The sequence below is a fragment of the Rhinolophus ferrumequinum genome, chromosome 9 (genome assembly GCF_004115265.2).
Source record: "Rhinolophus ferrumequinum isolate MPI-CBG mRhiFer1 chromosome 9, mRhiFer1_v1.p, whole genome shotgun sequence".
Taxonomy (NCBI): Eukaryota; Metazoa; Chordata; class Mammalia; order Chiroptera; family Rhinolophidae; genus Rhinolophus; species Rhinolophus ferrumequinum.
In genome coordinates this window covers 21592219-21658873 of record NC_046292.1, presented here as the reverse complement: position 1 = coordinate 21658873, position 66655 = coordinate 21592219, and the positions used below count along the sequence as shown (strand labels likewise).

Sequence of the window (66655 nt, the reverse complement as noted above, 5' to 3'; positions counted from 1 at the left end):
AATATCCACTTTTACAGAGCCAGTCCCATCTCCCCTTAAGAGGGATACCTATTGCCAAACCCCCTCTTCACTCCTTGGTACCCAGAGGTGGCTGCTTCCCAGGACAAGGGATCGATCATGAGTGATTCCTCCTCCCCTGAGGCAACAGATCTTTCTTCCTGCTTTATCAGACTCTGGCCAGGCAGGAGGTTTGGGGTCCTCAGGTCCCTCTGGTCCTGAGTCTGGCTCCCTCAGCCACGGCCTGAGAGTGGGAAAGGCCAGTTATTTGGCCTATATGGGCATGAGGGAGAGACCCCAGGTGTGTGCTCAGAGAAGACCCTGCTACCCAAGCGAGGCCAGTGAGGCTATTGAAGACCCATAGGAGCTGGAATGTTCTGGTCCTTAAGCCCAACAGCTGGCATCTGGGAGCTCCTGGCAAAGAGCTATGTCCATGGGAGGGACCCAGTGACCTCACGTCCTCCATCTCCAGGCCGGTGCTCAGTCCTGGCACCTTCATAACCCAGAGAGGGTGGCCTGAAGCCTTTGTTTTGCCCAAGCTGTCTGTCAACCAGTGGCCACATGACCTCTTGTTGATCTAATACTGAGCTCTGAGCCATAGGTCCCTGTCACATCCATCTTTGAGTGTCAGGCAGGGCACTTGCCCCAGGTGCTATCCCCCTTCCCTCCCAATTCCAATGTGACTTACAGTAACCTCTGTCTGACTAGGACTAGAGTGATCGAATGTAATTGAGTTTGCAACTTGCTAATGCTGCCACAAGCTTGGAATGTGGGTGGGAGCTCTCCAGGCAGGGCAGAGGTCCTTTTTAGAAGAACAGAGATCAGAAAACAAGCGGAGGTGTGTGGTGAGGTGAGGGAGAGCCAGCAACTGGGCTGTGGGCCTGGAAAGGGGGATTCCGAGGGCTGAGTCTAAGTAGGCCACTGAGGCAGTGGGGGCCTTCCGGTCCTCGGGCCCAACAGCACTGGCCCTGGGAGCTCCTGGCATGGGAGGAACCCAGGGACCTCATGTCCTCTGTCTGCAGGCCAGGCACTAAGCTTCTGTGCCTCTTCTCCCCAGGGAGGACCAGCTCCCTTCCTTAGGGTTTGGTGGCTTGAAGAGGACCACCATCTACTGGGAGAGATGAGGACCCGGGTCCCAGAGTCAGGCATCTCGGTGGCTTCACAAGCTAGAAGGGCAGGGGCAAGAGGGAAGGCACTGGAGAGAGCAGCCTTCTGCCTGGTCACAAACTCAGATACTCAACAAGCACTGGCACATAGGTTACAGAGATGGGAGTGAGCCTGGGGAGACCCATTGTAAACAAATGACTGGGGGTGGGTATCAAATGCATTAGGGTGGGAGCCTGTGGAGTCAGGTCGCAGGGCAGGATGGGACTGGAGGCAACAGTGATAGTGCATGTGAACCCACGGGAAAAGCAAGCCAACTCCCCAGTGTGTCACGTCTGGTGTTGAAAGGAAGGTTAGGAGCCCAGACTTTGGGGCCAGAAAGGTCTGGGTTAGGCTCCCAGTTCCGCGGCTTCCTACTGTGTTATCTTGGACTTGTCACTTCATCTCTGTGATAGGTTGGGTAATGGCCCCCAAAGGTGTCCACATCCTAACCCCTGGAACCTGTGAATAGGTTACATGGCAAAAGGGACTTTGCAGGTGTGACTAAGAATGTTGAAATGAGGAGGTTATCCTGGGTTATCCAGGTGGGCCCATTGTAATCACAGGGCGCTGATAAGAGGGATGCAGGAGGGTCAGGAAGAGAAGACGTGATGGTAAAGCAGAGGTTGGAATGATGCCAATGCTGGAAGGGGCCACGAGCCAAGGAATGTGGTGGCTTCTAGAAGCTGGAAAAGACAGGGAACAGAGTCTGCCCTAGGGCCTCCAGAAGGAATGCAGCCCTGCTGATTCATTGATGTGAGCCTCATAAGACTCAATGTGGACTTCGAACCTCCCGAAGCATCAGAGAGAAAGAAACCTGTTGTTTTAAGCCACTAAGTTTGTGGTAATGTTTGACCGCAGCCATAGGAAACGAACGCAGCCTCTCTGTGCCTCGCTTCACGGGTCAGGAGACCCACAGTAGCCTTCGCTCTATTGAGCTGTGTAAGAGTTCTCTGTGAACAGGCAGGTGTGCAGCAGCAGATGCTGGGCACTGGCAAGACAGAGACTCATAGTTATACACATGATATTTTAAAAACCATTTAATAATTTTTTAAATTTGGGTGGTCGGGGCGACTGGTTTGCCAAGTGGTTAGAGCGCAGTGCTCATAACACCAAAGTCGCCGGTTCCATTCCCACACGGGCCAGTGAGCTGTGCCCTCCACAACTAGATTGAAAACAACGACTTGACTTGGAGCTGATGGGTCCTGGGAAAACACACTGTTCCCCAATTTAAAAAAAAATCAGAGTGGTCGTCGTGGTAAGAACCAAGACTTTGACATCTTCTGCATACCTTATCATTTGGTCATGTTTTCTATTTTGAGTCATATATGATGCAGGAGACAGCTAAAGATCTAAAGCCTAAAATAAGTAATAATAGCAATAAATGATGATCATAGTAAATGTCTGCTGGTGTGGTTATTTTGACACAGAAACACACAAGGGGAAGGCAAAGGAGAGTCCTGATCTTCCTGGGAGATGTATGTCTGTAAACTGGGGATTTCTACGACCTGGATCACCAGACATTTGAGGAAAATCATTAACTGGACAGAGAAGACCAATATAAACAGAAAAATGTTTCAGAGGCAACTTGGGATGGGTTTTGAGGGATGAATAGGAATTCACAGATGGGCTTTGAGTGAGATGTGCTAGCTGGGGTGGGAGAGGAAGAAGGTGTGGGATTCTAGGTATAGAATACTGAGGGGACAGCATAAGCGAAAGCGAGGGGTGAGCATGGCAAAGATCTGTTCTGGGGCCACAGTAAACACTAGATTGGCCTAAGGGTGCTCCCATGCAGAGGAGCAATAAGGAATAGAAAGGTGGGTGAAAGGCTGGCCTTGAGTCTAGGCTGAGGATCTTGGACTCAATTCCAAAGGCAGTAGGGTGCATGGAGGGTTTAAGCAAGTGTGAGATGTGTACAGATTGGCAGTCACACCCGCCAACTTAAACACATTTGAAATGAATAAAGAGTATGTTTTCCTTGTAAAACATTCAAACCACTCAGAATAAAATAAAGTAAAATTATTATTTTTAATTATGTAGAATAGCCACTGACTCCTGTATTAGTATGTAGTTACTATAGCAAAGGCTCCCCAAAAGACAGTGGCTTAGAAAGATGGAAGTTTATTTTTCTCTACAGGCCATCCAGGGCTGGCAAGACAGCTGTACGAGCATTCGGAAGCCAGAATTCTGCCAGGATAGAAGAATATCATGGTTATGAGCACAGGTTCTGGTGCTGGACTGTCCAGATTTAAATCATGGGTCTGCCACTTACGAGCTGTGTGACCCTGGCTATTCTACTTAACTTCTCTGTGCTTGAGTTTCATCATCTGTAAAATGGGGATAACATAATACCAATCTGAGGTAGGGAAAATAATGTTCCCCCAAAGATGTCTACGTCCTAATCCCTAGAAACTATGAATATTACCTTATATGGCAAAAAAGACTTTGCAAAAGTGATTAAGTTAAGAGTCTTGAGATGGGGATGTTATCCTGAATTGCCCAGATGGGCCCAATGTAATCACAAGGGTCCTTAAAAGAAAGAGGCAGGAAATAAAAGTAGTAATAGAAGAGGCAGTGATGGAGGCAAGAAATTATAGTGATATGAGGAAGGAATCATGAGTCAAAGAAGGCAGGTGTCACTAGAAGCTGAAAAGGCTAGGAAATGGATTCACCCCTGAGTCTCCAGAAGGAACACAGCCCAACCAACACATTGATTTTAGACTTCTGAACTTCGGAATTGTAAGAGAATAAATTGTGTTGTTTTAAGCCACTAAATTTGTGGTGATTTGTAACAGCAGCAATAGAAAACGAATAACACATCCTTTTTAGGTTAAATGAGTTAATATACCTAAAGGACTAAGAAAAGTGCCTGACACATAGTTGGCATATATCCAAGTGTTAGCTCTTATTTTTTATGGCAAAAACTCTTGGCCTGGGTCCGAGATGGCTGGTCACATCCATATTCCAGCTAGTGAAGAGGCACGTCATTTCTGCTTACACCGAACTGGCCTGAATTTGGTCACCTGGTCACATGTAGGTGCAAGGAAGGCCAGACAGTATCATGTTTCTGTGGGTAGCCATGTGCCCAGTGAAATGTAAGTGTTCTATGACTAAAAACAGCTGGGGAGGTGGTTACTGAAGAACTAACTGGCATAATGTCCTACTATAAGAGACAAGAAATTTAGCAAAGGTATCTTTCCTCCAGAATTTGATTAGATACACATTTTCTAGCTCTTCTTTCATGTGTCCTTTATTTTATGTACTGTCTCTTGTCTCCCGACTGTGTAAGATAAGACCTCCTTTCTCACTCTTGCCCTCTTTTCCTCCTAACACTTCTCGCTAAACCATTTCGTTTGCATCTAGTTCTGTATCCATAACTAAAATGTTCCGGTTTTGTGTGTTGTCTATCTCTGAATTAGAAAAATTGAAAATCAATAAATTGTTTTTTAAAAATATTATGATTATGTAAACATTATTCTCTGCAGCATTAACTAGCATCCTGGGACCCACAAAGAAGGAACTATATCTTATGGTTTAAATGCTGCTTGAAGGGAAATACTCCACCCTTCAAGTTCAAATGTATTTTCCTACAGTTCCTCATACTAAGAGTCATGTTATGTTTTAATTCACTTCATATTTGGACCATGACTTTCTGACACAACTTTTTGTTCTTCCGGAGTTTCTAATTGCTTTTCTCTTTTCTTCTTGAGAAAAGAAACATATGCCTTTTAAATCAGGTCATTAAAATCCTCCAGCTTCTTAATTACATTATTTGTTGAATGAAGCTCATTTTCTTCTTAAAGATGTTTTTAATCCAAACCCCTCTAACTTCCTGTTTTAATTTTGACTGATGGCTTTATGGACCTCTGGTATTTCTGTTCATTCCAGTGGGGTTAATTCCACTGTTTTTTTTTTGGGGGGGGAATATTGGGGAACAGTGTGTTTCTCCAGGGCCCATCAGCTCCAAGTCGTTGTCCTTCAATCTAGTTGTGGAGGGTGCAGCTCAGCTCCAAGTCCAGTCGCCGTTTTCAATCTTTAGTTGCAGGGGGTGCAGCCCACCATCCCATGCGGGAATTGAACTGGCAACCTTGTTAAGAACTCGCACTCTAACCAACCGAGCCATCCAGCCGGCCGCCCATTGATTCCACTGTTTTTTAAATCTGTTATTTCTCTCTTTTGGGGGGTTTAGTCTCTTTTTTGCTGAAGTGTATCTTCAAATAACATTTTTAAATGGGGTGCATGGAAGGAAAGCTTTCTGAATCTTTGCATGTCTGAAAATGTCTTTCATTTATTCTTACACTTACTGAGTGGGGAAATCAACAAGCAGGCTTTGCTTCAGGGCATATGGAAGGGGGCAGATAGGCAAGCAGACACCCCAGGTTCCCTGGGCCAAGATAAGGAGGGAAATACTTTAGACACCACCACTTTGAGTAGGAACCCTGGTCCTTATGAGAAAGATCACTCAATTTCTTTAGAAAGTAGTTCTCTCCCATTTTTTAATCTGTCCCCCTTCCTGTATATTCCTGGTGTTATGTTTGCAGTGGAGAGTTGGGGGTAGATGCTGCCTTGTTATTCACCAAACAGGCCTTTATTTGAATATTTTCCAAATGTTGGTTATTCTCATATCACTGTCTCAATTTCTCCCATATTTTCTTACTACCAGTATTAATATTTCCTTATGGTATTATTTTTCTTTAAATTGACTATCCTATCTTTACACTATGCCTGTAAAGTTGCAAGTTTGATGTTATAATTATATGTCTTATTTGTAGTTATATAGTTATATTTTCTAATCCATATTAAAATAAAGACATAATTCTTAGGATAACAGAGGTTGTTTTTCTTTCTTTCTTTCTTTCTTTTTTTTAACCACTAAATATCATCCACAGCATTGGTGCATGTACTGTACTTTGGGGAATATTTTTCAAATTAATTACCATGTTGATTAGCCGCTAATCATTGCCTGAGCTTTCTCTGTGTATCTGCCATTTTGGGCTTACAAGGGGGTTTTCTTTAAGTAGTCCCTCTCCTACTCGGCCTGATTCTCACATTCTCAGAAATAAAACAAAAGAGTAATTATGGAAGACAAAATGTCACTTTTATTATTGATGAGGTAAAGTGGGAGACCTCAGCTTAGGGTGAGAGAGAAAGGATCTACTAAGTGAACCTCCATCATGGCCATCACTGCCTGGTGAAGAAGATGGTTTGACCCCTATTTCACATGTAGTGGGTTCACAGTCTCAGTCATGCCTCTCCCATCCACTCTTGGTGGCATGTGGCTATGACAATCAAATATCTTGGGCTCAGGTACATAGGAAATGTGATCAAAAGATACAGTGAATGTTTACGTTAAAAAAATGTATTACAGTAAAAGACACATTGCTATTAATCCCCCTCACTTTGAACACACTTATCTCACTGTTCTTGCCACTTCCTGAAGCAGTTCTGGAAGTCCTCTTTCGTGAGTGTCTTTAGTTGCGCTGTTTTGTGGCTGCCTCGATGTCCTGAATCAATTAAAAATGTTTACCTTTCATGGTCATTTTGACTTTGCAGAAGAGCCAGGAGTCTCACGGTGCCAGATCCAGTGCCAGAATAAGGTGGATGAGGACACACTGGAATATTTTTATTTTATTTAACAGAAATTGCCATGTACCAGAAGTGAGGATGTGGAACATGATGGAGGATGATTGACGGCACACTTTAAAACACACCTTCTCTCAACCGTAGCTCACACCCAAATGACTGCACCAAACAAGTTGAAACTTGTCACACACTATTACTAAGGTTTGATGCGCCACTTCTCATATTGAAGATCCCTGCCTTTCCATTGGATGGCACTCGGCAGCAGCATTTACCATATGCTTTGATCACCCTTCGTATATGGCTTCATGGTCAATCTCAGGAGGAACCCCAGGGAAATGACTGCTCTGGGCCCTTGGGGCAGGGGAATTGCAAGGTTCTGGGTACTCAGACCATGGTTTAGAAGAGGGAAGAAAGGCTTCTGGGTTGGCCATGACTCTTTAATCCATGGAAGAGGGCCAGGGTTGACTCCAGTTGTGAGTCTGTGTGTTAATGTGGACATACTTATTAATGAGGTGCTGTGTGTTAATATGGACAAATCTCACATGTAATATTGAATATGAATATAAAGACAGGAGGATAGGTACCATTAATAACATTATATGAAGTTTTCCCTCTCCCTCTTTCTTCCGCCTCCCCCCTCTTCTTCTGCCTACACCCCCTCACCACCACTCTGCTTCAAGCCATTGTTTCTCAGTCTAGTTGTGAAGGACACAGCTCCCTGGCCCATGCTGGTATTATGAGCCTTGCGCTCCCCCCGCTGAGGCAGTCGGTCATCGGTCAGTTGCCGGTCAGCTGCTCACAGCAGCTCTCTCTGGCTGCCAGCCGCTCATGCTGGCTGCCGGCCACTCACGGCAGCACATGGTAGCCCATGGCAGCACACAGCTAACCTCCAGCTGCTCTCGGCAGCCCAACTCCAGGGAGAGCTGTTGTTCACAATCTTAGCTGTAGAGGGCGCAACTCACTGGCCCATGTGGGAATCAAACCGGCAGCCTTCGGCGTTAGGTCAGCGCTCCAACCATCTGAGCCACAGTGCCGGCCCTATATGAAGTTTTAAAACAGGCAAAACAATACTCTTAACTGCTCAAAGACACACAAAAAAGGAGCAAAATTATTAAAACGTGCAGGGAAAGGACATCCATTTCTGGCAGTATGGTGGACAAGGTATTCTGCAAGGCCTTCCCACTCCAAAAAAACCAGATGCTGCAAAAAGAAAAAAAAAGCCATAATTAAAAAAAAAAATTATTGCTGGTTTTCCAGGAAGTTAAATCTCTAAGGAGATGAAATAAAACAAAACAAAATTGTGAGCTGAACCCAGAGCTAGAAGGGACAAACATTTAAAAAGGGGTATTACTTAAAGGTAAATCAGCACCACACTCGGGCATGGTGGGGCCAAGAGCGAACCTGGGTCTGAGATTCCTGCATTGAACAGGGACCTTGGAAGTGTGTTAAAGTGGTTTCAGATCAGCAGCTCTCCTCAGTTCTCAGATACAATGATCTCATAAAAAAGAAAAAAAATTAAATCACCACCAACAGACCTACATACAAAGAACTTCTAAGTGTGTACTTGAGAAAGAAGAAAAATGATCGAAGAAGACAAATCTGAGACACAAGAAGGATTGTTGAGAAAAGAAAATGATAAACACGTAGATGAATCTAAACAAACATTGTATAATACAATGATCATGACGGCAAATTTGAGGGCTGAGAAAAGGACAGGGTAAAATGAAACTTGAATGCAAGGTGAAAGTGGGCGACCGCTGGAGTTAGAGTGTTCCAAGATCCCCGTATTAAATTTAGACTTTGTTAAGTGTGCAATGTAAAATTTTAAGGGTAGCTGTCATGCAGGGTCTCAGCTCCCACTCCCCACATAAGAATGCAGGACATGGTGAGACCAAGAAAGAACACCCATGGAGCCATAGATAGGGGAGTCATACCACTATATTCTCAGTGTCGGCTGGGTTGGAGACACAGGAAGCAGGAGCCACACTATCCGCAACCCGCCATCCACTTCTCTCTGCCAACCAACCTCACTTGCTAGCTGCAATCCGCCATACTAACTGCAATCCACTATTGCTAGTTCAACCACCACCTTTTTACTAGCCCCCCATTTTCTGCTAGCGTAGCCACAACAATTATATTAGTGGTCAATGGCTCACTGGTTACAGCTGACGGCCAACTAGCCACAGCTGATGGCCATCCAATCACAGTTGAGAGCCATTTATTACCTGAGCCAGCACCTTTCCACATGAGGCTGAGAGCCTGGAAACTGCACTCTTGGCTCTGTCCCCACAGTAGCCATTTTAAAAATAGGAGAAGAGTCAATGAGTCAATGATTTCCAAACCAGTAGACAGATAAAGTTCAATAAGAAAACAAAAACCCAGTCTACTTTTAAGAAAGGAAAACAGAAAGCAGAGCAAAAGTGAAACAGATAGAAAGCAAAACGTAAAATATTAGAGTCATGCCAAATACATTAATAATAATATAATAATAATAAAAATAATAATAATAAATCGACAATACCCAGTTCTAAGTGAGCTAGTTCAAAATATCTCTCCTCATTATTGATTGATGTTTCTAATCAGAAGAAATTAGGAAAGATATGGAAGATTTAAACAACACAATTAACAGGCTTGATTTGTTGACATAAAGAGAAGCCAACACTGAACACATTCTTCACAAGCACACGTGGCACATTGACAAACACTGACCACATACCAGGCCATAAAGCAAGGCCTACTGTCAAGAATCGGTTCTACACACTATATTCTCTGAGTCAAGAATTGATAACCATAAACAATTTGCACATGTTTGAAAATTTAAAAACATACTTCTAGAAACAACCGAAATGTTCATCAGTAATAAAATGGATAAGTAAGTTGTCATCTATTCATACAATGAGATACTACATACCAAAAGAAATCGCGCACAAACCACTGTTGTAACAGGCAACAAGATGGGTGAACCTCACAGACAGAGTAGTGAGTGAAAGCCTGAAAGAATAAATGCTCTATAGCTCCATTTGTATGAAATTCAAAAGTGAGCAAAATTAATCTATGGTGATAAAAGTCAGAATTGTGGTTACCTCTGGGGTGATTATCGACTGGGATGCTGAAAAATTCTATATCTTGCTCTAACTAATAAAATAAAAAATAAATAAAAAAGAACAATGAAATAAATTCAATGAAGGTAGAACAAAGAAATGACGAAGAGCAAAAATTAATAAAATAGAAAACAAAGATACAATTGAGAGGAAACCAAGTTGGTTCTTTGAAAAGACTAATAAAACAGTCAAACCTCTGAGGTTGATTCATATAAAAACAGGGAAGGCACAAATAAATAAACATTAAGAATGAAAAGGATATGATAACTACAGATCCAGGAGAGATTTAAAAGCTGGAACAGGGCCAGCCCGGTGGCTCAGGCGGTTAGAGCTCCGTGCTCCTAACTCCAAAGGCTGCCGGTTCAATTCCCACATGGGCCAGTGGGCTCTCAACCATAAGGTTGCCAGTTCAACTCCTCGAGTCCCACATGGGATGGTGGGTTCTGCTCCGTGCAAGTAAGATTGAACATGGCACCTCGAGCTGAGCTGGCGCTGTGCTCCCGGATGGCTCAGTTGGTTGGAGCGACTCCCACAAGGGATGGTGGGTGGGCTGCGTCCCCTGCAACTAGCAATGGCAACTGGACCTGGAGCTGAGCTGTGCCCTTCACAACTAAGACCAAAGGACAACAACTTGAAGCTGAACGGCACCCTCCACAACTAAGATTGAAGGGACAACAACTTGACTTGGAAAAAAGTCCTGGAGGTACACACTTCGCCAATAAAGTCCTGTAAAAAAAGAAAAAAAAGAACAATCTGAACAACTATTTCTTTAATGTTATTTATTTCTCATTTCCGTTTCTTAAGTCAGTTTTGATAAGTTATTCTTCATAGACACCCACTACATCTATACTTTCAAATTTATTTGTATAAACTTATTTCTTATGGTTTAAAAAAATCTTTCTATAGTTACTATCTCCCTCTTTCCATTATTTATTTGGCCTTCTTTCCTCTTAGTCTTGCTAGAAACGTATCTATTTCTTAGTCATTTGTTTTATTCATCATCTGTATTGTTTGTTTTCTGTTGTATTGACTTTTATCATTTCCTGCTATTTGGGAGGGGGGCTTATTATGTTGTCTTTTTCTAATTTTCTAAGTTGGGTGTTTAACCAATTCCTAATATTTTCTAATTTTTCTTTGTCCTAGTAAATATCTGGAGGTATGATTTTAGTTTTTAAACATAAGGTTATGTTTTTGTTATAGTTTTCTCATTTTATTGTATTGTGGATATAGAATGTGCCCTATAAAATATCAATTCTTCATTCTGTAGGCAGACTTGCATTATGAATCAGTATGTGATCAATTATTATAAATGTTTCCTATTGCATGAAAAGAATGTCACTTTTATGATTGTTTGATCAAATTGTTTATTGTGTTATTTAAGTGTTCTGCATATTTACTAATATTGTGACTGCTTGATTTAATAACTATGGAGAAAGGAAAGATAAAATCCTCAGGAGGATATGGATCTATCCATGTCTCTTTGAAATTGTCTTGTTTTGCTTTTTATCAGGAGTCATCAAACTATGGTCTGTGGACCAACGTGGCCCACTCCTTGTTTTTATAAATAAAGTTTTATTGGATTGGTGAAATCAGTCCATTTATATATTTTTTTGTCATTTCCAGCATTTAAAATTTTATTTCTAAATCTTATTTTGTGTTTTCTATTTACATGTTATCGATTGCTATGTAACAAATTGCCCCAAAACTGAGCATCTCAAAACAAGAAACATTTATTATCTCACACAGTTTCTTAGAGTCAGATGCCTGGGAGCCATGGAGCTAGGTGATTCTAGCTCAGGCTCTCTGAGAGGTTGCAGACATGCTGTCTGCCATGGGGGCAGTCATCTGAAGATCTGTTGAGGATCTGCTTCCAAGTTCACTCACATGGATGGAGCAGGAGGCCTCAGTTCCTCGCCAAATGGGCTTCTCTATAGGGCAGCTCAACATGTCTTCCCCAGAGTAAGTGATCTGAGAAAGAGAGAAAGAGAGAGAGAGAGAGCTCAGAGAGCAACCAAAATGGAAGCTATGGGTCTTTTCTATAACAATAGGATTGTCAGATTCAACCAATAGAAATACATGCCCATTTAAATCTAAATTTCAGATAATAGTTCAATATTTACATAAGACAGGCCTATACTAAAAAATTATTTATTGCTTATTTGAAATTCAAATTTGACTGAACTTCCTGTATTTGATCTGGCAACCTTATTTTGAACCTAATCTTGAAAGCAAAACTGGCTACCTAGTTTGTGGGGGTCCTTATTTAAAAATTATTAGGAATTTCAAATCAGGAAGAGCAAAAGCATTAAATCAAGCATAGAATAGTTCTGAGGGTGGCACTGTATGCAAGAGCACGGGCTGCACCCCAGAAAGCCAGCCCTGCTTGGAAGTGGCATACCATCACTTCGCCATATTCTATTGGACAGAAACAAGTCACTAAGTTCAGCCGGCACATTATGGGAGGGAACTATACAAGGACCTGGGTCCCAGGAGGAAGCGACCACTGGGGCCATCTTGGAAAATGGCAAACGCACTGAGCTTTTCTTTGTTTCTTTTATTTGTCATTTCCTGCCTGGAGGTGGACTGATTGGACTGTCTTCATTCCCTTTGTTTGCTCTCTACAGGTTTAGAATACATTTTATTTCTGTTCTTTAATTCGTCATCCTTAAATTTTTAACATGCTTACTTTAGTTAACAAAGTCTAAAGTTAATCAATATCTTCCCCTAAAACAACCAAGATTAGAATGCTTTTGAACTCTGATCATAGCTTCCTGCCTATAATATGATTGTTTACCAGTTTTCTAGTCTTACCTTGTTTATTTTATTCCCCCAAATCAGTCTTTACTTTTTTTATAAAGTCCATGCTTATTTGAATTTTCCTTCCTTAATCTTTTTTTTTTTTTTTTTTACACTCCTCTTCTTCTTGCAAGCTACTTCATCCTTCTGGGTTTATTTCCTGAGTTCCTCATATTATACTAACCTGATGTCTTGCCAGAACCGAAGATCCCTACAGTGTTTTTCAGTGACTTTTTAAAAAACCTTGGCTGCATCTCTAGTCATATCCATCTTTTTGTTCCCAATACTGTGTATTTTGTGCTAATGATGTGTTTATTTTACTAAGGCTTTTAAAAGAATTAGTTCAACTTTTTTTGCTTTCGTATCATTACTTTCTGCTTTATCTTTATTATTGCCTTTCTTCTACTCTCTTTGGGGTTTCTGATGGTCTCTTTTTAAAGTCTTGAGTAGGATGCTTAATTCATTTGTTGCCAATCCTTCCTGTTCTTAATAAATGCATTTAAGGCTATAATTTTCCCTCCAAGTTCCACTTTAGCTTGTTGTTATTCAGTTTCAAATATCTTCTAATTCCATTATAATGTTCTCTTTAGCCCATGAATTATTTAGAAATGAGTTTTTAAGTTAACGAACTGAATTTTCTTAGCCAACTTTTTATTGTTGGTTTCTAATTTTGGTTGGTACAAAAGTAATTGCGGGCCGGCCCGGGTGGCTCAGGTTGGAGCGCCGTGCTCCTGGCTCCAAGGGCTGCCGGTTGGATTCCCACATGGGCCAGTGGGCTCTCGACCGCAGGGTTGCCAGTTTGATTCCTCGACTCCCACAAGTGATGGTGGGCAGCGCCCCCTGAAACTAAAATTGAACACGGCACCTTGAGCTGAGCTGCCGCTGAGCTCCCGGATGGCTCAGTTGGTTGGAGTGCATCCTCTCAACCACAAGGTTGCCGGTTGGACTCCCACAAGGGATGGTGGGCTGTGCCCCCTGAACTAGAAAACAGCGGCTGGACCTGGGGCTGGGCTGTGCCCTCCACAGCTGGGATTGAGGGGATGACGGCTTGACATGGGGGAGAGGCCTGGGAGTACACTCTGTTCCCCAGTGAAGTCCTGTTCCCCTTCCCCAATTAAAAAAAAAAAAAAGTAATTGCGGTTTAGAAGGTTAAAAATAATTGCAAAAACTGCAATTACTTTTGCACCAACCTAATATATTGGGATTAGAGAATGTGATTGGATGATATTGATTCTTTGAAAAATTTTTAGACTCCCTTAATGGCCATGCACGTGGTATTTTTAAAACTGTTCCACATGAACTTGAAAACAATGGGTAACTTGATTGATTGATTTGCTATACTTGGTTTTAAGAAAGGTTAATTAAAATTTTCCACTTTGTTTATAGATTCATGAGTCTCTTCTTGCAATTCTGCCTGATTTGCTTTATATGTTTCACCAAAATAAATGTAAGTTCATGGTATTGACACATATAAGTTCATCGTTATTATGTTTTCTTGGCAGATGTTTCCTTTTGAGTTTTTTGGTAAGAGTGTGCTGTTATACAAGACCCTTGAAAACAGTGGTATAAATAAGACAGAATTTTATTTCTTGTTCATTTAAAAGTCTACAGCCATGGCTCCTTTGGGGTTTAGTACATGGGGAGCCCAGCAAGAGATGACAGGGAGGGAAGAGAGTGAGGTTGGAGTATTTAATCCCCAGCTCCATCACCATGACGTTACGAGTCTGCTCTACAGGACTTTCTCCCAACAGGCCTAGGGGCAGTGAAAGCTGTGCTGCTGCTAGCCCCAGAGTGCTGTACTCTCTCCTGTGACTCCCCTATACCCTGCTTTGTCATTAATCCTTTTGAAAATAAGCTCTGCCCAAATTCTAATTAGAGCACACCATCTGTTTCCTGTTTGGGACCCTGAGTGATGCAGGCTGGCATTGGGTTTTTAAAAGTCATTGATTCTGAAGGCCTTTAGGCAAGTGTGCGTCTCACTACTTCCTATTCTGACACTCCTGGCCCACTCTTATGTTTGCTTTGTCACAAAGACAATTGAAGCGGAGATGGCAGAGACCTTGGGTTAATAGCCCCAGGCTAAGACAGCCACTGTGCCCAGGTCTTTAGAGCACCATCCTGCCAGGGGGAAAGGAACTACTTAGAGTCTACCAGTGACATCCCCTTGTCCATCTCAACACAGGCTTAGCTTGGCTACTGTTCTGCACAGCTGCCTCTCTCTGAACAAACTCAGCATTCACGGAGGCCTCACCTTTGTCTGAGAATGCTTTATGACATTTACCTCCTACTTGTCACCTTCTGCAGGACCCAGAGTTAACCTGGCCCTTTAAGGTGACTTTGCATATCTCAGCTATGATTCATTAGATCCTGGTTTCTTCCATCTAACTCTCTGTGGGCCTGTCTTGTTTCCCTCATTTCCTCATTCTTAGGGAATGAGGAAATTTGGCACACAGATAGCAGGTCATTATTCCCATTTTACAGACTTGGAAACTGAGGTTCAGAGTGGGAAGCCAGCTTCAGGGAGTCCAGTGGAGATGGAATTTGAGCCTGGGTCTATCTGGCTCTGAGTTAGAAGATTTCCAAAGGAGGTGTGTGTGTGCTGGAAGGAAACAGGAAAGCCTGAGTGGAGGCACAAGTGAAGGACAGTGCCATACAGGTGAGGGAAACCTCAAAGCCAGATTGGACCCTCTCCTGGCCCAGCTGGGGCACAACATCTGAGTGAGAGGCCACAGCAATGAGCTGGCCTCTGGAGTTCAACAGGCTGAGATCCACTCTCAGTTCTGTTCTGTCCCCTTGGGCCAGTATCCAGGCCTCACAGATCAGTTATGTGGACTCAATACGGAATGTATGTAAAACACGCAGTTTATAGTAACTGCTCTGGGACCCTGCACAGGTCTCCTCTCTTCACTACTTCTCAGGGCTGTGGCTGGGGAGCTGTGGATTCAGCCACCAGGGGGCCCTGATGTGTGCACCCATTCGTTCACTCATTGGTCCATTCTCTCACCAAACAGCTCCTGTGTCTCTTCCACGCCCAGGAGCATCTTGGACAATACTGAGAGCAGAGAGGGTGCGGCACAGCCCTATTCTCAAGAAGCTTACCCTTAGCAAGGGGTGCGGTGGTAGAGAAAGTGGGGTGGGAGTGGGAGCTCAGAGGATGGACGATGACTCTACAGAGGGGTTAGGGAGGCTTCTCAGAGGAGGAGACTTTTGAACTTGACTTTACAGGTTAAGCAGGTTTCAGCGCACACTCTGACACCTCCCTGCCGCCCTAGGCCAAGCCCACTTGTGTGTTCATAACTCCCCCATCTCTAAGCCGCAAGCCTCTGTGAACCCCAAATGTCAGATCCCCATCGTCTGTGCACAGAGTTGGAGGCCAAAGAGCCTGCTTGGGTACAAGATGAAGAGCGGCTGTAAGTGCACCTGGACATAGGTAGGGAAAGCCCAGGCTTTGGAGCCTGACAACTGAGGGTCCCTTCCACTGCCCAGCAATATGTCCTGGGGCAAGTCATTTCACTTCCCTTCACACCCACTCCCAGCCTCAGTTTCCTCCCTGTGAGACAAGGGTCATAACAGTCCTCAGCTAGAGTGCATGTCTTCAGTACGGCTCCCATGGCATCCATCTCTCTTATCTATAAACCGGCATATTCTCTTAACCACCTCATCACATCCCCTGGTGGGGACCACACTGTGCCCCCTGGAGCAGAGAGCAGTACATTCCTCCGGAAGGCCTACGCAGACTCAGTCTTTACTTTGAAGACTGCCTCAGATATTAGTGTCAGAGCCACAGAATTTGCACAAAGTAGTTAGAATTCTAAAAAGTTACCTCCCAAGGCTCAGGAGTGAATCATCATGGAGAAACTGGGGGAGGAATCCCTCATACTTTGACCTGCAAAGGGTATCTGTCTGGCTTGATTCACAAAGTCAGTGGAAGGCAGTGTGGTCTGTGTCAGCTGTGCGACTTGACCAGTCATACCCTTCCCTGAGCCTTGATCTCCTCACCTGTCACATGACGGTCACAGCAGTCCCTAGCTGTCATGGACCTATCTCTGTCATCTGCTCAGCGTTTCTCCTTCCCCCTGGAATAGTAGCCCTCTTTGGGGAGCTCCTTCTCCTGCAAACACTGGGTCAGCTAGGGCTATCATAGCTGCCACGATTCTGTCCTTTGGCCCATAGGTGAACGCCTGATTAGAGCCAGTCCATCCAGAAGCCTTCCCTGTTCTGTGCGGCTTTGTTTTGAATCAGAACTGAGAAAATGGGGCAGATGGGGGGCTCAGTTAGTTAGAGCATGAGCTCTGGGCAACGGGGCTGCCAGTTTGATTCCCACATGGGCCAGCAAGCTGCACCCTCCGCAACTAGAATGAAGTCAATGAGCTGCCGCTGAGCTCCTGAGTGGCCAGATGGCTCGGTTGGTTGGAGTGCGTGCTCTCAACCAGAAGGTTGCCGGTTCGACTCCTCGACTCCCGCAAAGGATGGTGGGCTGCATCCCCTGCAACTAACAATGGCAACTGGAGCTGAGCTGCACCCTCAACAACTAAAATTGAAAGGATAACAACTTGACTTGGAAAAGTCCCGGAAGTACACACTGTTCTCCAATAAAGTCCTGTTCCCCTTCCCCAATAAAATCTTTTTAAAAAAAAGCCTTTAAAAAAAAAAAAAAAGTGAGAAAATGGGGCCGGCCCGGGCCCAGTGGCTCAGGCGGTTGGAGCACCGTGCTCCTAACGCCTTGATTCCCACATGGGCCAGTGAGCTGTGCCCTCTACAATTATTGTAAACAGCAGTTCTCCTTGGAACTGGGCTGCTGTGAGCAGCTGGAGGAGGCAGGAGCTTCCGTGGCTGCTGTGTGCTGCCAGGAGCGGCCGGGGGCCAGAGTGAGCAGCCGGCGAGAGCTGCTGTGAACGGCTAAACAACAACCGGTGACCGACAGCCTCAGCCGGAGGAGCGCAAGGCTCAGCCGGGGGGCCAGCATGGGCCAGGGAGCTGTGTCCTACACAACTAGACTGAGAAACAACGGCTTGAACTGGAGTGGGGGGGGAGATGGAAGAAAGAGGGGGAAATAAATAAAGTTAAGAAAAAAAGAATTGAGAAAATGACTGTGGGCTGAGATGCTCAGGGATTGTCATTGGCCACATGTTCTTTCTCATGGAAGAGTCTGTAGCGAGAAAGGCAGAAGAATGCGCGTGCGTGAGAAAGAGAAAGAGAGAGAGAGAGAAGTCCCAGCATGATTTGGGTCCCCGATTCCAGCTGTGTCTGGGTCCGCTAGCCCTGCTTGCAATCTGGAAGTTCACCCCCTCTTAGATTCGAGGAGTCGTGTTGCTGGGTAGCATTGGTTTCTAACAATGCCCTTTCTCACAGGGATATGTGTAGGATCAAATGAGCTAAAGTGTGTGAAATGCTCCACCCAAGGCCTGGCCCACTGCAGGCTCATGAATTCCTTTCCCTTAATGGGCACCAGGCAAGGATGGGGGTTGGCAAGATACCAGGAAGACGTGAGGCATCAGCACTCATGAAGTGATATCACTCAGCAGCTCCCAGGAAACTAGAATCAGGCGACTTGGGACACTGTAGAGCCCCACAGGAGGCCAGAACAAATGCCCAAAAGGAACATTTGGTGGATAGATAAGGGAAAAAAAATTCTTGCCTCATCTCTTTGTGGGAGGAAAAGTCATCAAGTCATCAACATTTATCCCTCTGTGTCAGGGATAAATGCTGGAGGTCCAGAAGATGGACGCCAGGAAATGCTGTCCAGAGAAGGAACATTTGAGCTGGGATTTGAAGGATGAATAAAAGTTTGCCAAACAGGGAAAGGACTTGAAAAGGGACATTGGACTATTATCACTACCAATCAACCACTATCCATACAGAGTTGATTCGTATGAGGATTGAAATGAGCTGGGTTTGAATTCTGCCTCAACCAAACTTTAGACTCTTCTATGCTTCTGTTTCTTATCTGCAAAATAAAGAAATCGGGGTTTGTTTGTTTTGAGTATTAAAGGGGATAATAGATGGAAAGCAGTCAGAACAAAGTGGTGGCAGAAAGCTATGGTTAAACACTCAGTAAATGTTTAGCTCCTTCCGAAAAGCCTTTATATTATCACGTCCAATGCCCTTAAAACGATTATGTTAGCGTTTCTTGAGCCCTTAAGTTCCAAGCATGGTGCTAAATGCTTAGCCTGCTTTGTCTTATGTAATCCAACAATTTAAGGAGGTGAGCACAGTCATGCACCCCGTAAAAACGTTTTGGTCGTAAAGGACCGTATATATACCAATGGTCCCAAAAGATTATGATGGAGCTGAAAAATTCCTCTCACCTTGTGATGTCATAGCTGCTGTAATGTCATAGCAAACACATCATATTACGTGTTTATGGTGATGCTGCTGGAAAGAAACCTACTGCATTGCCACTTGTGCAAAAGTAAAGCACACACAATTATGTATAGTAACTAATACATGATAATGATAATAAATAACTATATCGCTGCTTTATGTATTTACTCTACTACACTTTTTTCATTATTTCGGAGTTTACTCTTTCTACTTACCAAAATGGGGTACTGTGGTAGAGAAAGTGGGGTGGGGGTGGGAGCTCAGGGGATGGACGATGACTCCACAGAGGGTCGTCATCCGGGCGGTGTGCTGTTATGCTGGCAGCAGCCTCATACATCTCTCGTTTACCGTGTCTTTTGATTGAATCGTTTTCTCTAGTGCTTGATTTAATCTTGTGTTGTTTTGTGTAGTAACGTGCTGTATAGTTTCGTAGCCTAGGAACAATAGGCCATACCATCTAGCCTAGGTGTATAGTGGACTATAACATCTAGGTTTGTATAAATGCATTCTGTGATGTTCTCACAGTGACGAAATCACCTACTGACGCATTTCTCAGAACATATCCCCCTCCTTAAGCAGCGCAGGACTATACTATTATGCCCATTAAAGATAGAAAAACAGAGGCTCTGAGAGGCTATTACATAGCCAGTGTGGAAAAAACAGGGAAGTGTGGAAGCAGGGGTTCAAACCCATGTTTGTCTAATGACCCATGCCCTAGGCCCAAAGAGAGGAAGGGACCAGCCTCAGGACACGCAGCAAGGGGATGGGGTAATAGGATTTCTTATGGATGGACTCAAGGGCAGTAATCTGGTTGGGGGTCGGGGTGGGGAAGGGCTTGAAGTTTGCCTGGCTCTTTATAAGAACACATCCAGTACCAACATCAGAGAAGGGGGGGGTGGCGGAGGGTGGTTACTGAGGAAATGCTAAGCCTTCCTCAGTCACACCTCTACCATTTCCCACTCCAGGGCGGCCACGCAGGCTTGGAACTCCCTGACCCCACCCAACAGGGCTAAGGAAGGGCTGGGCATACCCCACAAGGTCCGCAGGGCCGGGCCTCCCCGCAGGGCTGGCACAGCTAAAGCCTCAAGACCGGCCGAGCCCCTGTTCCCCTCCCTTCTCCATCCCATTTCCGCCAAAGGTCCCAGTAGAAATTTCCAACCTCGCCCTGCCCAGCAGCCCCTAGATGGGGTTTTTCCAGCCGGGTGGAAGCAGAGGGGTGTGCCCTGGCAGCTGTAGTCATAGGGGCTGGTGAGCGGCAGGCAGTCCCTGCCATCCCTGCTCAGGGTCCCTGCCCCCTCGTTGTCCCCAGGGTCCCTGGCTGGCCTTGGCTTCTTAGGGACGGGCGGCTAGCCAGAGTAGTTGGGCTCGGGACGTTCTGGCAAACAGGAAATGAGACAAAGGCGGCCGCTTATCGGGTCTCCACATTCCATTCAGGTGATGCCTGAGCGGCCAGGAGAACTCCGGCTGGCTCCAAGAGGCTGCCCGCCAAAGAGGAGGGACTTCCCAGCCTGGCCTCCCCTCAGTGACTCTCCGATGGGGACGAGGATGATTCTTGCTGTGGGAAGCCTCCTCCCTTGGCTCCTGGAAAGGCAGGGACTCCCTGCTGACATCTGTGCCTAGAGAGATGTGCTGGGGCCCAGGTCGTGGAGGCAAGTGGAAAGGAAAAAGATGAGTCACAATCACTCAACCGTTCCACAAACTGTAATGCCACCCTATGCCAGGGTACCTGTGTGGGTACCAGGACCCACTAATGAACCGGCTCCAATTCCGCACTCAGGAAACTTCCAGTGTAACAGAGGAGGTAGGGAGACACCCAGATAAGTGAAATCCTGGGTGAAAAGGCAGAGTGCAGGTGAGTTCAGAGAGGGGGTGTCTAAGCCATGCTAGGTTGTATTGGGGTGGTGTGGGGAAACATCAGTTCTCTTCCACAGGTAGTGTCTGAATGAAGGAACCCTGGGGTTGGCTTTGAAATAGGAGTGGGATGGAATGGAAGCTATCTATAGGAGTGGGGTGGATAGAAGGGAAGGTATGTATCTGAACTGGGGGAACAGCAAATGCAAATGCCCGATGGTCTGCCTGTATACTGGACATTTGAGAAGCAATGAAGACTCTGGAGTTGCCAGGGCAGAGGCTGAAGACGCTGGTGAAGATGCTTGTTATGTGGGTCCTGATGACCTTGAATGCCAGGCTGAAGCCTAGGCTTATTTTGCTGGCACTGGGAGACAGGGAAAGTGGGGTAAGGAGAGGGCTTGGAGAAGCAGGCCCAGCTTAGCCCAGGGGCAGGAGGAGGTGAGGGGGCCCCCTCTCCTGGTTGACTTATAGAGGCTGATCTGCAGAGACAGAGGCTCAGCTTCTGTGGGGCCGTGCCCTGCTTGCCTGCTGGGCAGTGGTGCCAGTTCTGCTGATTGGTGAGTTGCCTTCCCCACTCAGGCAGCGCTGACTCAGCATCTGAAAAGTGGTTCCCACTGGCCCACATTTCTCTGGGGGCCAAAGGTCATGCCATACATGCTCAACCTCCAACGGGTCCGTGCCCAGGGCCACTGACAGGGCTGAATCGAGACTAAGATGTTTAGTCCACCCGCCCCAGCCAACCAGCACGTCCTCAAGCCATCCTTTCTGCTGTCTAACCATATGCCACCCCAACTGTGGCCTGCCTTTTGACTCCCAGAAGTTCCAAGTTACTTGAGTTATCAATATTTTGTTTTTATTTTAAAACAGTGAAAAGAAAAATAAATATCTTTGGAGAATAAGAGTACAGGAGTGGGGTGGGGTAGTGGGGCTGGAGACTTGGGGGTGTCCTGGTTTTGGTGGTCTTGCGTGGGGGTGCCGTGGGCCTGGGATCTGCAGCCTGGCTCCTCCCAGGCCAGGCTCTGCCCATCCCAGCTGGGAGGTCTGGGGCTCCACCAGCCTCGCCTGCCCGCGGCTCCCAGGCTGGGCGCTGTGTCAGCGGAACCCATGGGGATTAGGACCCTGGCACCCGCCTGCACCCATAGCACCATCTGGTAGGCGGGCAGGCAGAGCAGGGGGATGCTACCCCACAAGGGGCTCTTTTGCTGGCTGGTCTGGTGTGGTCTGCAGCCTCAGTGGTGATTCATGTCCTCCATGCCCACGCGACCCCAGACTCCCAGCACGAAGCTCTCGATGTCACATTCATTGGCACCACGCATGATGCGGAAGTGGCCCCTCTCGCCCCAGGCTGGGCCCCATGAGTTGGCAGCCGTCTGGGAATGAGGAGGAGCCATGAGCAGAGGCAAGAGAATGGGGCCAGGAGGAGCACTGGGCTGGGGGAAGGGGACAGCAGCTGCGCAGGGACTCACCCAGTATTTGAGCGTCCTTCCATCAGGCAGAGTCTCCTCTCCCCACCTGCAGGCCAGAGCCAGGGAGAGGCAAAGGTGCTGATTCCACCTGTTTTCAGGGGCTCCGCCCTGGGCCTTCCCTATCCAGGCCCCTGTTGCCCTTGGCGACTTGGGTACGCCCTTAGGACTTGGGCAGGTCTCTGTCCCTGTCTGCACAGGGACACATCTGCTCAGTCTCCACATCTCTAAGTCTGCACGCCCGCGCCCAGTGTGCAAGGAAGCCACAGAAGGGATAACTGGAGGGGTATGCAGAAAAGGGGGGAACCCGGGCCTGCATCCCCCAGAGACCCACATCCTGTGTACCAGTTCTCTGGGACCTCACACTTCCGCCTGCCCACCCTCCTCACTTGGGGAGCCAGGGAAAGGTGGGCACCAGGGACCAGGAGGAAGAGACTCAGAGAATGTGGGTACCATAGAGGCCCCAAACTCCCACTGCAAAGTACATTTCATTGGTTGGACAATTGAAATCAGTGACTCTGTCATGTCCTGTTATCACAGGTGGGGAAACTGAGGGCTGGGGGAGTGAGTCAGGCAGAGGTGGGAACAGGTGCTTAGATGGAGAGAGATTGAGCAACTCTTGAATCCTTGTCTGTATTTCACCGGAGTTATTTTATCCCAATGTGTAAGGAAGGTACAGTTCCTAGAAAACCTTAAAAGACCCCCAACTCTTGGTGTGACCAGGTCAAGTCCCTCCTCTTTTTGAGTCTTGGTTTCCTCCTCTTTGAAATGGGGCTTTGCAAAGACATGGTCAGGATTCAAGGTAGGCTCAGAGCCCCCAGTGCAAGCTCAGCTGCCCCTAACTCCCTCCACCCCCCAAAGCCCTCACCCTGTGATCTTGACAGAATGGGTCCCATGCCGACGGTATCGCTCTGGCCTCCTGAGGCTCACTGGTGTGTGGCTGTAGATGCCGCCCTGGTACAGAAAGAAGTCCTCGTGCACCTCCATGAGGGCTGTGGGCAGAGGTCACAGTAGGGCTGGCTCAGCCCGTTACAGACACCGAAGCCCGAGTCTGGAGATGCATCCCCAGGCCCCAGAGCCTCTCATACCAAGATTCCAGTGGTGCTGCCCCTGGGGAGGGTACACGGTGCCCACGCCCGGCCCCAGTGGACTTGCCGCTCAATGCCGTACTGACTACTTGTGCCACTGTGCTCAGTCTTAAGCAGGCACAAGCTTCTGGAATCAGGGAGCAGGACGAGGGGCATTTACCTTGGACAGGGCCATTCTCCATCAGCTCCTTCATGATTTCCTTCTCCTGGAGGGTGGGAGGTTGGGGGGAAGGAGGACAGTATCCATTAGGGGTGAGGTTCCAGCCTTTGGCCAGCTTCCCCGCTCTCTTCCTCCGCCTCCTCACCCAAGCACAGACTTACACTGGAGCCGAGGCGGTAGGCAGGAGTGACCTGGTAGATGTCATTCGCATGGACAAGGTGATTGGGGCAACGGGCAGTGGCCTGGCGCTTGCCTCGACCCATGGCCCGGCTGTGCATCATGCAGCCGGCCTCGTCCCGCTCCCGGCCCGAGAATGGGTAGCAGTGGTCAGACACAACCCTGGAGGGGCAGCAGGCAGGAGTGAGCACGGCCCCGGCCCTTCCTGCAAGGGGCCTTCCTAAGGCCCCGGCCACATGCCCTCTTCCCTTCCCGCACCCCTCGCTGCTCACCCTCGACGTCGCAGGAACCACCAGGCACCATCGAGTCGCCCACCGCGGCAGCCATGTTGGTTGTGCTTGTCACAAGACAGCAGGTTCTGGGGTGACAGGACAGGTGTCATGTGCCCCAGAGAATGGATTGAGACACGATCGGATGCCACAGCTGGTGGGAGGAAGCAGAAGGGCCATCAGAGAGCTCAGGCCTTAGCCCTCCTTCCCCACTGTGCCAGCCCCTGCTCTTGGACTCACCTGCTGTGGAGAAGGCCCAGGAGCCTGCACAGTTGCCCTGGTCGAGAGGCTCGTGGATTAGGTTGGGCCACTTCTCAGAGGCCTCAAAGGCTGTGGGCAGCACCTCCCCTGGGAGCAGCACTGTCTGCAAGGCAAAAGTCACTTGGTTGGCCTCCTGCCTCTCTCTGGCCTGCCCCTCAGCGGCCTGTTGGCATTGTAGGGCCACCAAAAGTCCAAGGCCTCTGGTTTGATCTTGAGCCCTCCAGCTGCAAAAGGATTCCAACAACCTCCACACTGACTCAAGTAGAAGACCCAAGCACCATTCAGTGACTCCCTAGCGTCAGGTGTGGGGCGACTAGTCCTGTTTTACAGATGAGGCAACTGAGGCAAGGATCAGGGAAGTAGCCAGGCCAGGGTCACCCCGCTTTCCATCCTCTATCCCTGCACCTTCTAATCTGCCACATCCTCCTTCCCACCAGGACCTTAGGCTTTAGGTCCCAAAAGGCAGGGGAGGGAAGAAGCAGTCATGTCTCTGCCAAGGCAAACAGCAGGAGCAGAAAATAGCAGAGGCCCCAGGGAGTAGGGGCAAGGGCAGGGTCTGCTCACCCAGCCTTGAGCTGAAGTCCCTCTGCAGGGAGGGCCACTCTAGCCCATCCCTGCCTCCTCCCTGCCCACCACTGAGAGAGCCTCCAGCCTGTGTCTCAGCCCTGTCCTGCTGAAGTGCCCCTCTTTACCCTTTGACTGTTCTGGGTCTGGTTCCCATTTCTCCCCCGAAAGGCTCCCACTGGTAGAAAGGGAGAAGCCCCCTTCTCCCTCAGGGTTCCACGGAGTCGTCATTTGTTTCCGAGAATTGCTGCTCTCTGGCCAGAGCTGGAAGAGTGTCTGTCCCTCCCTTCCCAAAATACCAAGGTGACCTCCTGGCCCCTTGGGCCCTGACCCAGCCGTACTGGGACCAACAGCATTTTTCCCAGGCTGGGAAGGCCAGGAAGGGGCTCATGCTGGAACGACAACATTCAGAATCAGAGCATCAGTTCTTGTAGTGCAGCACATCCCGTTATGGGCCAGAACTGAAGGCTCAGAGAAGGGAAGTGACTCGTCCAGGGATATACAGCCTAGTGGAGAGGGATAGGCCCAGGCCCTCGGGGGAATAAGGCACAGGGTATGAGGGTCCTCGAGGCCATGAGGAGTTGGCAGCATTGTGGGCAAGAATGGACTTACGTGAATCTCATTCATGTTGATGACAGAGGAAGGTGGGCGGTTGGTGCCCAGGCGATAGCGAATGCCCTCATCCAGGGTCATGCCCCAGAAGGCACTATGGTTCCCAGCCCGCCACCTGAAAGAGAGGGGATGGAAGTGACAGACCTGCCAAGGCTGGGGGTCTTGGAGGTATGTGCATGTGGGTGGGAGAGGCACAGGTTGGCTAAGTGTACACATGAGCGTGTCTGTGCCTGGCAGGACATGCATCTCGGGCAGAACGGATGTGTTGTGTGCGCACGTGCATGCGTGCCCCCTTGGGGCGTGTCCAGGGCCTCTCACCCGTAGTTGCCCTGGTTGATGGCGTTGATCATGTCTTGGTCCACCAGGCATGGTTCCTGATCACACTCCCACTGCCCTTTCTCCTGGCAGGTGCTGGGAGAACGGGAGGGAAAGAAGAGGTGAGTGGGAGCTGGGCACCCTCTGAAGAGAAGAGACCTCAGAGGTCAGCATGGGCCTGAGATTCTGTACCAGCCTCTGTGGCAAGACCCTTAGATGGTCCCATCCAGCCTGGTGGCTTTAAATGTCGACTTCAAGTTCAGGATTCTCAAGTTTATATTCACCCGTATGTGTCCCTATACTCCAGATTCAAGAATTGTGCTGCTATTCAACATCACCCCTGGGGTGTCTAACCACAGTTCAAACTTAACGCATCCCAAACCGAATCCGGGGTCTCCCCTACTCCCATGCCTGCTCCTCCCACAGTCCCCAGAAAACGGCCACTCCATCCTCCCTGGAGCTCAGGCCAAAAGCCTGGGAGTCACCCTTGACTCTTTCTCTCATTTGCTGATCCAATTCATTGGCAAATCCTGTTGGCTCTACCTTAAAAACACATCTAGAATCCAAATCACGGCTCATTCTTTCTTATGGCCCTTGTGGTCTAATCACCTTTCACCTGGATTATGCTGCAGCTTCCTCACTGTTCTCCTTCCCTGTGCTCTGTACACACCACTTCAGTGTATTTTTAACACAACTGCCAGTGATCCTTTTAAACCTCAGTCATATCATGTCATTCCTCTGCCCCAAACCCTCCACTGGCTTCACATCACCGAATAAGAGCCAAGATCCTTATGGTGCCAGCAAGGCCATGCATGGTCTGTCCTCCTGTCCCCTCTCTGACCCCCTCCTCTTAGTCCTGGTTCCTGAGGTCCCAGCCAGGCTGGGCCCTGACTATTTACACCAGCCATGCACCTGCCCCAGGGCCTTTGAGCGGCTCTTCCTCCAACATCCTCATGGCTCCCTTAGTTCTTCCAAGTTTTAATTCAAATGTCACCTTCTTAGGCAGGCCTGCCCTGGCCACCCTATCTTCCTGTCCCTCCGCTCTTCCTGTCACACTTCCCTGTTATATTTTTCTCCTTAGCATGTCATCACTCTCTAACATATTACATATTAAGTTATTTATAGTGTTTATACCTGTTTCCTCATAGACTCTAGGGTCTTTGAGGGCAGGTATTGTTTGGTATCTTCAGTGCCTAGAAAACAAAACCTAGTACATAGTAGGCACCCGGTAAATACTTGTTGAATGAATGAAAAAGACAGTATAGTGAAGTGACTAAGAGCATGGATTTTGAAATTCAAATCCTGGGTTCCAGTCCTAGCTGACTAGGCACGTGAATTCAAGTAAGTTATTTAAACTGTTGGCTGTAAAATTGACAATAGTAGTACCACATCCCAGGAATGCAATGGCAGGCTTGCAAAGCATTTAGCTCAAGGCCGGGCCCATCTTAAATGCTCCAGAATTGTTATTGACAGTTATTGTTCCCATTAAAGGAACCCCGCCCCTGCCCCTCTGGAGTTTCAGGCTCAGATCCAGCTGGCTTCCTGACAGCTCCTCTGAGCGTGTAAAAGTCGTCTCAAACTTACAATGGCCACATTGCCTTTCCCCAAACCTGCTCCTCTCCTAACATCCTCAACTCAGATAATGGCACCTTATCCACAGGTGTTCAAGCCAGAACTCTGTGTAGTCTGTGTTGTTTTGGCCCCACCCCTCACCCCCCATGCTTCCTCAATCAGTAGGTCCGAAATGTCACATCAGGAAAGGCTTTGAGTCCATCTGCCTGCCACTTCTCCACTGCTACCACCTCCTCCGGTCCTCCATCACCTCTCCCCTGGACCAGGCTCCCTGCCTCTTTATGATCCCCACCCTCCACAAACCCCTTTCTTTGAAGAATGTAAATCAGATCGTGTGCTAAGTGGCTTCCCATGACACTTAGAACAAAATACAAAATCCTCACCAGAGCTTATGAGACCCATGGGAGGTTGCCTGCACCTCCTGGGGCCTCTCTCCCCATTTCACAGCTCCAGCCGCAGTGAGTTCAGTCCCATCTCCTGGCCTTCCCACAAACTCCTCCTAGGTCTGGGCCACTCGTCCTGTCATGTCCCTGGTATCAGCACAAATGTCCCTTCCTGAGTGGTCTTCCCTCACCCTTACCCCACTCTAAACTAGGATCCTCCATTATTCTCTCTTTTCCTCTATCACACCTGTAAGAACTTGTAACGATATGTTTATTTGTATATGTGGTTCTTCACCATTAGATTGGAGGTTCCAGCGCAAGGACAAGGACGGTCGTGCATTCTGGCTACACTTAGTAGGTCTTTAATACATAGGTGTCTACTGAACAGTGGAATTCTATGAATTCTTCGATGTTTTTACAAGCTCGTAACTCTGCTATTACAAGATGCTAAATCGCCTCCTTTCAAGCCTGCCGAGGCTCCCGCCTCCAATGTTGCCTTTTAAGGCGCCTCAAGGGGAACCAAGACCCAGTATGGTTGGGCTCTCCAGCCTCAGGAGTGGGCGGAGGCACTTTCAGGGAGGGCCAGAGGAGACTGCAGGAAAGGAGGCTCTCCCTGTCCTTCCCTTCCCCCTAGGACTCTCTCGAAGCATCCCTCGAGGGCTCATACAGCCTGGAAGGCCCACTGACACTGCCCCACACCCTCCCTCAGGTGCCGAGCAGAGCTGGCCTGGGGGGTGGGCAGTGGGCTGGTCAGTCCTTGCCTGCCACTTCCCCCTTTGCCCCCAGGGCTGCCCAAGCAGGTCTAGACTGGACTTGTGACAGCATTCCAAAGGGGGCCTGGGTGATCAGGCCCCGGGGACAGGAGTGGGAGAAAGTGTTAACCCCTCATTGTCCAGAGGCATCCTAACAGCCCTACCAGAATCATGCAGTCATGCTCCATCTTTCGGAACACACACCACACACACACACACACACACACACACACACACACACACACACACACACTTCTCTCACCCAGATAGATACACTTTCACTGTGACCCAGCACCCTTCACGCCAGTGAGGCAATGGAAACAGCTTAAGCGTAATGCATTCCAAAATGTTTCGTCCTCCCTGGGGCCTCTCAGTCCCAGGCAAAGAGGGCAGGGGGCGGAGCGGTGGGTGCAGGGCCTACTCCTCTAAATTACAGGGTCCTCATTATTTCCGTTAAGGCATTCAAGGCTCCTACCCAAGCCTTCTCCACTTCCCATCTCAGGCCTCACGCTATAGTAGGGGGACACCTCTGACCCCTTCATCCTCCTGCCCAGAATAGTGGGGAGGAGTAGGGGAGGGAGAGGGGCCACATTCCAGGGACTGCCCTGCTACAGGCTGGCTGGCCTCCAGCTCAGTCATCCTTGACCCTCATCCGGTCCAGGGCAGTGGATGTTGCAGTCAGAGGTTTCCTTCCTGGCGTCCCCCCTTCTCAGACTATCCCATAACATGGAGAAAGGTCGGGAGAGGCAGTAGCCCAGCCCAAGCCAGGAGGGGCCAGGAGTGACTCTCGGCTCAGGGCCACACTTGGAGTCACGTATCCATGGATGATCACTCCTGGGGAATGTTGTTAGAATGTTTATATAAGTTGACATGGTCAGTGTAAAAATCCCCAAAATACAGATGAGAAAACTGAGGCTCAGAGAAGGGAAAGCACTTGTCCCCAGCAAGTGAGTGATTTGAACTAAGTCTATCAGCCACAAAGCCCACAAGGAATACCCCCTCCAAGCCCCAAACACTCACCAACGGTTACAGTTGTCCCAGTAGGTTCCCCAGACTGGATAGATGCGACCCCCATGCATACATCCTGGTGGGAGGGAAGAGAAGAGAAGTGGAATCGGGACAAGAGATAATGGGTTGAGATGGCCAGGTCCTCAAAGGTCAAACAAATGTCCAGAAATACACACACACACACACACACACACACACACAGACGCCCTAGCCCTCACTGAAACTAACATCAAACTATAACTTAAGACATCTGCAGGGCCACACACCAACTGCTACTTGGGAAGTTCTTCAATGACTCCAGCTTTGGTCCCTCTTTCTTTACTGGCATGCCAGCCACAGCACTCCTTAGGTCCTTTGCATTTAAATGAGTTGGGGCTTGGAGATGGAGCGCAGGACATGGGGAATCTGAGGCCCAGAGAAGCAAGTGACTCCCATAAAAAAATACAGCACTTTGGGATGACAACCCAGGTATGCAGTCTCATACCCACAGCCCCATGGGATTGGGGAAGGAATTTAAGTATGTTCCTATTGGACAGGGGCAAGTGCATGGGAAAGGAATGTGGGGGGGGGGGCTGAAGGCAGGAACAGATTTGACCTACTCCCAGGTGTGACCAGCCATCTCAGGGGTAGAGAAGCCTGAGTAAAGGCTAAGATGACCCTGACCAACCCCTGTGTGCTTTATCAGCCTGAGGGTGAGTCAGCAGGCGGGGCTAGCACCTTCCATGTCCAGGATATGGAAACAGGACTGGGAGAAAGGGCAGGAAGCTGTCTTTCTCCTGGGCCAACTCAGAATCCCACTGATCAAGGATCTTCTCTCTTTCAGTCTTGCTGGAGAAATTCAAGTTAGACAAGAGTGGGGACTTCCTAGAGGCACAGAGAGTGGGGTAGGGTCTCTTTCCCAGATTCTACAAAGCCTCCCCTGGAAATGTCAATGCATCAGCCGTGCTCCCGAGTCTTGCTGAGTTTAGGGATGACAGAGTGACCCATCCCTGGCCGTCTGGTGCCCACCTTGGATAGGGGGAAAAGGGGGTGGTACGCCGAGGCAGAAGTCCCAGAAGTCAGGGCAGCAGTCGGAGACGGTGCGGTTGCAGAAGAGATCACAGTAACAGGTAGCACCCAGGTAGGGCAGGGCACATTCGTCGGCGCGGCCACGGCAGCACAGATCCTGCTCCTGGCAGTACCGGCCGCCTGCATCCCGGATGCCCCGCAGGTGCAGAGCCGGTGCTAGCTCCCGGCGCCAGCGACCCCGCCGGGCACCCAGGGCCGACTCACCAGGCAGCAGCAGCAACAACAGCAGCCCCAGTGGACATCGCCACATGGTGCTTCCTGGGCCCAGGGAGGGCAGAGGTCAGGGGTCAGAGGTGGTGGGCAGCAGAGACTCCCTGGCACCCCCCAGGGACTGATTTCCTAGCTTCCTGGGGCTGTAAGTCCAAGGGGGGATTTAGCAGGGTCGGAGACCGTGATTCCTGCGTCCCCAGGCAGGCAGGACACGAGCAGAGGAGCTACAGTTTATGTGCCCTGGCTTATACGGGGAAGAGGACTGAGCAAGAAAGGAAGCCCCTTCTTGACCTGTCTGGGGACCTTCAAGGACGGGAGGTCGGGACTGTGGCATTCTTGGTGCCCCCCACTCAACACCCGCATCTCTCCCGTCCTGGGTCCCTCTGCTCCCCCCGCCCCCCATCCTTGACGTGGGTCCCCATTTCTTCTGTTCCCTGACCCCGTCCTCTGGCCCCTTCACTCTCCCTCTCTGCCACCTGTCATGTCCCTCTGCCTGCCCCCTCCTCCTCTCTGTTCCTTCTGTCTACACGCTCTCTCTTGTGAGCACAGGAGAGTCCCTACCTGATGAGGGGTGTGGGCTGACCCCAGGCTGCCCCACGAGCCGCCTCCGGACTCCTGCGACCGCTGGACACTCAAAGTCAAGTGAGGAGCGCGGGGCGGGATCGCTTTTTGTACCGCCCCGCCCGCCACGCCGCCTGGGCTCGGCCGCGAGAGGGAGGGGCCCGCTCACGCGCACCTAGGGTAGCCCCGGTAACTCCGGAGCTGGGGCTTGTGAGGGGCACGGCGAGCATGTGATTGTGCTCCCTTGATCTCCGGTGGAAGCCCTTCCCTTAGGGGGCGGAACTCCAACCGAAACAGAAAGGATCGAGGTCTGACACCGGTAAGGACTTCCCAATGGGCTTCACCGTGGGGCCCAGGAGCTCCCGCGCAGAAGGGAAGAGAGGGGCCCACGGGCTCCGAGTCTCGGACCAAAGTTTGTGAAAAGCTGGGGAAGGTGAGGGAAGCAAACCAAACATTTCTAAGTCCCCTTCTGACCCCTCAGTAATAAAAACAGCCATGCGCACCCCTCCTCACAGTGCCCCCCAGGCTTGGGACCGCCCCAAGCCTCCTCCTTTCCCAGGAATGATTGGAATCCGGATGAGGATGGTTTAGGACCCCGCATATGCCTTGAGTGGCTCATCCTTCCGAGGGGGTGGGGTGGGTGTGGTGTGGGGGACCTCCCCGCCCTGCAACCCCTCTTTGGGTCTCGGGGCTTCTCACCAGGCACTGCCCCTTCTCTCAACCCTGAGGACATCCTGCTTGGCACCAATCCCCCTCCAGGGCTTAACTGCAAGAGCCCTGCCAGCTGGCGCCCCCTGCAGAGCCCCCCTTCCTGCCCCAGGCATAAACCCTTCCTTTGCCCAGGCTGGCCTGGGCCCCAGACAATGGCGCTTCTGTCCTGCCAGGACTGTCAGTCACCTTTTACCTCCCTGTTGTGCAATACCCTCTCTCCCAAGAGGCTGGGTTCAGACCAGAGGACTCTAACAGCTGGGAGAATGAAAGAGACTACACCTGAACACATCGGCCCATCCCCAGGCCTGAGCCTCAAAGCCGCCCCTGCGGGTGGTGAACAGAAAGCTTGGGGATTCCCTTTGCCCTCTCTCTGACCTCCCCGAAGTCCTCCCCCAGCCAAGAGGCATCCTCAGCTGGCCAGCTCCTGGGGGAGAGGAGGGACCAGGACAAACAGGCATCTGTGACTGGGTTACCCCCTGCCAGGAGACTGGGCGGTAAGTCACCAAGGGGATCCTGCCCTGGTGGGAGGAAGGGGTGGAGGATGGGGGAATAATGTCCTGGAGCCTCAACATTGGCACTGACACAGACAGGAGCTGGCCCATCTGCTTCCTGCAGGGACCTGGGACAAAGCTTAGATGGGAAACTGAGGCTCAGAAAATCAGCTGTGTTGAGGTCACATAGCCAGAGCGCAGGCTCCTCCTTGCCACCACTCTACTCCTTTCCCTCTAGTCACCTTTAATCACCCACTACAGGTCTCAGTACCCTCCTGCTTGGGAAGTCCCTCTTTGTATCTAACTTCCATTTGCCTTACTGCAAGTCGGGCCTGTTGGGATTGGTCAATGTCATATCCTCAGGGTAGGAGATGAAGGCTGCCTTCAGAAGAGCTGGTACCCAGAGTGCCTACCCTCGTGGATCAGTTTCAGTTGTATTCTGGTACTGGGGGCTAGTCCAGGGTCATCTGGCCTGTCATTTGCCCCAAATCACCCCCTCTAGGCCACCTGTGGGATTCTGTGTTGTGTGTGTTTATGTATGTGTATGTATATCTGTGTAGTTGTGTTTGTGGTGTGTTTCTGCTTAAGTATGTCTGCCTGCTTGTCTCTCTGTTACCCGTCTGTCCTCTATGTGTCTGTATCTGTCAGGATACTGCCTCTGTGTTGGTAATGGGTTTGTCTGTCTGTCTGTAGTGTGTTGTTTCCCTGTATTTGCATGCTTGTTGGCTGGTGTGTCTGTGTGTATAGCTGTGTGACGGTCCCCATCTGTGTCTGCCTATTTACTAGGTGTCTGTGTATCTGTGGAGGGGAGGTATCTGTGTCTGTTTTGGGGGGTTTGGCTGTCTGCCTGTCCTTGCCTGTCTGTCTGTCTGTGCATAGGAGGCAGAAACACAAGAGCAGGGGAAGATCGCAAAGCCAAGAGCATGGCTGGGGATGGCGGTGGCAGGGGGCGGTGTTCCTGCTCATCACTGAGCGTGGCACTGAGCCCACCCCAATCGAATCTCATGACTCACTGGGTTCCTTGGCCAAAGAGGAGAGGAAAAGGGCAGGGTCTGGGAGGGGGGCTGGAACCCCACTTTCCTTTTCCATGGTCTCCTCCTTCCTGGTGACTCATTCTGTTTTATTCTTATCCAAGGGCCTGGGGCAGAGCAACAGGTGAGGAAACACAGCAGCCCTCTGCCTCCGATGAGACAGGTGGCCTGGGATTTAGCAGTGACTCTGGCCTCCCTCACTTGTGACTCTGGGCAGACACTGCCCGTCTCAGCCTTGGTTTGATATCTGTACCCGGATGCTCCCTTGAGGCCCTTTCATGCTCTTTTCTTTCTATAAAGGGAGCTGAAATGAAAAAGGGGCAGTGACATGCCTAAGGTCATACAGCAGAGCAGAGGCACAGGCCTCCTCTCTTCTCCTTAGGAGTCCAGCACCCCCCTCACCCCCCAAACAGCTGCTCTGGATGCTCAGAATGGTCCATTCTCCTCTAGAGGCTGAACAGAGCCTCTTGGGAAGACAAAGACCCATTGTGCTCCATTCATCCTAGGTCTGGGGCCAAGAACCCACTCATTGAAGCCCAGGGGCTCAGATGTTTGGGTCCCAAATGGCACTACCACTCAGGGTGCAGGTCTCTGGTGTCCTACTGTGGTCAGCTGGACATGTGTAGAACTTGGAGCAACGATACCGAGTACTGAGTGTAAGATCCAGGCCAGGCCTAATGTTGTGTGTATTGGGCCATGTCGTGACATGTCAGGCTTTCTGGGGCCTTTTGGATTGCCTTATAAAAAGCACTGCCTGCAGGGCTGTGTGACAGGCAGAATGTTGTGCTACTGCAGCATGCTGGAATTTGTGGTAGATAAAAATTCGGGGCCACGTGGAAGTGCTTTGTACAGTGCTGTGGCATGCTTTACTGTCCGATTTTGTCATTCATTCAACAAATATTTATTGAACATTTACTATGTGCCAAGCTCTGTGCCAAGCACTCAGTGTTCAGGTTTGAGCCAAACAGACACAGGTCCTGCTATTGTGAAATCTTCAATCTAATGGGAAGACAGACAGATGAGTAAGCAAAGATACCAATAAGTCCTTCCACAGTGTGCAGTGCCATGAAGAGATACACGTGGCATAGGGACCTGGAGTAATGCAGTGGTCAAGGCGGTCTCAGAGAGGAGATGACCTCTGAGCTGAGGCCTGAAGGACGGGAAGGAGAAACCATTCTTGGAGCCCAGGGGAGCGAGGACCAGGAAGCCAGGTCAGCATGAGCGACAACAGCCCTGAGGCCTGGCACAGGTTAGTCTGTTTGAGAAACGGAATAAAACCCAGCGTGGCCACACTACAGTGAACGAGGGGGACAGAGGAGCCAGGTAAGGCTGGGCCGTGGGTTGGGGCCCCTCGTGCAGGACCCTCAGGCTAAAGGAAGGAGCTTGAATTATCTTCTGACTGCTGAGAGATTTCAACATGGGAGTGAAATCTTGTAATTCATAAGTGCACACGCCCATTCTGGCTGCTCTGTAGACTACAAGGTACAAATCGATTCGGAGAGGCCAGGGAGGAGGCACTGGGGTAACCCAGGCTAAAGACGCTGAGGCTTGATTGAGGCTGGTGGCCATGGAAATCAAGAGAAACGGGCCTGTTCAAGAGATATTCTGAAGGTGGGATTGACGGGACTCGACAGATCAGATGCGGTGGGTGAGAGAGGAGAAGCTGAGGCTGACTTCTGGGTGTCTAGCCTGCTAGGTTGAAGATGGTGCAAATTGTCTGCTCCTCCCATTGAGAGGCTGAGACTGCTCCCCTTCCCGGAATCTGGGCAGGCTGGGGGTCTGCTTGGAGCGGGAGCACCATGTGACCTATGCTGGTTTCCAGCTCAGACTGGAAAAGAGGGAAGAGGACTGGGTGTAGGGAGGCTCCCATACTAGAAGGTGGGCAAAGAGGAGGGAATGGTACAGTAGGATGAGCTGGGAGGAAGGAAGAAAGCCAGGTGAGAGAGCTGGCAGAAACCAGTAGAAGAGAGTGTTTCAAGAAGAAGGGAGATCTGACCTGTGTAGCTTGCTGCTCAAAGGTCCAGTAAGCTGAGACAGAAGTGTCCACTAGATTTGGCAACAAGGACACTGGGATGACCTTGATGAGAGCATTCTTGGTGGAAGAGTGAGTATGAGACTGGACTGGAACGGGTGGACCAGCAAATGGGAGCCAATTAATTGGAGAGAACAACCATAGGCAACTTTTTAGAAAGTCTCAGTGCAAAGGGAAGCAGAGAAATGGGGCATTGGCGGGAAGGGAATAGAGGGATCAAGGGAGGATTTGGGCTAAATATGGAGAATACAAAACTGGGTCTCCGTGCTGATGGCAATGACTTGTAGGAGGGGAGGAATTGATGATGTATAGAGAGAAGGAATTACCCCGGAGCAAAGTCCTTGATAAAGTAAAAAGGGAAGGGATCCAGAGCACAGGAAGACAGAGCTGGCTTTGGCAAAAGCAGGGATCATCTGAGAGACAGAGGAGAAGAAGAGAAGATGGGTTTGTAGAATGACCCACGCAAAGATGAGGCAGTCTCTCTGATGGTTTCTATTTTTTTCCAAAGGAGTGAGAGCAAGTTACAGCCAAAGTGAGATGGGAAAAGAAGAGAGGATGGAGGATGGAGGATTAGGTGTGAAATCCTTATCACAATCAAAGCCACTAGAGAAACAGAGTAGGATTTCTGGCAGTGTGGAGCGACCACTTGAAGTTACTGAATTTGCAATGACCTGCCAGTCTGCCATACGCAGCATGTGCCAAGCGTGGGCTTTTCCCCAGGTAATCCAATTATCTCCATTTACAGTTGGGGAAGTCAAGACTCAGAAAGACTTTCTGGCTTGCCCAAGGTCACATAACTGTTAGGGGCAGAACAGGACCGGAGCCCAAGCTCTCCTGCGCACATGCCTCTGTAGAGGCTGAAATTGCCAGGACTAACCCGACTCCCACACCCAATAGGGTTTGTGCTCATCAGTTGTTAAACTGGGAAAATGTAGTCAAGAGAAACACAGCTTTCCCTTTTCTGTAATATTTGTGTGTTATTGGTGCTTGGGGGACAGTTGAACACAAAGGGCCCCTAAGTGCGGCTTCCTGGCAAAGTATTTGCTGAGTTATGACACCATCTCTCAATTTCCATCTATATCTCAATTGTTAGCTTCTTCAACCCTGGTCCAGGAGCACTGGGATAGTTGGGGTTAATGGCTCCCCCTCACCTGTTAATTATCTGCCCTCCTTCAATTCATTTTCACTAAAGAAAGCACCCTCAGGAGTAGTAAGCTCAGTGTTACCACCTGCAAACATCTTAGAAAGCTGGTACCATCTTGGAGTGCCTGTTTACACAAACATTTCCTCACTTGACGTTTCCTGGAAGTCCTGATCTTCCCAGCAGGAATATTAATAAAGGGGTTCTTGAAAAGTAAAAGAGGCTCTTCCATGGCTACAAGCACATTTCACACTGTACCTTTTAATCCCTAAGCAGAAAGTGTTATGACCCCAATCGTTGGGTGAATACCAATCCGACAGAAAGAATCACTTTTAAGAGTTGCTCCTCAGGGCAGATACTGTGATGTGACCTTAGTGGTTGTAAGAGGTTGAGTCATCAAAAAAAAAAAAAAAAAAAAAAAAAAAAGTGTCTGTCCCAATTCCTGGAACCTGTGAATGTTCCCTTATTTGGCAAGTGCCCTTGCAGATATAATTAAGTTAAGGATCTCTGGGTGGTCCCAGATCCACAGACAAGTGTCCTTATAAGACATATACAGGGGACATGGACGGAAGAGAAGAGGAGGCAATGTGACTGTGGTTGCAGAGATTGGAGTGACGCAGCCACAACCCAAGGAATACCTGGAGCCACCAGAAACTGGAGGAGGCAAGAAACAGATTCTCCCCTAGAGCCACCAGAGGGAAAATGGACCCATTGAAAGCTTGATTTTGAACTTCTAGTCTCCATAACTGTGAGAAAATAAATTTCTATTGTTTTAAGCAGCCATGTTTCTGGCAGTTTGTTACAGCAGCCCTAGGAAACTAATACAGTGGTCTTTCATTTCAAGGATCTGTGTGTCAACTGGAATGGGCCAAATTCAAGGTGATATGCAGATTGAGCTAGCGCAAAGCAGCTTCCATTGGCAAAGGCAGAACAAACTGGCTCAGAAAAATCTACTCATCTTGAAGTGATTCAAAGCACTCATCTTCAGTGATAAGGGTATAATATCAAGGTTAAGAGCACAGGCCCAGTGGCCAGATGGTGTAGGTTCCAATCCGGACTCCACCTCTCAGTAACTGTGAAACCTGGGGCAAGTTTGTTAAGCACTCTATACCTCAGTTTATCCATGTGTAAAATGGGGACACTCTAATAACAGTCCCGACCTGCGGGGTAGTTGTGAGGATTATATGACAATATATGTAAAGCACTTGGAATCAACAATGCTGACATATCACAAGTACAAGATAAGTGTCTGTTATCATGAAACTGACCCAAAACAGCCAGAAATGAGCTCAGGATAGTGAAGTTGATGCGAAAGTGCTTAAACTGACATAAAATGAGTCAGACCAGTTAAAACTACCTGAAACAAATGTAAACCCACTCAAATCTCTTGGGTCAACCAGATTAAATCAGTCAAAGGCTTAGAATAGGTCTGGAGTCTGCACACATGAGCGGTCTCTCTAGTCTCTGCACATCCACTTGGACAGTAACAAATGGCCCCACACAGTTTCCTGGAGTGCCATGGAAGTAAGTCCACACCTAAGACAGACCAAGACATATTTCCCTGTCGGCAACACAATCCATATCTGCTAAAAAGAACACTCAAATTATGTCAGGTCAAGGCTCAACACCAGGAACCACCCTTACACTAAGTGCACAAGGGACTCGGTATCATGCTTCAGGATTCTGAGGAATGTCACGAAATCCAGAGGCAAGAAGGGCATTCAGAACCTATGGGGATCTAGAAGATTGTCAGACCCCACAGCCACTCTCACTTGCCCAGGGAGTAGAAATAACTCCTCCGAGGCCAGTAGCTCCTTGAGCAGCAGGATGAGGTGAGGGAGACCCTTGAGGGGTTGGGAGTTTCAGGTGAGAGACCAAAAGTGAGAGGCCGTCGTGGGGCAGCTCTCTCCAGTGGCCACAAGGGCCCCAACTCATGGGAAGTTCCCAGCCCCTCCTGGCGCCACTCCTCCCCAAAGGGTGCTCTCTCCAGGGGACACTGGTAATGCATTCGTGTCCATCTGTGTCTCCTGCTGGTGGGGACAGATGATGGGGAGGGCCTGGGGAAGACACCTGAATGGGGCTCAGGGCCTGCAGGGCAGCTGGCTCCTCTAAACTCAAGGCTGAGTGGGCAGTAGCCCTTCTGTAGTAACAATCAGAAGTTGGGAAGATAAAGAGAGTCCCAGAGGAGAGTCTCCCCCGTGTCACCATATGGTTCCTTGGACACAGATGCTTTTGGGCTGAGGGGGCATGGAGGTCAAGGGCCTGGGTGGGAGTCAGTACCAGTCTTGGCTCTGCCTCTGCCATATGGTGTGACTCTGAACAAGTCAAGTTGCCACTCTGTCTGGGCCTCAATAACCCATGTCTGACATGGGAGAGAGCCCTTCTTAGTCACCAAGGGCTCTAGAAACTCCTATAAATCACATAGAGCTCATGCAGTCCCCCTCTCATTTGCAACGGAAGAAATCGAGACATAGAGAGAGGGAGGAGTTGGGCCACAGAGACACCGCCAGTGAGGGCGAGATAAAGGGAATGATCATTTCTTGTCCATAGACTGTGTGGTTAATAAACTCCCTCTGAGTGGAGTGGTCTTTCCTGTATCCCAGCCAGCACAGATGCCATGAGCATATGCCACAGGCTGTGCACCTTCCATGGGCTGGTCACTCGACATGAATTATCTCATTTAATTCCCCACCCACCCTCTGAGCTTTTATCCCCATTTCACAGATGGAAAAACTGAGTCCCAGAGAGATGACTCACTCAGACACAGCTATTTGAATCCTTGTCTGTAGTTACCCTAGGGCAGAAAGGAGAATGAGGAGGGAATGCCAAAGGTCAAGAGTTCCATGGAGGACGTGCCCAGAATCAACTTGTTGGGACAAAGCCAGGGAATGGACTCAGGCCCAGAAAGAAGCTGGGAGGACAGTGTCCCACTTATTCATTTTAAAACAATTACTTCCATTTTATTTTTATCATTAATTAATTAATACATTCTCATGGTTCAAAAATCTATATGAAAAGCATAGAGGAAACAGTCTCACCATGGCCCAGGTGCCTCATTTGCTCTATTCTGACTTCTTGTCCCTTCCCGCTACAGGTCACCACTTTTTATGATTGTCTCAGGTATTCTTTCAGTTTCTTTATGCAAGTACAAAAATGAATGTATGTTCATAATGCCCTTTTCACATAAAAGGTAACAAACTACATACACAGTGTGTCCCTTTTCCCTCTAGTCATACATCTTAGAGATCTTTATCAGCAAATAGAGCTTCTTCCTTTCATATCACTGCATGATTTCTATTGTAGAGAGTGAAATAATTTATTTAACCAATTCCCTATTGATGGACATTTGAGTTGTTTCTAGATTTTCTTTTCTTTTGTTTGTTTGTTTGTTTGTTTGTTTGTTTCTTTCTTTCTTTCTTTCTTTCTTTCTTTCTTTCTTTCTTTCTTTCTTTTTGGTATCACAGCAGTGCTGCACTGATCACATACATACATTGATTCGTATGCAAGTACATTTGCAGAATAAATTCCCCAGAGTGGATTTCTAGGCTGCAGATATTGTATTAGTTTGCTATTGCCACATAAACAAATGACCACAAACTCAGTAGCTGAAAACAGCAGCCATGTATTAGCTGATAGTCTGTTGGTCAGAAGTCCAGCCTGGTGTGGCCGCTGAGGATGAAATCAAGATGCTGGCAAGACTTGGTTCACATTTGGAGTATCTGGGGAAAATCAGTCTCCAAGCTCATCCCTTTCGTTGTCTGAGTTTGGTTCCTAGTGTTTGTAGAACTGAGTTCTGTAGTTTTGTTTTTTAATTGGGGAATGTTGGGGAACAATGTGTTTCTCCAGGGCCCATCAGCTCCAAGTAAGTTGTTGTCCTTCAATCTAGTTGTGGAGGGCGCTGCTCAGCTCCACGTAGCTGTTTTCAATCTTTAGTTGCAGGGGGCACAGCCCATCATCCCATAAGGGAATTGAACTGGCAACCTTGTTGTTAAGAGCTCGTGCTCTAACCCATTGAGCCATCTGGCTGCCCCTCCCGAAGCTCAGCGGCATCTGGTTGTCTTCAGCCTAGTTGTGGAGGGTGCAGCTCACTGGCCCATGTGGGAATCAAACCAGCAACCCTGTTGTTCAGAGCTCACGCTCTAACCAACTGAGCCATCCGGGCACCCCAAGTTCTATAGTTTTTTGCTGGCTATCAGCTGGAGGCCTCCTCAGCTCCTCCTAGATGATACTTTCTTTGCCATGTGGCTCCTCCCAAATGGCACAATGAATTCTGATGCTTCAAATCTCTGACGTCTCCTGAAACCAGTCAAAGAAATCCTCTGCTTTTCAAGGCCTTACCTGACCAGGTCCAGCCCATGCAGGGTCTTCTCTCTACCTTACAATCAAGTGGTTTAGGACCTTACTTATATCTGCAAAATCTCTTTTGCCATATAAGGGACATAATCACTGAGTTCATATTTTCATCATATTCACAGATTCCAGTCACATACAAGGGATCACCCAAAAGTGAACGCCAATGAGGGTCACCCTAGAATTCTGCCTAACAGGTGCATTTATAATTTTGATAGATATTGCCATCTTGTCCCCCACAGGGGCTGTGCTGAAGAATTTCCCCTCCCCCAGCAGTGATGCACATGCCTGTTTTTCCACAGTGTCACCTAAAGAATGTTATCAAACTTGGATTTCTGCCAATCTGATAAGTGAAAAATGGAATCTCAATGTATTTTAAGTTTGTGGCTATCTTCTTATGAATAAGGCTGAAGATTTCTTAAAAAATTTAGAAGCCATTTATAGTTCTTTTTTTGTTACGGCTTCTGGTTTTGAGTCATAAAGTGGTCTTTCTAACTCCAAAGTTAATCAGAACCCCTCCTGTGTTTTCTTCTGGTGCTTTTATGGTTTCATTTTATATACTGGTTCTTAGCCCTGGAAGCTTCTCTTGTCATTTCCTCAGCAGCAAGTGCAAAGGTGGACCCAAATGCCTTGGGATTTGGGGTAAAGAAGGCAGCTGCCGTGGTGGAGCCCTCTAGGTGCTGCTGGGCTCTGACTTCCTTCAGCTCTGCCAGAAATCCCAGCCAGCAGACCTCCCCACTTCCCTTCCTCCAGCACTCATTGTATCCTGGGCTGGCACAGAGAGCCCAGAATTGAAGAAACCCTGCCCTGCCTGAGGATCTTCCAGTCTGGAGCATGAGACAATCACGTGGCTAAACGGAACTGGAGATACAGAACCAGGGCTAAGGGTAGAGGGAAAGGAGACGGGAATTCTGATGGGAGGCTCCCGGGAGGAGGTGGCTTCTGAGCTGAGCCGTAAGAATGAGGGAAAATATAATCGCAATGATGGGGGGAAAGAGATCAGCAGGAGCAAAGACAGGAAGGTGGGGAAATCAGCCAGAAGTTTAAGTAGGAGAGGTTTTAGTGGACCATGAGGTCCTCAAGGGTGGGGATAGAGTATGATTTCTCTCCGTGCATCTGCCCGAATTTGACAAATGAAACGAAGCAGAAGAGACATGGGACTTTTTTTTTTTTTTAAATACATGACATTTATTGCATCTTTAAAATATCACAAATAAGTCTGAGGAATCACTCGACATCTTGGTGTTTCTCTGGCTGGACAACTTAGATCTAATTCATCCGCCTGCTGAACTGTTCCTTTTTCAGAAACATAGATGCCATCCAAAAATTTTCTGATATCCTCGTTTTTAACTGTTGTGGCTTGTTAAATCAAAGCAGCTGAATTTGATACAAGGTCAATATAATTTCCTTCAAGAATTAACTCATCTTTCTGGGCTCGAGATACTGAACAGGCAACACCTGACCTCATCCGAACCCTGCGGATGTATTTTTCACCCAAGAAATTTCGGATTTCAACAGGAGAACCATTCTCCTGAATAACGACTTTGATGGGGAAGTGAGCACACACAGACTTCATCTTGTAACGGACGCCCAATGTAACCCTTGGTCATGTTCTGTACGTGACTACGTAGTGCGGACAACAGCCAGCTCCTTCCTATCTTCTTTCCAAGGAGACTGAGCTCTACACGTATGTGATTGAAGTCCCTCCGCAGGGTGCCTCTGGGACCCTCCCCAATAAGTGCGGTCCCTTCAGAGTGATGGAATGTCCACAGTCTGATTGCTGAGAATGGTCTTCATCCTCGCAGTGGACGCAATCAAAAAAAAAAAAAAAAAGCGAGACATGGGTCTTTGATCCAACGCTAAATGATTTTCCCTTTACTCTGACAGCGAGAAGCAAGAAGCCCTTGGCTGTGCTAACATCTCGGAACCTGGGCGAGCTCTGCACACCACTGCCCCCTTGGGGCTGATCTGGGAATTCTCCGTGACTTAGACCTCAAGTCTAAGCAGAGCAAGTCCAAGGGAGGAGGCTGAGTGTGTCTCAGAGGATTGAAAAACTATGAAATCCTGCTCTGAGAATGTCTGAGTCCAGTGGTTCCTCAGAGACCATCTGGTCTGACCTCTTCATTAGACATGGAGAAACCAAGTCTCAAAAGAAGGTGTGGAGAGGAAAGCACTAGACTTGATGTAAGAATCCTTAGTTTACAGCCTGGCTCTATGTCTTAGTGGTTGTAAGACTGTGGGAAAGTGGCCTCAACTCCCTGACCCACAGTTCCATCTCTGTAAAATGGAGTCTGGGATCTAGCAACCTTCTCTTTTCTGGTAATGTCAGGCTAACTTACTCAGATCAGTTCTCCCACTGAAAACGAAAAATGCTGGTATAGTGGTCTAACCAGAGGGTAAGGTGTTAACAGAACAAAACTGAAAACAGAAACTGTTTTCCCTGTTAACAGCGAAAACAGAAACTTAGACAGATAAACCAAGTAGGAAAGTCACTTTTACTCTGAGGGCATTTCCTGATTCTGGCCGATGTGAACTGTTGTTTTGCTGACTCCCCTGGACAAGGGGCACAGATAAAAGTTAAAGCACATGGTGAAGGATCGTACAGAAAACCCTCCCCCATAATAAGGTGGGATCCCAAAGAGCCACACTGTCAGAAGTAAACCAGCCTTAGCCCTAGTATGGACTAAGTATCGGCTGGATGACCTGTAACCTCAAGCCTTGAACTTGGATTGAAGTGACCCCAAATTATTTGTGCCTCCTGGAAAAAACAAATGAAAATCTCCTTTGTAGGGAGGTACCTTCAGCCTAGGCTCCAAATTAATCACACAAATAAATTTTCACAGAATTAGGAAAATAAAATCCCATGGTAAGAACCAGAAGAAATAAGAGACAACAAAAATATCCATAAAGAATTCAGATACTGGAATTATTTTACACAGAATATAAAAAATTATGTTTAAATAAATGAAAGTCTAGCTTGAAAATATTTGCATGGAACAGAGAAACTAAAAAGTGACAGTAAATTTGAAAAGAGCCAAATTGAACTTCTATAAATGAATAATACAATAACCAAAATTAAGAAGTCAATGTCAAGTTTAAAGCAGATTGGACATAGCTGAAAAGAGAATTGGTGAACTGGAAGCAAGATCAGAAAAAACAATCTGGAATGAGCATAGTAAGGAGACATAAAGATTAAAAAATAATACAGAAGAAAGGGTAAAAGATTTGGAGAACAAACGAAAAAAAAAATCTAACATTTATTTCATTGGAAACCTAGAAGGAGTAAAGAGAGAGAATGAGGCAGAGGTGATATGTGAAGAATCAGTGGCTGAAAATTTCCCAGAACTGACAAAATATATTAATTTACAGATTCAGAAGCCTAACAAATACTAAGCAAAACACATTTAAAAAAATTTACACCTAGAAAAGGCTATATATTGTATGATTCCAACTATATAACACTCTGCAAAGGCAAAACCATGAAGACAATAAAAAGATCAGTTGTTGCCAGGGGTTTGGTGGGAGAGAGAATGAATAAATGGAGCATGGGAAATTTTTAAGGCAGCGAAATTATTTTGTGTGATACTATAGGGGTGTATATATGTTATTATACATTTGTCAAAACCCATAGAATGTATAATACAAATAACAGTAATGTAAACTATGGACTTTGGTTGATAATGATGTGTCAGTATTGGTTCATTGATTGTAACAAGTGCACTACACCCATGGGGAATGTTGGTGGTGGGGGAGGGTATATGTGTGGGGGGGAGGGACATGGGGAACTCCCAGTACTTTTCACTTAATTTTGCTATGAACCTAAAACCACTTTAAAAAAATGAAATCTATTAATTAAAAACTTTTTTTTACAACTAGACACATTATGGCGAAACAGAAGAATACCAAAGACAAAGATAAAAATCTTAAAAGCTGTTGGGGAAAAATAAAAGATTAACTTCAAAGGACCAAGATAGACTGAGAGTTGACTTCTCAAGAGCAACAGTGGAAAACAGAAGACAGCAGAAGGTTATCATCAATATGCTAAAAGAATATTTCTGTTGGCCTAGAATTCTATACCCAGTGAAAAATCCTTTGAAAACAAGAACAAAATAAAGACATTTTCAGACAAACAAAAACTGAGAGTATGCCACCAGCAGATTTCAGGTAGGAAGAAAAAGGGCACAGATAGAAGGTAAAAAAGGCTAGAAAGAATGAAGAGTAATGAAATGACAAATGTGCAGGCAAATCCAAATGAACCATGACTGTATAAAATAATAATAATGTCTTGTGGTATTTAAAACAGAAAATAATATATATTAAAAATACATGACGGGCCGGCCGGTGTCTCAGGCTGTTAGAGCTCCATGCTCCTAACTCCGAAGGCTGCCAGTTCGATTCCCACATGGGCCAGTGGGCTCTCAACCACAAGGTTGCCATTTTGATTCCTCGACTCCCACAAGGGATGGTGGGCGGCGCCGCCTGCAACTAACAACTGGATCAGGAGCTGAGCTGCGCCGTCCACAACTAAGACTGAAAGGACAACAACTTGTCTTGGAAAAAGTCCTGGAAGTACACACTGTTCCCCAATAAAGTCCTGTTCCCCTTCCCCAATAAAAAAAAAATCTTAAAAAAAAAAATACATGACAAAAATGATACATGAGTCAGGAGGTGGGAAAATGGAATTAAGATATTGTAAGGCTTTTGTATTATTTTGGGTAAATGCATTGAGTAATTCCAGACTTGAACAAGTTAAGTGTGCAGATTATAACGTCTAGGATAACCAATAATTAATACAAATGAGTTAAGGGAAGTGGAAGTCTCCTCTGGGCAAGGTCTACTAACCAAAGTGGACTTTAAGGCAAAAAGTACGACTAAGAATAGAGAGAACCACGGTATATAATAAACAAATCAAGTCATCAGGAGGATGTATCAATTTATATACACTTATAAATCAATAAGAAAAAGACAATCTAATCAAACAATGGGTAACAGACACTTCACAAAATTGACAAATAAGTATATGAAAAAGTGCTCAACCTTACTAATAATCAAAGAAATGCATGCCCACAGTAAGATGCCACTACACAATCATCATATTGGGATAATTTATAATTCGAACAATATCATGTATTGGAGATTACCAGACAGAAAAGAATCAGGAAAGCATGACTGGTAATCAAGACGGGAAAAAAGACAATAGTATCAGAACCACAATTATCCACATATTGAAGTTAGCAGACAAGAACTTTAAAGTAACTGATAATATGTTAAAGAACATAGAAGAAAAAATTGATAAAATGAATTTAAAAATAGAGATCGTCTATTTTTAATAGAAGTAGAATACACTTTTAAAAAAATATTCTAGAACTGAGAAATAGAACACTCGAAATGAAGAATTTATTGGATGTGTTTACCACAAGACAGGGTATAACAGAATGACAAAGGACAAGATTAGAAAACTTGAAGACAGTTGAATGGAAAATATCCAAAGGAACACTTGAGATCTTGCTCCTTGGCATATGTTGTCAGTTTGGCTCAAATAAACTCTTTAAAAAAAAAAAAAAAAAAAAAAAAGCAGGAACTGAGCATAAAAGGTATGTGGGACATAGTCGGAACGTCTAACATTTGTGTATTTGAAATCCCAGAAGGGAAAGAAAGAGAATTGGAGCAGAAGCAATATCTGAAGTGACATGGCTTATAATTTTCCAAAACTGTTGGAAGATAGCAACCCACAAATTCAAGAAGCTGAGTGAAACCCAAGCAGGATAAAAACAAAGAAAACAACACCTAGACATATCATTGTCAACGGCTGAAAACTGAGGCAAAAAGAAAACCTTAAAAGCAGCTAGATAAAAGAAGACACATTATCTGTAAAGCAACAAGACTGATGCCCACATTTCAACAGAAACGATGAATCCAGAGACAATTAACGACATTTTTAAAGTTCAAGGGGAAAAAACCCTGCTAATCTAGAATTCTATACCAAGGGGGGAAATCCTTCAAGAAATAAAGTGAAACAAAGACATTTTTGTATAAAGAAAGAAAAGGCTGAGAAAATGCATTGCTGGCAAACCTATACTACAAGAAATATTAAAGGAAATTCTTTAGGCTGGGGTAAAATGATCCCAGATGAAAGCACAGACCTTCAGGAAGTAATAAAGGACATTTGAAAGGACAACTATGTGGGCAAACATAAAATACTTGACTAATAAAACAATAATAGGAATGTCTTGTAGGGTTTATAACATATGGAAATAAAACATACAATAATGGCACAAAAGGTGGAAGGGAGTAAATGGAATTGAACTGTTGTAAGGTTCTTGCCATGTTAAAACAATGGTAAACATGTAAATTTAATGCTACAATAAATTTCAGTCTGTAATACTGTGATATGGACTGAATGTCTGTATTCCCCTGCTGCAATTCATATGTTGAAACTCTAATCTCTAATGTGATGATAGCTGGAGATGGGGCCTTTGGAAAGTAATTAGGTTCTGAGGGTGGAGTCCTTGCGATAAGATTAGTGCCCTTACAAGAAGAGATACAAGAGAGCTTGCTTCCTGTCTCTGTCATGTGAGGTCACAGCAAGAAGACAGCTGCCCGCAAACCAGGCAGAGGGGTTTCACCAGAACCCCGTCATACTGGTGCTCTGATCTTGGACTTCCCAGTTCCCTGAATTGTGAGAAGTAAGTTTCTGTTGTTTAAGCCACCCGGTTTATGGTATTTTGTTACAGCAGCCTGAATTGTCTAAAACATATAGTCATAGATCAAAGATGCATATTTAAGTCTGTAGATTAATCACTGAAAGAATTTTGCAAAAGTGTGTAACTAGAAACTAATAGAGAAAAAAATAGAATAATAAAAACTACTTGATTATTCAAAAGAAGAAAATAATGGAGGAATGAATGAACAAAGAACAGAATGAGACAGAAAAACAAATGGTAGACCTCCATTCAACTAAATCAGTAATTATATTAAATGCACACGGTTTAAACAAACTGATTAAAAGGCAGATATAATTAGAATGGCTTTTAAAAAGTCCAATTATATTTTATTTATAAGAAACACAAACAAAAATACAGAAAGGTGAAACGAAAGGATGAAAAGAGATACACCATTCCAACACTAATTTTAAAATATTTGGAAGACTAGAAGGTAACTTCTGATAAAAAGCATTTATAAAAAACTATATAGCTGTGGTGGCAGGATGGCTCAGTCAGTTGGAGTGCGGACCCTCAACCGCAAATGTTGCCGGTTGGACTCCCGCAAGGGATGGTGGGCTGCGCCCCCTGCAACTAAAGATTGAAAACACAACTGGACTTGGAGCTGAGCTGTGCCCTCCATAACTAGATTGAAGGACACTGACTTGGAGCTGATGGGCCCTGGGGAAACACACTGTTTCCCAATAAAAGTTAAAAAACAAAAAAAGCTATATACTTAAAACATCATCAAAAACCCCATCATACTTAATGGAGAAATAGTGAATAGGTTTTCCCTAAGATTCCCTTAAGGCAAGTATTTTGTTCTTATCACTTCTGTTCAACATTATACTGGAAAGTTCTGTTCAATAAGGCAAGAAAAAGAAGTAAAAAAAGAAAAAGAAATAAAAGGCATAAAATGGTCATTGTTTTATACCATATAATTGCATGCATTGTAAACCCTATGGGGTTTACCCCCACTACACAACCCCAAAAAAACATACTACAATTAGAAGTGCATTTAATAAAGTCATAGGATATAAAGTTAATATACAAAAAAATCAAGGGATTTTTTTGTATACTAGTCACAATCAATTGGAAAATGAAATAAAAATACTATAAGAACAAATACACATATAGAATCAATGGGTTTTTGACTAACATACCAAGTTAATTCATTAGGGAAAGAAAAGTTTATAATATACGGTGCTAGAGCAACTGGGTATCCATATGGAAAAAAATGAACCTCAATCCCTGTCATTTTCCACAAATAAATATTAATTTGCCATGATAAACCCAAATGAAAAAGCTAAAACCATATTCTATAATAAAACACAGAGAATATGTATGACCTTGAGACTGGCAAAAGTTTCTTAGAATCCAAAAAGCATTATCCATAAAAGAAAAAAATTATAAATTGGACTTCATCAAAATTAAAAATTTGTGTTTTCAAAAGACATCTTTAATAAGAAAATAAAAAGGTAAGCCACAGACATGGAAAAAATATTCACAATACGTATTTATATCTAACAAAGAACTTGCATTCAGAGTACGTAAAGAACTAAAACAATGTTAAAAAGACTAACAATCCAATGTGAAACGGGCAAAAGATTTGTGGTAGATGTACGTTGGTGGCCCCCAATGAACTATGCTTCCCTGTATTCACGCCCTGCTATAGTCCACCCTCATTACCTCTGGGCTTAGACACTGAGTTAGTCAACGTGTGACTTATCTTGGCCTGTGGGGCACTAGTTAACATCATGCAAGAAGACGAGCGCTTGAAACTTGGGTTCTGTGTTCTTTAAATTTCCGTCTTAGAACTCTGAGCCACCCCGGAAAGTGATGTGGCTACCGCAATAGGAAACCTGTGGAGAGAGATACCTGGCCAGCCTCCCGCTGTTCTAGCTTCCAGCTGAAGCACCAGACGTGTGTTCACCCATCTTTGATTTTCAGCCCCCGCTGAGCCTTCAGACGACCAACATCACATGGAGCAAAAGAACTGCCCAGATGAGCCTGGTTCAGAGTGCACGATAGTGAGCGAATAAATGGTTTTGTCTTAAGCCACCAACTTCTGTGGTGGTTTGTTACACAGCAATAGATAATTGAAACAAGACGTGGACAGACATTTCACAAATGGCCAATAAGCGCAAGAAAAGATGTTTAACATCAGTAGTTAGAAAACTTCAAATTAAAACCACAGTGAAATAGCATCTCATACCACCAGAATAGCTAAAATAGAATAAAATTAACAACATTAAATATTGGTGAGGATTTAGAGCAACAGGAACTTTCATACATTGCTGGTGGGAGCGTAAATAAGTACACCACCTCAGAAAACTGTTTAACAGCTTCTTAGAAAGTTAAACATTTATCTTCCTTGTGAACTACCGACTCTACTCCTAGGTGTTTACTCAAGATATATGAACTGATCTCAGATGTGGGGCAGGAAATGAGAGAGAGATGAGATGAGAGAAAGAAAACACAAGAAGATGAGCCACCTGATGACAAACACACATCACCTATAAAACTAATCTTGCTCCCCTGCCCCCACCCCAAATAGAATTGGATTAAGCCTCTACATCCACTTGCCAATCAACAGGAAATTCAGAGGAGAGACGAACACGCTACCTGCACTATGGGGGTGCAATTAGTAATGACCATGGGAAATTCTACAAGACAAATGATGTGGTTTCATTAACAAATAAATTATGAGAGGGAAAAAAGACGGAAAGAGAACCAAAGATTAAACAAAATTTAATGACACATTAAAATAAACAAGAAACAGGCAAAGTGAAAGTCAGGCTGACAGTTGCTTTTGGTGGAGGGTGGGAAAGGGTTATGATGGGGTGGGGGCACGTGGAGAGTTTCTGGGGTGGGTACCACGGTTTTGACTGCAGATAGGGGTGTTTACCTTATTACGGTTCAATAACCTGTGCATTTGTTTTATATGGCTTTCTGTATTTGTATTGTTTTTAACCATAAAAAAGGTTTTCAAAAAATCACCCAGAAGATGTTAAATATGCATATTCCTAGGCTTTAAAAATCCCAGAGATTCTGATTCGTATGTACTTGAATGAGACTCCCCAAATTGCCCCGTTTAAGAAACTTCCAGATGGTTTCATGTAGTCGGCTGAGGATGCATTTTGAAAAACACTAGTGAAGGTATGGGGAGCCAGGAAAGGACTTCTCAGAGGAATGACAAGCAGAATCTTTACTTTAGAAAGATCCCTCTGGCAGTGTGGAGGATGATGAGTTAGACGAGGCTGGAGGCTGACTCATAAGGGCAAAAGAAATGACAGAGGTCTGGCAATTAGAGCAGTGGCCTTGGGGATGGGATGGGATGCATAGCTGAGAGATGTTAAAACTTCAAAAAGTGTTTCCACATTCCCAACCGATACTAATCTTTGGGAGTTGGGTATGACGTATCAGAAATTTAGGAATTTCTCAGGAATCTCTTATTTTATATTTTTCCTAACACTTTGATGGATTTTGAAAAATGTAATGATTGACCATAATAATAAACAATGAACATTTTTCTGTAAGAGGGAGATACTAAACATTTCAGAGGTTTTCTGTTTCAAAAAAAAACACCACATAATAATAAATACATGGCTTATTATTATTACAAGTCAATATAATATGACAAGATATCTTTCAATAACATGTAAAAATGACCTCTACCTTATATAGACATTTGATAGTAAAAATCATTAAAAAGGGAGGACATTAACTCAAGGTAATGCCAAATAAAAATTATTTTAAAAATGGAATGAAATCACAATATTTATTATTTAGAAGTTATTCTCAGAATGAAAATTTAAAACACAAAGTATTAATTGCCGTGATCTTTGTTTTTATGATAAATATTTTAGATGTAGAAAAACTTATTTCATTTTGCACCGATGCTGGTTGAATTAAGAGTGTGTCTGAACACATCTTCAAGCTGGGTATTAGTGTACACATTGCTTCATATAATTTTCCTTTTTTTCAAGATGAAATATTTTGCTTTATAAAGAACTGTAGTCTATAGAAAACATCCAAACACTGGAAAATGCCAGTGTCAACCTAGCGTAAATGAATCAGGAGGCTTTGTTGAAATTTAAAATGGCAAAGTTTTATTCAAGGGTCTTAGGATTTGAGAATTAGAAACAGTACTAGGTAAGACTCAGAGTGCTCTAAAGAAAAGAGAAAAGTTGAGAGCAAACTTTTTTTTAAGGAGGGCACCGCTCACAGTGGCCCATGTGGGGATTGAACTGGCAACCTTGGTGTTATTAGCACCACGCTCTAACCAATTGAGCTAACCAGGCATCCCAAAAAGTAAATTCTTGAGAATCAGTTCTTCATTCTTAGCCTCTGAATTGGTTCTGACCAATTGATGATAATCTTTCAGATGACCGGTAATCTGGATGATGGATATCAGGCTATCTGGACACGTGAACATTCTTTCCTTAGTTCTTCATTCTTTCCTAAATCCTTCAGAGGGTTATCTATAGCAATTTATATATCTCCAGGCATTGACACACAACTGAAAAATTCAAAAGTTTAAGTCCTCAAGCTAGTCAAAGTAAAATGAAATCTATTGCTCAGGCTTTAGCCCCTGTGGTCAGAACCAGTTTTGTCAGCTTCACTATCCAGACTCCATTTTAAGTCAGCCTAGCTATGACGACTTCATCTTGTTTTCTTCACTCATTCCTCACCAGCTAACATTAATTGGGTAGTGTTGGAGTAACATGTCGAAATTGCCAATTTAGGGAATTATTTTGCTTCCAAAATGTATTAATTCTTAGAACACCACTCATAGGATTTGAATAAGGCATAATCATATTATGCATGCAAACATAAATATTCACTTTACTTGTAAGAATGGCTCACCACAAGTGGACAGGGGCACAAACACACACTTATAACATGGCAACAACTACAAACAAGACTGATTACATCTTGAGCAACTAATCCTCTCCTACATGTTTTTGTCCCAGGTCCTGGAAATGTCGACCTTGACTTTTGACTCTGCAGGCCAGTATTTCCTGCTCTAGCTTTCAATATGTCAATGGGTTCCTTCAAACCAATAGTATCTCTATGTTGATTATTAAGCTTTAGTTTTCACAGGAGAATAATCATTGTTTTTTCTACCTCCAGAGGTTGGTGTCACACAAGCCAAGAGAGGAGAGAGCTTCAAGGACAGACTGGGCTGAGAGAGGCTGTGGACTAATTGAGAGAAAGTCAATGGCATGACTTTCCTGAAAGAACGTTACTCTGACCTCTGCGTGTTCTACATGGATAGCCGTGGGCTGAGACATCAGTGGGTTCCATCTGTTCTGGAATCTGCCCAGACCTCTCAGAGCCTCAGGGCCTTTGCAATGCTCTTTCCTCTTCCTGGAGTGTCTTTCTCTAAACCGCCCAGCCGTTAGGTATCTCCTCAAATGTTATCTCCCAACCACTCTCACCAGTCGCTCTCTCTTTTGATTCCTTCACAGCATTTATCACAATCTATCATCTGATTTATTTACTAGTTTAGTATCTGTCCTTTCCCCCTTCTTCTCCACAAGGAATGGCGGCTCTAGAAATGCAATGATCTCTCCTGTCTTATATCCTGCTTAATCCCAGTGCCTACAACAGTATCTGGCACACACAGGGTAGATATTTGATGAATATTTATTGAATAGATGAGCAACTGAATGGATAGAGTCGGCAAGTGCCGATGGCTTTTTGAAGTTACCTCTCTGGAGCGCCATCTTCTCTTTTGTCACAGAGGGATGAGAACTCCTTTCTAGACCTTTTCAACAAATTGTTGGACTCAGTCAGGCAGGATCCTTAGCTAAGCAACTCCTGGTTTCCTGTGAGTGCAACACTGATAATGACCAGTGAGTGGCAGCAAGTCACTATGGTTGAACCATAACGCAGCTTGGGCCACCCAGGGCACAAAACACAGGAAGTTTAATGCCCCAACAGCCAGGCTTGTTTTTTTTCACCATCTAGGATGCAAGACTTTCTTAACATAGTGCGCATGCCCCGGCTGCCCGAACACTGAACTGACACTTGACTTCAAATCCCAGCTCTGCCACTTACTAGCTAGGTAGCCCGAGGTCATTTCCTTCTTTGAAGTGGGGTGTCATTACGAGCTCTTAGGTCCTTATGTGTCTCCAGCAGATAAAGAATGGACGACGGGGGTGGGGGGGTGGGGGGTGGCTGGTTAGAATATGGTGCTGATAACAGCAAGGTTGCTGGTTCAATCCCCACATGGGCCACTGTGAGCTGCGCCCTCCTTAAAAAGAAAAAAAGAATGGACAGCATACGGGGTCAGAAAAAGGCTTTGAGTACTGCAGGGGCCTCAAAGCCTTGGGGTAGCCAGCTGTAGGTGGACCATGCACTTGTGGAGACCCCCATGAGGACCTCATACTCCAAGCAGTCTCCACCTCCCTTGGCTCTCCCCCACCCCACCCACCCCAATTCTGCACCTGCCTCCACATAACTGAACATGGGCACCTGGCCGAACAGTGCAACCCCATTTCACTAGTTCATTCACTTTCCCACTCTTGTGACTTTCCCATCTCTGCCCCTTTCCTTAACACACCAAGACCCCCTCCTGCCTTTTCCCTCTCGGGCCAGGACCTTGTTTCTTGCTTCACTGAGAAAAGAAACAATCAGAAGAGAACCCCACATTGCTTGACTGACCCAGCATTCTCTCCTGTCCTGGGAGGCACTGTCCCGGCTCCCATCTGGGACACATCCTCCCCTCGCAGACAGGATGCTAACACCTCCCACTCACCTAGGGATTGTCCTCTTGGAATTCTCTGCTGTCTATTCTGCATCTTCATCCTCTTCCCCTCTATCAATCCTCCCCATGAGCCAATGAATAAGCAATAATACCTCTCATCTGAAACCCTCCAGGACCCTACCTGTCCTTCATCCAGCCACCCTCCCATTTCCTGCTCCCTTGAAGAGGAGCCCACACTCATCTATCCCCACTTCTCCCCACCATCCTCTCTGGACCCCACTTCCACAACCTTCCTTGGTATTGAAACCCCATGGTAAATATCACTAATGACCTCGTTTCCCGATTCCATTTTCAGCCCTCACTTCTCCCACCCACAGTTGAGGGTTCCCTCCTTGTTGAAACGTTTTTCTTCTCTTAGTTTCCATGACTTGTGCCTTCTCTATCGATTCTCACTTCCTGGTTGGGCTGGGTAGCGCCAGAGATGTAAGGTCCATCCACTGTGGATGGTGCCCATGTTCATCTCTCTCTGCCGTGTTCATACCTGACCTCTGCCCTGAGACGGGATGCTCTCATCTGACTCCATTTGGCAGTTGAGTAGGCTTCTCAAACCTAACTTGCCCCAAATTGAACTCTCAGTTTGAACCCCTCCTAACTTGCTTCTGCTCCCCAGCATCCCTATTTGTATACTGCTCGGACCAAAAGTCCCGGAGTCGTTCCTGAATCCTCTCTGCCCACACCCCACATCTAACCCATGAGCAAATTCTCTTGACTCAACTTTTATAGCCTGTCCTGAGCCTGGTCCTTCTCACCACCTGTACCATGACCACCCAGCACTTGCAGGGATTGGCAGGAGCCCCCTGCAGTTCTCTGTGCATTCTCTCACTGCGTTCACCTGCTCATACCCACCACGGCCTGCCTGCCCCCTCAAACAAAGCCAAAGCCCTGAGTTACGATGGGCTTGGCAAGATTAAACCCTGGACCCTCCTCTTGCCTCACCTCCCAAGAGCTCCTTTCACTCAACTCTGCTCACACACGAGTCTCCTTGCCTTTTTTTGGAAGGAGACAGCCTTTGGGCTTGCTGTTCTAATACTAGAATGCTGACCCAGCTAACCACACAGCTCCCATCAGGTCTCTGCTCACATGCCAAGTGCTCAGAGAGACCTCCGTAGCTCCTCTACCTAAAATAGCACTGTCCTCTATTCTTCACTATCCCCTTCCCTCTTTCATTTTTCTTCACAATACTTACTGCTTCCACTCCATTTTATCACTTATTTTATGGATTTTTTTCTGCTCTGTCTTTTCCCAACTGGAAGTAAGTTCCATGAGCATGGGTTCTTGCCTATCTTGTTCATCACGTGTCACCCGTGACACCAACTAGGGCACAGACTACGCCTTCACATTTTATTTTATGGATGGATGGATGGATGGATGGACGGATGGGTATTCATGATCCCTCAGGACAGCACCCATAGGGCAAAACACAAAACACACTAGCAGCTCTTGCATATGAATAAAACTTTATGTTTCCCTAAAGCCCACTCATATTTGTACTTCCAGACACCTCTGTGGGGGTAGGAGTGGACATTTTCACCATCAATTTCTGGCTCTGGGAGAAGATGAATGACGAACACATGATCTGAAGGCTGCCTGACCCTCCTGGCTTCCTCAGGTGACACAGGCAGCCCTTCCCTTCTCCTCAGATTTCCAAGAGAGAAATCGCTTTAGCCCAAGGATAGTGGAAGATTCCTTTGGTCTTGGCTGAGTAGTAGAGGCAGAAGCAAGCTTGCTGGAGCAGACTCTGGTGGATGGGAAGAACCATTTGCAGAAGCTGGGGATCACAGAAGTCTCATTAGGTGAAGGTTAAAAAGGACACAGGGCACAGGAGGTAAGTGGCCTGTGGGGACCACTCCCCTTCACTCCCTGCAGAAATGTGACAGGTCATCTAATGTGTCCCTACCCCCACATCTGCCACATTCCTCTCTGTAGGACACATTCTCTTTTTTGAGCTCAGAATTTCCCACATATTGTTTTTAAAGTTTTAGTGTACCTGGGGACACACAGTAGCATGTGCCCTATTTGTTTTTTAATCATTTATTTATTTTAAGCGTGTTTTTCCAGGACCCATCAGCTCCAAGTCAAGTTCAAGTAGTTGTTTCAGTCTAGTTGTGGAGGGTGCAGTTCATAGTGGCCCATGTGGGGATCAAACCCGCAACCTTGTTATTAAGAGCACCGCGCTCTAACCAACTGAACTAACCGGCCGCCCAGAATCTGCCCTATTTTTGAGTTGGCTGTATCCACACCTTGTCCATCCAACTTCCCAACCTGGGGATGTCGTAAGGTCAAGGCCAGGTCTGCGGTACCCACATGCCTGGCCCATTAGCTGTGTGGCCAAATGCTGTGCGTGCTCCCTGAGGACACCCAGACCATGGGGGCAGGGAGTGGTTTCTGAGCAGGAGGGGCCCAGGATCAGGGCCAGCCAGAGGCCTGGACATGAACTGACCTTGAATGAGGATTCCCATTGTCTGACCTAATCTCCTCAACAACCTTGTGAGGAGGATACTAATATCATCCTCACTCCACAGATGGGGAAACTGAGGCTCTGACCACACTGCTAGTTTGTGGTGGAGCCTGGATTCACTCGAGTCCCGTGTGATTCCAAAACCAGTGCTCTCACCACTTGGGTGGGTGCCTATGGTTCAGGTAAACCTTTCTGGAGCAACGTAGGGGTCATTAATGAAATGAAAGGAAGGACAAAAGAATCCAGAGTACTGGCCATGCAGATTGCCTCACCTTCAGGACAGGCCCTCAGGGGGCACTCCTTGTAATAGCACAGTTTCTCAGCCCTACCCACTCCAGGCCCAGGGGTAAGGAGCAGGGAGGGTGGGGTCAGCTGCCCAGAGGAGCCTAGCCTAGGCTTCAGGCTGACTTTGAAAGAAAAAAACAGTATTGAACCTTAAAAGTTGCCTCATCATTTCAGAAGCACCCAAATCTCTGCTGCTTCCAAGTTACTCTTCCCCACCCCTAGCCCCACCTTTGCCCTCAAGTTTCCCCACTTGGACGCACCCAGGTGTCTGGAGCTCTTCCATTCAGCCACGCCTCAGCTTAAGGCGCTATCTCCAGCAAGCTCCTGCGGAAAAGTTGTGCCAGTAAAGGAGTAGTCTAGAGCCCCCTCCACCATCTCAGGGAGTGAACCCTAGGTTGGGGCAGAGGCTGTGAAGGAGCCTGAGGCTGGTAGGGAAGGGACATCTGAAGAGGAAACTGGGGAACAGCCCAAAATGGTCAGAGCTGAGTGGGGGGCTTGGCCATGGGGCTAGGGTCAGCGGGGGGCATAGGGCTTCCTGCCTCTGCTCACATAGAGCTGTCAGAGCTGTCAGAGCCGCCCAGGTGGGCTCCCTTGGACTTACCTGTGGACGGGCAGTAACAGGGCCAACCCCATTGACAGTGTCAAAGGTCAGTCAGAGCTCTGCTGGGGCCAGCGTGGGGAGTAGGGTATTTATGCTACACCACGGGACCCCGGAGCTCAGCCCACAGCTCTTTGTGGTGAGAGCCCTCCCCGGCAGACACCTGAGCTCAGGTCCCATGGTATAGCAGATGGCGGCAGGCAGAAAGCCATTGAAAGTGGAGCTCATGACGGATGTGTAGGCTCCCATGGATGGGAAGATGAGCCAGTCGCCCACATCCAGTTCGGGCAGCTGCACCTCCTCCATGAACAGTTTGTCACCGGCATCGCATGTGGGACCATAGAGGATGCAGGGGAAGATGGGCTCCTCTGAGCAGAGCTTCTGCAGGGACACAGAGGTCGGGTATCAGAGAAGGAGGAGCCATCCCCTCCATGCCGTCCCCCCATCCCACACCCAGCAGGGCATGCCCCTGGGCACGGGTGAAAAGGTACCAGCAAGGACACTGTCAGTCACCCATACTGGCCCATTACTGAGCAGTCCCAAGTGCCAGGACTATCCTTGACCTTGCCCTCATTGAGCTTATATTGGAGTGATACATCCCAGCCCCGCCCAATTCACAAGGGCAGAAACAGATGGGACCTGTTTCCCATCTATAAAACGGGAAGATTTTTATTTGATATTCACTCAGAAAACTGGGCCTCAAACTGGGATACACATTGAAATTGCCTGAGGAGTTGTTAACCAGGGACTGATGCCAGGGTCGCCACCCAGAGAAATTCTGTTTTTAATAGTCTGGGCCGTGGCCTAGGCATCGAGGTTTTTAAAGCTCCCCAGACGATTCTACTGTGAAGCAATGTTTGAGAACCTCCTTGCTTCCTAGGTCTCCTGCATCTCCAGCATTCAAAGATTCTGGAAACACACACGCAGGCATACGGGAGAGCACATGGAAACACACACACACAGAGCCAATAGATGTGCATGCAGACCTACACAGCCCCACGTACCACATTTCCCCAAAAATACGACCAGGTCTTATATTAATTTTTGCTCCAAAAGACACATTAGGGTGTATTTTCAGGGGATGTCTTATTTTTTTCATGTACAACAATCTACATTTATTCAAATACAGTCATGTCGTCTTTTCTGGAACATCATCATACGTACAAAATGCGTCCATCTGGCTGACGATCTTAACTGGGGCTTGTTTTCGCGGTAGGTCTTATTTTGGGGGAAACATAGCACCTGTCCATCCACCTACCTGCACAAGTGTAAATTGACAGACTCACTCACAGAAACGCACACACACAGATAAGCACGTGTAGCTACATGTAGGCACATTTGCACACCCTTGTACATGCATGTGGTATGACAATCTGCAAAGCCATCGATAATCTGAGACCCTTCCCCTCTCCACCTGGCATCCCTGCCTCTCAGGGCAGTGGGCTGAACTCGGTGCTCTGGGGGTCAGGGAGGTGCCGGAGCCACACAAGGGCCCCCTTACCTTCACCACAATGGGCTTCCTGGGGACAGGATCCCTGAGGAAGATACGAAAGATGCCATAATGTCCCTCATTGAGATAGTACAACAGTTTCCGGTGGCCTCCTGGGAGTGGGGAGAGGGCAGGACTGAAGTGTGCTCAGCCAGGGCTCACCACTGACCCTCAACACTGAGCCCAGCACCCTTGGGAGTGGCCCAGTCCCTCTGCCACTAGATAATCCCTGTTTCCTACTCTAGGAGTCTTCCCTGATCTAATGCATGGTTATGGCCTGCTTTTTGGGCTCCCACGGCCTCCCTGTCAGAGTGCTGCTGCTACAGCATAACTAACTAATCACAACATAACTAATATCCAAAGAGCTATGGCCCAAGCATTGTTCTAAGCTCTCTACATGTATTAAATTATTTAATCCTCCTAACTATGCTCTGAGTACAATGAGCCCTACTGTACAGGCGAGTCTTGCTAGAAGTCGCACAGGAGAATGTGGCAGGGCTGGGATTTGTCCCCGGGTCAGGTCCCAGGTCCTCTGCCCTCACCTTAGACCAGGTTCCCTGAGCAACTTCTGTGTGATGCAAAACCAGGAGAAAACAGATTTTCACGACACGATTCCATTTATGGGTGCTCCTTAGGGATATGCTAATTTGTTCATTTGTCCTCAAAGAGGTGCCTGTCTTAACCATATTTTTAAATTTTCTTTATCCTTGATGTTCTGGCATCTGGGGCCTTGCTAACCCTGGAGAGACTGCTCTTCCCTGGGCTAATTCCTAGAGTCCAGCAAAATACAGCCCTGCAAGTGCGCCTTCATATGCAAAGCAGCCTGTCCAGGGTCTACACCTGCCAACTACTTCCTTTATTAAGCTCTCACAGGTTAAACCACTATCCTCCAGCTCTAACCATCCTAGGACTAAGGACCAGGAAAGTAGGGGCAGTCCTTACATCCCAGATCCCACTGAAATTATTCAAACTAGCCAATCCCAAACCTGCCTAGCTGCCTCTCCCATTCCTTCCCTCAAAAACCAAATAAAGGCTCTCACCCATGCCTTCCCTCTTCTCCTGCCTCCTGACCCACCCTGGTACTTTTCCACGTGGCCTACATCAAATGCCATGACTCCTATTTCTAGAGAACTACGAGTGAAAACTTCTTCCTTTAAGACAGTTATTTCTGTGTCTTACATTACCTGGTTAAAACAAATCCCAGTTACATTAAAAAACAGTATGCAACTCTGACGAGCACAGAGGACAACACGATTCTTACCTCCCTCCATCAAATACTCTGCCTCTAGTAATGTTGCTGAAGCAGGTGAGTGGTGGCTTCGTCTGAGCTCCATCAGACTCCGGATGCATGGTGAGCTGATGGTCACTCATGATCCCTAGATCCCTTGGACATGACCTCCTACCAAGCCAGTTTCTCACAATCATTCTTACTCTGTCCTTAGAGCATTGCTCTCTTGAATCTTTTAAACTAATTTCTGTGAACATTTGGGGCATTATAACTTGTGGGCATTTTATCTTTCTGAATATTGGTTTTCTCTCTGTGATCTTCTCCCAGCTGGCAGTCACCCCTGTTGTCCACTCTCTCCCAGCTGTCCTCACTGACCCTGTCTCCTGAGGCCACAGCCCGAGTTGTCACTAAGCCAGTTAGTCATGAGAATTGGTCATGAGCAATCGGCTGAAAGCTCAGCTCTGCGTGGTGTGTCTGCAAATACACAAATGTCCTCTCCTTTGGAGGTCATGATATCAATTAATTTTTACAGCTGGTGTTAACATTCAACCCTTTCGTCATCTTTGCAGTTTTCTTCTAAATATTAGGTTGGTGCAAAAGTAACTGCGGTTTTTGCAATGATTTTTAACCTTTTAAACCGCAATTACTTTTGCACCAACCTAATATTTAGCTGAAGATTATTCTGCTGTACTTATTATAATCATTTTTATTTTGATCCTCAGATTTTTTTTTTCCTTATGTGTTTGTTTTTTTTTTCCTCAGATTTTTTTTTTATAGGCAACCATGTTTATCTGCATAAAACCACACACTGAGTATATTTGGAACCACTTTTATTTCTTAGGGCGATAAACATCTTTAACTTCAACTCAAAGCAAATTAAGAGACTTAGTGTCACTAATAGTGTCACTAATAGTGACACTAAGTGCATCTGAATCAGACAGACCTGGATCCAGCTGTGTCATCAACTAGCTTTGCTGCCTTGGACAAGTCACTTCTCTCTGAGCCTCAAGATCTCTACCTATGAAATGGAAGTGACCCCAAACTACCTCACAGCTTTGTTGAGCAAAAATGAGATAACGTACGTATTTCACACAGAACAGATTCTTAATAATTGTCAGCATTTCTACTGAAATAAAAATAATAAGCCCAAACCCTTATAACTTAGACTTTTGTTAAATGATGGCTGAAATCATATGTCCCATATCACAATATTCTTTAATGAGACACTCGGTGAACAAACGAAATCAGTGGACATAGGTGCCTTTGGGATTACAAAGCTTTGAGTCAAAAGAAGGACGGAGATTAATGATTTAGAAATATTTGTCAGTTATCATAAAGCCCCAAAGTAAAGTGCACTAATCCATCTCTATCTCCTCATGCACTTGAGTTTCTGCTTAGCTCCCTTTGTGAGAACAGCAACCCACCCTACTCCTGCCCCGAAAATAACACATAAAGAATGGAAAAAGTCTCCTGGGTTGGTTGACCTTGAAGGTTTACTGTGACCCTACAAATGTCACCCTTAACCATCAGGCCATGATAATGACAATATTGCCTTCACATATGTGTTGTAAGAATTTGTATTTACTCGCTCTATTTTTGGTTATAAAAATTTGCACCTGTCAGAGAACGCTTTCTCGAAGAATTTAAGATACACACAAGCACAGGGGTGTCTGTGCCTTTTGTGACTTTGCCTCTATAAACAACACAAATTCATCGTCTGCTCAGGAAGAATGAAGGCCCTCATTCCCTCCCTTCCAGTCTATTTAATAACAATCAAATAGTGACACTAACAGGTTTATTCCTAAAACCAAAGCTTATCTCCCTGTGCGGCACCAAGGGCCTGGGGATGAGCCTGGACAGTACCCGCCCTGCCCAGGCCTGGCGCACCCACCAGGTTCGAGCACAGCCTTCTTGGCAATGATGTTCACCGCAGCCGTGCAGGCAGATGCCACGTAGAAGCAGCCAGGCTCTGCGATGACCTCAACACCAGTCCCCTCGGGGAAGTCCTGGGCCAGGGCAGCATTGATCTCTCTGGCCATCTGTCGGGACAGACCCAACCACTATAAGGCCAGACCCTATGCGGGATCTTTACCTGCATTGTCTCTCTTCACTTCTGTGGCAACACTCTGGGGAAGTGTCATCATCCCTGTTTTACTGGGGAGAAAACAGGTTGAAACTGTGGCCCAGAAAGGGGAAGTTGTTGAAGGGCATACAGCAAGTGTTTGGCTGTAGCACCTTGAGAGTCTGAACCTGCCACCATTTGAATCAATACATGATCAGGAAAGATGGATTGTTCCCTGGGTTGGGGGATAGTAACCAAACTCCTGTCTGACTGGAGCTTAACCAGCGATAGTAACTAACACATCCAAAGAAAGACACAGCCAGATACACACATGCTTGTATATGCACACAGGCCATGTAAGCAGACTCAGAGACCTCTCAACAAAGACAAATCCAGTTACATGCAGGCACATGCCTCAGTTACAAAAGCTCATTGTACACACACACATACACGGTCTTGTAACCCAGGCTGGGACACCCTGGTTCCCTCTTCCTTCTTACCTTCTCGAACTCAGGCTCAGAGCCTTCCACTCCAGGGAAGCCTCCTCCGATATCCAGGAGGTTCATGTCATGCCCAAGCCCACGGCCCATCTCGAATATGCGCCGACAGTCGGCGATGGCCTGTGTGAAGTTTTGGGGATTCTTGCAGTCCGAGCCTACGTGGAAGCTGAACACATATTGAGTGACAGATGGAGAAACACATGTGGAAACACAAGGGTCAGTAGGAAGAGACACATTCAGAAACACTGACACAGTTAAAATGTGGAACCAGCACAGATACAGACACTGAGACACAGTTGATTACACTGGAGCCCGTGGGTACCCACAGAAACATGCAACCTTGGTTATACATGCACACGTGCGTATCCACAGAGATACACACATCCCACATGACAATCCACGAGAACTGGGGCTCTTGTGGTTGTGCAATGGTCACCTCTCTTAGCTGCTCCCTCCCAAAACCTCATGACTCCCTTCTCCTCTTTGGAAGGCATGTGATCAGAACCCCGAATCTCAGAGAACTCGAGCAGGGTGGGCTGATGAACAGAGCAGTGGCCGGTAAGGTGTGGCAAGTGAAGCACTCTCCTCAGTTGCAAAATTTAAGGGGGCTTCCAAACAGCAAGTTATCAGGATAAGTTATATTTAATGCAATACTTTTATATTTTTAATTGGGGAAAAGTGTGTTTCTCCAGGGCCCATCAGCTCCAAATAGTTGTCCTTCAACCTGGTTGTGGAAGGCACAGCTCAGCTCCAAGTCTAGTCGCTGTTTTCAATCTTTCCCATGCGGGAATTGAACTGGCAACCTTGTTGTTGAGAGCTCGTACTCTAACCAACTGAGCCATCCAGCCATCCCTTTAATACAATACTTTTAACAAGCAAAATTGATGCAAAAAATGTCCATGATGAATAAAATACAAAAATAACTTCAAGTAGAAACAAGATTGGTAACAGTAATTGGAACTGGAGGCAAAAGGTAGAAATGCCAATCCTGTCTTTATTTACAATTTTGATATTTTCTCATCATGGATTTTTTTTTGCATCAATTTTGATTTTTTAAAATGCTATATTAAAATGTTATCATCTAGAATATGAGCTGTTTTGGTGTCGCCTTAAATTTTGCACCCAAGGCCAGTGCCTCGCTTGCCCTACCCTAGTCCCAGATAACATCCAGCTTCTTCGATGAGGACAAATGAAGCCTTGGTAGGCCAAGAGGTGTCACGCTGACCAGAGGGCATCCAATAAATCAAAGGCTGGGGACAGGCGGCAGAGAACAGGACCCTGGCCTCGCAGGCAGGGAAAGCCAGTGCTCTCACCTGTTTCCGACCACAGTCAATCCCAGGTCTCGGGCAGACTTGAGCAAGTGTTCACACACCTCCAGGCTGGCCCCAAACTTGTCACTAAGGGGGAAGATGCTCTCTTTGTCCTTGGTCCTCAGCCGGAGGACAAGCCTGGAAGAAGGGTGTGAGGGTGACAGGGGCTCTTAGACACATGAGCCCTGAGGCCTGGATGCTTTATGCCTCCCACCCAACACCCTTCCTCCTTCCCACCCACCCCTGCCTCATTCCTCCGGACTGTCCAGACACAGATCCCAAGGAGGGAATATACCACTACTTACAGACTTCTGCCCAGGCAAGAAAAAGCAGGAAAAGGATAAAATAATAAATACACCTTCTACAGACCCCGCCCCCCCGTCACAGGATGAAAGATGTTAAATAATTTTCCCAAGCCCACAGAAATATGAGAAATGAATGTGAAATGTGAGCATTGGTCTCCCTAACTCCAATGTGAGTGCTTTTACCATGAGGTTGGCTGATGCCAGAACTCCTAATGCCAGTCTCTGCCCAGTGTCTATGCAGACATAGGCAGTGTGTATTTGCCACTAATGAGCATTAGGAAAAGCATTGGGCTGCCTGACCCAAATTCTCGTACTTTGCTGCTTAGACCTTTCCCAGTCACTGGATGTTAACAGCCTTCATCTTGTTGCTGAATCCCAATTCCACCCACTGGAGCCCCAGGCTTGCTGTTCGCACCTGCCTGCACCCCTGCTGGTCTCACCTGGCCTTGGGGTGGTGCTGGGCCACCTTGGTCAGTTCCTCCTCACTGTCAAAGGTCAGGAGCTGCACCCCGTGGCGGGCAGCATACTGGAGGTGGGAGATGGCCTTGTAGGGGTTGGCGAAGATGATGCGTGAGGGGGCCACGCCTAGACCCAGCACCTGCTCCAGCTCCACCTGGCATGGGTGACAGTCAGAGTAGTGGGCTGGCCTCGCTGTTCCCCTGATCTTTGGGGACAGGAACCATGGCTATAAGGAGTTGCCCTTGACTGAACCACAACTGTGTACCTGGCACTGCTCTGGGCATGCATTGTGATATTTAAGCTTCTAGATTACTCTAAGGAAGATATAGTTGGCCCCATTTTAAAGACAAAGAAATTGAGGCTCAAGTGAAATGGCTGGGCCAGGACAGGGACAGGGTCTATGGCTTAAAGCGTCTGTTCCCTTTACTCTCTAGCTCAGACTGTCCACACTTGTCATGTGGACCAGTGGAAGGTTGACCACTCCCAGTTCATTCATTTATTCCTTAACAAACAATCGAGCACAACATTTGGCTGCCACTGTTCTAGATGCTGTAGTCCCCACTCCAGGACCCCGGGCAGTTGGCCTTTTTTTCCCCACAGGAACTGTGAGATCTATGAATGAGGCAACTGGCAGCGGGCCCCGGCTCACCTGGCTGGCACAGTCGAAGCCGGTACCCAGGGAGGCCAGGACACGCAGAACCCAGGGGCTGTTGTTGCATTTCAACTGCATAGAAGGGCAAGACTTCTTGGCAGGGCCTGGCAGAAGGTCTGATGACGACTGGCCAATATGTCAGGTCAACTACCATGAAGGGTCCCTTGTTGTTCCTGCCAGGGCAGGGAGAGAGAGAGGGAAGACTGGGAGTAGGTCTCTCATTGAATCCTCAAGCAACTCCATGTGGTAAGTACTATCATGATTGCCAGTTTAGAGATGAGTAACAAAGGTTTTAAAATTTGAGTATTTTGTCAAAGTCATACAGCAAGTACACGGCAGAGAGAGATTTGAGCATATCTTCTAAATCTTACAACAGGGCACAAAAGGGCAACAATCTTTGTAGGCCAAAGTGCGGGATAGGACGGCTTCAACTTTCAACCTGGTAGCGTGGCACAGGGTAAAATCCCATGTGGTGGTGGGGGCACTAGAACTAAACCATAACCCCCACAAAACAGAGCCTTGAAGTAAGACCTAGTAAAACTGATGTAGAAAATCACACACAGAAATTCGTAATTTGTGCCCACCTAAAGCAGGGACTTACCCTCTCTGCTCCTCACTCCATCCGTTCCCCTCCCCACTCTCCCATTCCTTCCTCTACCTCCATACCAAATCAGAGAGCTCCTGGATCTTCTTCAGGAGCACTTGTCTGGTGGATTCCCCAGGCCCCAGGGTGGTGATCTCCTTCGGCCATGAGCTTCCAGAGGGGCCTCCAATCTGCTTCAGGTCCCAAGGGAGGTATTCATCCCCGACATTCCACTG

The 66655-nt window shown here is 46.8% G+C and overlaps 2 protein-coding genes, 1 long non-coding RNA gene and 1 pseudogene across 5 annotated transcripts; 1 reads left to right on the top strand and 3 right to left on the bottom strand.

Annotated features, from left to right (window-relative positions):
* Positions 1-21662: 21662 nt before the first annotated feature.
* Positions 21663-31531, bottom strand: TINAGL1 (tubulointerstitial nephritis antigen like 1). Of its 2 annotated transcripts, XM_033115429.1 has the most exons (12): positions 31259-31531; positions 30428-30745; positions 29432-29495; positions 25708-25800; positions 25390-25504; positions 24193-24316; positions 23956-24106; positions 23668-23845; positions 23507-23552; positions 23127-23250; positions 22262-22307; positions 21663-22165 (listed from the first exon to the last, which is right to left on the bottom strand). In XM_033115429.1, the coding sequence occupies exons 2-12, from the start codon at positions 30735-30737 to the stop codon at positions 22025-22027; spliced, it is 1392 nt and encodes a 463-aa protein (XP_032971320.1). In that variant the 5' UTR covers positions 30738-30745; positions 31259-31531; the 3' UTR covers positions 21663-22024. The 2 variants fall into 2 exon arrangements, with proteins under 2 accessions (XP_032971320.1, XP_032971321.1); XM_033115430.1 differs by lacking the exon at positions 30428-30745 and having other exon boundaries at positions 31259-31522.
* A 364-nt stretch (positions 31532-31895) lies between these two features.
* LOC117027541 (uncharacterized) lies at positions 31896-37411 on the top strand. Of its 2 annotated transcripts, none has more exons than XR_004423939.1 (3): positions 31896-32463; positions 34546-36243; positions 37221-37411. It is a non-coding gene; the product is annotated as an uncharacterized LOC117027541 (long non-coding RNA). The 2 variants fall into 2 exon arrangements; XR_004423940.1 differs by lacking the exon at positions 31896-32463 and having other exon boundaries at positions 32479-34740; positions 36032-36243.
* Positions 37412-42221: 4810 nt separating this feature from the next.
* On the bottom strand, positions 42222-42811 carry LOC117027049 (60S ribosomal protein L9-like; annotated as a pseudogene).
* Positions 42812-57885: 15074 nt separating this feature from the next.
* LOC117027048 (antizyme inhibitor 2-like) lies at positions 57886-65970 on the bottom strand (the record flags this gene model as incomplete). The annotated part of the gene is given in 8 exon segments (XM_033114479.1): positions 57886-58212; positions 59333-59433; positions 62440-62587; positions 63111-63276; positions 64424-64558; positions 65166-65338; positions 65834-65920; positions 65923-65970. Coding segments are annotated over 8 exon segments (1185 nt in total), but the record flags the coding sequence as incomplete, so codon positions are not given.
* Between the last annotated feature and the right edge of the window lie 685 nt (positions 65971-66655).

What these genes read in the sequence shown, in the direction of transcription:
- TINAGL1 (XM_033115429.1), bottom strand. Translation starts at nt 30,737, where the DNA reads ATGTGGCGATGTCCACTGGGGCTGCTGTTGTTGCTGCTGCTGCCTGGT. An exon ending in ATCAACCAGGGCAACTACGG is followed by an intron (nt 25,505 to 25,707) that starts GTGAGAGGCCCT and finishes CCTCTCTTTCAG; the next exon opens with GTGGCGGGCTGGGAACCATA. An exon ending in CCTACCGCCTCGGCTCCAGT is followed by an intron (nt 23,553 to 23,667) that starts GTAAGTCTGTGC and finishes CCCACCCTCCAG; the next exon opens with GAGAAGGAAATCATGAAGGA.